At 34.2% G+C, this 71,617-nt stretch overlaps 7 protein-coding genes and 2 pseudogenes across 9 annotated transcripts; 4 read left to right on the forward strand and 5 right to left on the reverse strand.

Annotated features, from left to right (window-relative positions):
* Positions 1-1,544: 1,544 nt before the first annotated feature.
* Positions 1,545-3,145, reverse strand: LOC143542027 (cell division control protein 48 homolog C-like). The gene is made up of 8 exons (XM_077034703.1): positions 3,122-3,145; positions 2,855-2,971; positions 2,677-2,781; positions 2,518-2,586; positions 2,336-2,400; positions 2,055-2,256; positions 1,797-1,952; positions 1,545-1,592 (listed from the first exon to the last, which is right to left on the reverse strand). Exons 1-8 carry the CDS (start codon positions 3,143-3,145, stop codon positions 1,545-1,547), a joined length of 786 nt encoding a protein of 261 aa, XP_076890818.1.
* On the reverse strand, positions 2,041-3,847 carry LOC143542028 (cell division control protein 48 homolog C pseudogene; annotated as a pseudogene).
* A 9,577-nt stretch (positions 3,848-13,424) lies between these two features.
* On the forward strand, positions 13,425-13,964 carry LOC143542029 (agamous-like MADS-box protein AGL80). The gene has a single exon (XM_077034704.1). The coding sequence runs from the start codon at positions 13,425-13,427 to the stop codon at positions 13,962-13,964; it is 540 nt and encodes a 179-aa protein (XP_076890819.1).
* A 1,578-nt stretch (positions 13,965-15,542) lies between these two features.
* Positions 15,543-23,341, reverse strand: LOC143542003 (uncharacterized). 2 transcript variants are annotated; one of them, XM_077034676.1, is made up of 11 exons: positions 23,273-23,341; positions 21,860-22,801; positions 21,057-21,184; positions 20,688-20,828; positions 20,417-20,503; positions 19,992-20,145; positions 19,697-19,756; positions 18,543-18,971; positions 17,008-17,303; positions 16,729-16,858; positions 15,543-16,126 (listed from the first exon to the last, which is right to left on the reverse strand). In XM_077034676.1, exons 2-11 carry the CDS (start codon positions 22,745-22,747, stop codon positions 15,644-15,646), a joined length of 2,796 nt encoding a protein of 931 aa, XP_076890791.1. In that variant the 5' UTR covers positions 22,748-22,801; positions 23,273-23,341; the 3' UTR covers positions 15,543-15,643. The 2 variants fall into 2 exon arrangements, with proteins under 2 accessions (XP_076890791.1, XP_076890792.1); XM_077034677.1 differs by lacking the exon at positions 23,273-23,341 and having other exon boundaries at positions 21,860-22,894.
* A 1,195-nt stretch (positions 23,342-24,536) lies between these two features.
* LOC143541988 (uncharacterized) lies at positions 24,537-27,790 on the forward strand. The gene is made up of 4 exons (XM_077034659.1): positions 24,537-24,663; positions 25,005-25,094; positions 26,020-26,287; positions 27,394-27,790. Exons 1-4 carry the CDS (start codon positions 24,621-24,623, stop codon positions 27,656-27,658), a joined length of 666 nt encoding a protein of 221 aa, XP_076890774.1. The 5' UTR covers positions 24,537-24,620; the 3' UTR covers positions 27,659-27,790.
* Positions 27,791-29,237: 1,447 nt separating this feature from the next.
* LOC143541989 (uncharacterized protein At2g38710-like) lies at positions 29,238-32,464 on the reverse strand. Its single transcript, XM_077034660.1, has 5 exons — positions 32,315-32,464; positions 31,455-31,574; positions 31,104-31,218; positions 30,703-30,796; positions 29,238-29,599 (listed from the first exon to the last, which is right to left on the reverse strand). The coding sequence occupies exons 1-5, from the start codon at positions 32,419-32,421 to the stop codon at positions 29,403-29,405; spliced, it is 633 nt and encodes a 210-aa protein (XP_076890775.1). The 5' UTR covers positions 32,422-32,464; the 3' UTR covers positions 29,238-29,402.
* Positions 32,465-35,113: 2,649 nt separating this feature from the next.
* LOC143541990 (mitochondrial import receptor subunit TOM9-2-like) lies at positions 35,114-35,636 on the reverse strand. Its single transcript, XM_077034661.1, has one exon. The coding sequence runs from the start codon at positions 35,580-35,582 to the stop codon at positions 35,304-35,306; it is 279 nt and encodes a 92-aa protein (XP_076890776.1). The 5' UTR covers positions 35,583-35,636; the 3' UTR covers positions 35,114-35,303.
* Positions 35,637-44,867: 9,231 nt separating this feature from the next.
* LOC143542030 (small ribosomal subunit protein eS25-like) lies at positions 44,868-47,603 on the forward strand. Its single transcript, XM_077034705.1, has 4 exons — positions 44,868-44,909; positions 44,972-45,046; positions 46,768-46,902; positions 47,410-47,603. Exons 1-4 carry the CDS (start codon positions 44,868-44,870, stop codon positions 47,521-47,523), a joined length of 366 nt encoding a protein of 121 aa, XP_076890820.1. The 3' UTR covers positions 47,524-47,603.
* A 2,859-nt stretch (positions 47,604-50,462) lies between these two features.
* LOC143541992 (O-fucosyltransferase 30-like) lies at positions 50,463-52,710 on the forward strand (annotated as a pseudogene). The gene is made up of 2 exons (XR_013136838.1): positions 50,463-50,857; positions 51,112-52,710. The product of XR_013136838.1 is annotated as an O-fucosyltransferase 30-like (transcript).
* Positions 52,711-71,617: the final 18,907 nt, after the last annotated feature.

Here is a 71,617-nt window from a genome sequence, read left to right on the forward strand (position 1 = left end):
AGCCTCTTTCTCAACCGTTCCGAGCTTAATGGACTTATGAAGATCCAATAAGTCTCTCACCTTAAAACCAAAGATAGGAGGGGCCTTTCACCTTAAAACTAAAGATAGGAGGGGCCTTGCACCAACGACTAATATGCTCCCACACAACCGCCGCAACCATACAACCCGTGAATATGTGAACCGCCAACTCCTTCCTCACATCACATGAAGCACACTTATTATCCCTCACCAAAATATTCCTCTTTTCAAGCGTTGCTCGAGTAGGAATTTTACCTATTTCCATCCTCTAAACATGAATGTTACACTTCGTCGGGACCCACTTATCCGGGATTAATCCCTGATATGGTATATAAAACAAAGAAATGTAAAAGAACTTTTACAAGACCAATTTTAAGTTGAAAAATAGTGAGAATTGCATAAGCATTTGTACGTTGTATTTGTCACATAAAATGAGAGAGATAATGAGATTGTTATGGAGTTCATGTCTGGTCTCTCTGATTTGGGCAAACAATGAATTCAAACTTATATAGAAGAGTTATATCTATCAATCTGCTTAATCTGGTTTGGGCCCATAAATGCTTGAACCTTTGCTCAGAAAACCCAGTACTTTTGGGCTATAACTTGCAAATAGGCCATGAGAACCGGGGGCTTTATATAATATAAAGTTTAGAGGTGCACGGGTCAGTTTTTGACCAAACCGGTTCAACTTTGTCAACAAAAGTCAAAACTGATTCTTTCTCAAACTGGTTGGTTTGAAACTTGAAAGCAGTTTATATGGGAAAAAGGAACGGTTCAGTTTGTAACTGGTTTGTTATTCTTTTCGGTTCAGTTTTAACTTGTTTCATGAAGGAGTTTTCAAATCATTACAAACCGGAGTTGGGTTAAGTTTAAAGCTGTATTTTTAAAGCGGTAGCATTTGGTATGCAGAAATAACATGCGAAATGGAAGACCATGGCGAAAGAATGAGAAAAGGTTTGGCTGGTCACTGGAATGAAATCACATTCCCTCTAAACTCATAAAAACCATTCCTTCACCACCTGCTCTTATTTTTTTAATTCTATTCTCTCTTTCACCATTCTTTCTCAACACCACACCACCGCTACCGCCACCGCCACCATTACCTGACCATCACCACCGTCACTGCCTCCGCCACCACTGATTGACCACCACCATTACCATTTTTTTACGTATATGCTAAATAGGTGAGTTTTTGGTGTTTTACATAAGAAGAAAAACAAAATCAAATCAAACCAGAAAAGAAGATATTGTATCTCAAGAATGCTTGTTTAAAAGTTAAAGCGAGTCAAGCTAGTATGTGCTTTGTTTAAACCCATACAAAGTTGCCCTACCCAAAAAAACAAACCAAGTTCTGAAATTGATTCCTAGACTTAAAATGCACTAATCAAATAGGTTTCATTAAAACAACTTCTGTTCTAGCTAGCCTAGCATCAATCTTGTACCCATGCATATTAAATTACTATTGTTTTGAAACAAGAGTGTTAAAATACCAGCTTATATGCTGGTGGTAATGTCCATAAGCGATACTAACGTTTTTTGAAGCGCTTTGACATTCGATCAAAACGCCTTTTATCCTGCAAAAAAAACAGATAAGATATGTTATACACGACAAATCGATAAAAACGGCATTAAGTCATTTCGTAATCAGATTTGTGTCATATTTTGGGGTTCGGTTGGACATGCCAACCCGCAAACGCGACCCATTTCTGGATGTTGTGCTATGAACAATGACGACTTATAAAGAGAGAGTGACGATGAACAGAGGGAGTGTATTATACCTTTTCGGATATGGATGGCTTGATTATTCCCAATGCTATTTCAAAATGAACAGCTTTAATAGGACACGGCATGTCACCTAAATCTGTTCCTTCAAGAGCAGCAGCTTCATATGTTTTGAGATATTCTTCATAAGCAGCTGATTTAGCTAACTCTATCTAAAAAATATGGTCAAAAAGTCAAACAAACTTGTACTTAATTGCATTTTTTGAATCATTGTAACTTGTTACTTTGTTAGCATTTCAGGAAGAAAAACAAACCAATTCTGTAAGATCGGCTCCACTTAAATTTTTACAAGCTTCACTCTGAGCAGTAGCATCCAAGTCCACGTCAGTATCTAATGTCATATTCCTAGTGAGAGCTTTTAAGATCGACAAACACTGATCTTGGTTTGGCAGAGAAACATAAATATGTTTCCCTAACCTTCCAGCCCGTAAGACTGCTCGGTCCATCGCCAGTGGCCTAGAATAATCAAAACCGTAACAAGATCAATAAATTATATAAACCGTTTATCATGAATAAGTAACTTTATAACAGCAACCTGTTGGTAGCAGCAATCACGTAAACTCCTTTGTGTTGCTCACCGCCATCTAGCTCTAACATTAGCTAAAAAATATATATATTTTAGGATAAATAAGAATAACTGGTATATAAATTTTGGAGAGTTAAAGATATTGACACATGATGAGCTACATTAATAATATGATGTTAAAATTTGTTTACCTGAGTTAGAAGTCGGTCATCAACCGATGATCCCCCTTCCTTTCCACGTTTTTTTGTCCTAGCATCTATCTAAAAGATTAATCCAAAAGAAAATATAATGGCATTTGTCAAAATCAATTATAGAGCAAAAAGATGAATAATTTTTTTTTTAAAAAAAACCTCATCAATGAATAATATGCATGGAGAACATTTCCTTGCACGACTGAATATAGTCCGCAATGCCAATTCACTCTCCCCAACGAATTTGTTCATAAGCTCAGGACCCTTCATAGTAAAAAATGTATAATGTAAAATGCAGGTGGGTAAAATATTAAATGGAGTAGAATCTGTGACAGACCTGAATGTGTATGAAACTTGTACCCGCTTCGTTAGCAACAGCTTTGGCAATCGATGTTTTTCCACAACCAGGAGGTCCATACAGCAAATACCCTGTTTTTGAACCGTCTCCAAATGTCTAAAAGAATAGGAAATTATATATGAAAGGAAATCCCCTTAATGAGATTTTAATATTTCCAATACATATACTAATTCACCTTGCACAAATAAGGAAATTTTATACGACTGACTATGTTATAGTAAAACGTATTTCTCAATGAATCAAGACCTCCAATGTCTTCCCATTTGACATCAGGGATGTTATTGAATCCTTCTCTTTTTAAAGAAGGTTGAACCAGCTTGGCAGCTGCCTGTAAACAAGATTTTTATAAATCATCAATTAAACAAATTTGGTAAGAGAACAGCAACCATCTTCTAATACCTCAAAGTCAGACATTGTAATGATAAAGCTGTCGCTCTCTTCACGAGTCCATGGTTCCTTCAACCAGGCTTTATTTTGTTTAGTGTATGTAAGAAGTCTTTTTTCATAAACTCTTTTTCTAGTAAGGTTACCAGCTTCGTTCTCCAAATTTTCTAAATCAGCTCCAACATACCCTGAAGTCGACCTTGCAATCTTGACCAGATCAATATCACCTGCAATTTTTTTATCTCGTGTATGCACAAAAAGAATCTTCAATCTGGCATTTTCATCAGGAACACTTAAAGGGATCTCCCGGTCAAAGCGTCCCGGCCTTCTTAAGGATGGGTCAAGAGCATCAGGTCTATTAGTAGCACCAATCGTCAAAACATATCGCGGTTTGCCATCTGGCATTTCTGTGTTTTTTGAATCCATACAGGTCATTAATTGTGTCACAATACGTGTGTCCATTTCCCTTTGATGGTTCTCTCTTTTTGAAGCAATTGCATCAATTTCGTCAATGAAAACTACATATGGGGAGGTTCTGTATGCTTTGTCAAACAATTCTCTTATATTCTCTTCTGATGCACCTGATGATTAAAGTTATTGATGCAAAAGATAATCAATGTAAATGAAAAACCTTATCAGCATTCGGATACTAGGGGTCTGAAACTAGTACACGAATTTAACGGTTTTGGTTTAGTCTAAACGAGCAGTGTCACTGTCAACAGTCAATCTTGCAGGTTCATACGTTGACTCGTTCAATCCATTTATTTAATGTTATAGATCTTTAAAATGTACGTAACAAAATAACTTAAACTATTTGGATATTGTTACGTTAAAAATTAAAAGTTTAAAAATAATTGGCATGGTATACACAAAATTCCTTCTTAAAATATTTTTTGGATGAACATATTGACTTGTTTATCCAGTTACTTAACTTTATAGACCTTTAAAATGTACGTTACAAATAACTTAAACTATTCGGATAATCTTACATTATAAAAATTTTAAGAATAAATTGGCACGGTACAAATCATGGTTGTAAAGCACCTAGGTGCAATTAATTGCTAGTCGGTACCCCCATCTACTATTCATTGACTTACCCCTATTTGGTCAAAATCAGTCAAATCGAAAAGGTAATATATTAAATTTGGTATGTGTATGTATATTTGAATAAACTACATATAAATTTCAATCCGATTAATCTTGGTTAATCCCTATTAATACCACTTAATTGCTAGTCCCTACCCTACCAATCGACTAATGCCTAGATCTCTACAACACTGGTACAAATATAACTGCTTCAAAAGTATAGTAACTTCAGAATTTTAAAGTACTAATACATTAAACAATCAAATAAATATTTTTTGGTTGAAGGTGTTCGCCAACCCATGAGAGCGACCCTTTAGGCATAAATAAAAGGTAAAATCACCATAATAGCTATGTCGACTAAAAGAGTTATCAAAATAGCCATAAAATTTGCTAAATTATTACTTAACCAGTGACTGACACGTGTCCTTGAAGAAATGGTAGCAAAGAGGAGAATGGTGTAGGAGAAGGCATTTTTGCGTATTTTTGTAAAATGGCCCAATAAAGGATAGCGCAACTAAGGTTTGGCTATTGCCAAAGATATTTCGACGATTCAAAAAAGTTAATGGCTATTTTGATGACTTTCCGTAAACTAAAATCCCAAATTACAATATACAGATGGAAACTTACGAAGGAATATAAATTACCTGATATCCCAGAGACCAACTGCGTGGCAGAAGTCATATAAAATGGAACTTCAGCCTCATTAGCAATGGCACGAGTAGTTGAGTCTTGCCGCAGCCAGGCGGGCCGTGTAACAATATACCAGAAATCGGCCTTAAGTTTTGGCTATGCTGTATATCTGGACGAAACAAAGGTGCAATGACATCCAAGTTCAAGATATGCAAGGTATCATCCATACCACCAAAGTCCTTAAACAATGGCCCATTATGTTTTCCATTAGACAAACTGTTAGTTTTATTATCTTCCATCACCAGATCATCAACTTTCTTCTTCATCTCCCTATCGGTAACTAACAACTTTACATTTTTCGGTTCGGAAGCGATATTTGACCCGATGTAACTATCCCGAAGCATTGATTTAGTTAGGTCAAACTGCATGTTATTATTACTATTATTATTATTAACCTCACAAGACGATGATGAGTCTGATTGCAGCTCGATTCGTCTGCGTGATGATGACGGTGACGTGATGTCACCGTCATTATCGACCGTGCTTAGTTTCCGCTTGTTACGTAGGGTTTGCTTGACCATCCTAGTGAACTGTTGGCGATTGTGCCGACGGTATTCAGGATATTTAACGCGAAGGCTGTCGATGAGTTCGTCGATAGGTGGTGGAGTTGAGCCGCCGTAGATGTCGTGTACACGGCGGCGTAGGACGGATTGTAACACCGGCGACTGCTTGACTGATTTACCCATCATCAGTGATAAACCCTAGCTAGCTAGCTAGGTGGTTACTTTTTGTATGTTAATAAAATGCTAGAGGCTTATATACGTTTCTATGTTGGGTTTATTATTCTGTTATTTAAACCATCAACGGGCCCATCAGGAAGACCACGTGTAGTGGGTTCGTTGCGGGAGCAAAACAATAAACCGGTTTTTAAGCCGACACAACCTATAGGTTCGTATAGTGATTAGGTCTTTGAAGATCAATCAATCAATCAATCATACCCAGTGTAGTCCCACCAACAGCAAAGCTATAAGTAGGGTCTAGGGAGGATGGGATGTAGGCACACCGTACCTCTATCCAAAGGGATAAAGAGGTGGCTTCCAGAGAGACCATCAGCTCTAAAGTACATATGTATGGAGCAATACAGATAAGTCAAAGTTCAACAGTAATATAATAATAATAATAATATATGTAAAGAAAATATCATTATGGTGTGTGACAAAAAAGGAAAATAGAAGCCCTAGTTTAATCGTTTATTCCTAAAAATCCTTAACTTTAATTCTACTTTTTCAAGAATTCCTATCATCAACCATGTCCTCAGAGAGGTTTAGGTCTATCAAATCATGCCTAATCCTTTCGTCCCAAGTCAATTTAGGCCGTCCTCTACCCCTCTTCCCCTCTATATTAATATTTTCAAACCAATAAACCTAGTATCCGGAGGGTTGAATGATTAGGTCTTTGAAGATGCAAACCAATAAACCATTTTCCAAACCAACCCAATATTGCCCCAAGCCGGTTATAAATCGTACTGGTTTGGGCTAAACTGGTTTTGACAATTGTTGACTAAACCTATCTAGTTTATTACCCGAACCGGTTTGGGCTCATTTATAAAATTTTATGTCAAAAGATTGAATTTCAATATTGTGTTTAAAAAGCCACATAAACTAAGGATGAGCTCAGCATTAATTAGGGTAGCAATCTTGACTCATGGGTTGAATGAGTTGTATCAATATGTATAAGATGGGTCCAAATGAGTCAAACTAAAACAAGAAAATGATTGAAACAGGTCAAAACAGGTTGACATTTCTTGGTTTTTTTTTATGGAACGAGAAAAACGGAAGAAACTTTTTGGTATTTTTACTTTTTAAGTTTTTGATTTATATTTCGAGTTATAATTTTTTAATTATTTTTTTTGAATTTTTTGGTGAGGGTTTTTGAAATCTCAACCCATTTTGACCCATTTTAAAACCCCTCACCAAAAAATTCAAAAAAAATAATTAAAAAATTATAACTCGAAATATAAATCAAAAACTTAAAAAGTAAAAATACCAAAAAGTTTCCCCCGTTTTTCTCGTTCCATAAAAAAACCGAGAAATGTCAACCTGTTTTGACCCATTTCAATTATTTTCTTTTTTTAGTTTGACCCATTCTGACTCATCTTATACATTTTGATACAACCTATTCAACCAATGGGTCAAGATTGCCACTCCTACTATATATCAATGTTATAGCCCTTGAAATGCAACAAACTTAAAATTAAATTATTATAATAATTTTCAATCTTTGAATAAAATGATATGTGTTTTTTTTAACAGGTGAGCTAGGATGCAATTTTTTAAGTTAAATCAGGTTGCCCTAAAGATGACTGTAAAGTTTCTAGAAGCTTCCACCGCGTATAAATAACATGAAATGAGTGATCTCCATGAAAGTATACTACACGGGTTCTGAATTACATGGTCGATATAAGTGTTACATTTCTAATCAAATCGACTCTCGAGATTCTTCACAATTGGATTTTCTGTATGTAATATCTTGTTTGAAGATAATGCTTTGTTTTGTGACCAACATGAAAGACAATATGTAACCATCAATAATGATTGAAATGTGAACATTTAAAAAGGAAATTTTACCGATTGACATTTTTTTATTAACCGTGTGAGCCGGTCATCCAAAACCTCACCGGATACCTGATGCTCAACTAATATCATATTATAATTGAGGACGCATGGCATCTTAAAACTCAAGAGGTACAATGTTTAATGTTGTATGTACAAATAGTCAATGCATATGGTACATAAAGTAAGGGGCAAAATATGATTATTTAGGGTAAGAATAAAGTAAGGGGCAAAATATGCATATGGTTTATAACTGATTATTTTATCCAAACGCTAGAAAAACCGCGTTCTCACTCTTTCGGCTACCAACGATTCCTTAGTTGATATGGACTCAGAGAAAGATTTCATTGCTTATGATTGTGTCATGTTTTAGTTATTGATACTTTTGTGTTTTTTCTTTTGATATATATATATATATATATGATTAGGATCGTGTGAGAACTATTTTGAAATTGAGAATTTTGAAAACCATTTTAGACCACAAAAAACACCTTTTTTAACATAAAATAAAAAATTTATAAAACAAAAAAACTCGAAAATAAAAAAAGTAAAAAAACCAAAAAAAAATATTTTCCATCCCGGTTTTCTAAAAAAATTGAAAAAAAAAATATCGGTTTAAAAAATTTATACACATATGTATAATACTTATTTTTTAAATTTTATACATGTTTTTTTATACACATATGTACAATTTAAGGTAAATGATAATGTACATCTGTACATTACGTAACTAGAGATTATGAAATTATACATATGTGTATAATACGAATTGTTTTTTTATGAAACCGGAATGAAATATAAGAATTTTGGTTTTTTTTACTTTTCAAAAATTTTTGTTATTTTTTGTTTATGAATTTTTTAAATATTTTTTTAAAGGTGTTTTTAGTGGCCCAAAATAACATATATCTCAAATAGTGTCCTTGACCGATATCCGAATTTTTACCGCTTTAATTGCATAGGTTAAAATTAGTGTATGGAATTCTATAACTTTTGAACTAAATTAAATATTATTAGTCTATAACACTATTTTATTTTTTATAACATAATTACTATAGTTCAAAACTGTAATTATACTGGTTATTTGTATGTTTAGTAGGTTAATTTTATTTGTATCGGATCTTGTCATTAATATTTAATATTTAATATTATAATATTTTACTATTTTATATTTAATACTTACTATTTAATATTTTACAATTTAATATTTTTATAATTAATATGTATCATAAATATTTAGCATTTAATATTTAAGATTTTAATATTTATTATTTAATTTTTGATATTTAAATTTTAAAATATAAAATTTCAAAATTATAGTTAAAATTTAATTTTTTTTAATATTTAATATTTATTAATTAATGTTTAATACTTAATTTTTTAATATTTATTATTTTAATATTTAATATTGAGTATCTTAGTATTTAATATTTTATAATTAATATGTACCATTTAATATTTAGAGTTTAATTTTAATATTTAATATTTTACTATTTTACTATTTTTGTATTTACTATTTTGCATTTAATATTTGATACTTATCATTTATTATTTAATAGTTAATAGTTACTAACTAATACTTAATACTTAATACTTAAAATTTAATATTTAAAATTGTTAAAATTAAAAATTAAATTTTAATATTTAAAATTAAATATTCAATATTTAATATTTACTTATTAATATTTATTATTTAATATTTAATGTTTAATATTAATATAATTGATAAATAATAGGTAAAAGGAAACAGTTAATAATTAAAGAAAAGGGAATAGTTTTGTAATTTAACAAAGAAACATTGATCAATCTGAATGTAATGTTGATAACCTGATATGGGATATTATTATTAATTTTCTTTTCTATTTTTTTAGTAACAAATTCATTTTCATCCAAAATCCTTATAATCTTGCATTTGTAAAGATTTGAATCCACCACTTCTATTTTAAAAAGATGAACACCATACCATAGACTATTAGGATTAGGATATTATTATTAATGTATTATGTTGTGTTGAGTCATTTAGGATATTATTATTAATGTATTTATGTTGTGTTGAGTCGGCAACCACATATTTGCTTTTGGTAAATAGTTAAAATCTTTAAAAATATAAATTTTATATTATTAAAATAGAACTATTCCCGACACAAAAACTTAATAAAGCTAACACATGAGTTTTTTTTTCTTTCATTATATATATATATATATATATTTATCTGTTTAAGCATGTTGATGTAAAAGGAAAATGAAACTGTTTTGTTATCGTTGACCTATTTCATCAAGCAATTTCTTTAAGTATAAAACATATAAAAAAAGGTATAATTTTAATAAATATAATAAGAAATCTTTTATCGGCTAGAATTATTATACGTGTTATGTGTTATAAATAGTGAATTAGTGATATAAGATATGCGAATATAATATATTACATTATTATTTTATTACTTAAATATATGTTTGTTATACCAAAGGCCAATCTGTCCAATAGTAACCCCACAGCTTTCCTTATGGAAGGTTGTGGGTTCGAGTCTCGTTTGTGACAAAATGTCATGAGCGAGCTAGGGGTTTTTGGTGAAAGCCGTGCAAACGTAAAATTGAGGAAAGAAGAAAAATAAAGAATATCAGGATGTGTTTGGTACACGAAAATTGGAATATAAATTTCATTAGTTAACGCATTTGGTTAGTAGAGTTTAACAAAACCGAAATTGCAATTGCATTCTTAATGTGTTTAAATGTATGCTCCTTCTAACATGGCCTACAGGTCTAACACACTACTTTCATGAATCATAATGATAATCCCGTTGGTCAATCACAAAACATTTAACATTCTGACTTAAAATCGAATAATCACTTTAGCCACACGTGAACAATACTTTGTTGTTCCTTGAACTAATTAACACGATGACTTCAACATGTATCTAACATCCTCTAGTGGTCCTAGGTGGTTGGAGCCCGAACATAGTTAGCTTAGGGGCTGTTTGGTAACCGCTTAACAGTTATTAAGAGCCTCTTAATATTAAGAGGCTACCAACAACCCCTTAGTGTTTTAACCTCTCATCGTTTATAAATAGGTTCACATGTTTTGTTTTGTTTTTGTTTGGTTCTATATTTGCCTTTAATTTTTGTGATCTAACCAAGTGAGATCACTATCTCTTGGTGTAGCCATGTTTTAAAAAGGAAAATACAATGGTCATACAAGCTTTCACACTTAGTACTCCATCATATTCATCTTTATTCTTGATGCATATTTGTATATAAAAGTAGTAAATTATAATACTTGAAAATAAATATTAGAAAGTAAATAAAGCGGGTAAAAGGGGCTAAGGATTCAATAAACAAACCAGTAAATTATAACTTGGAAATAAATATTAGAGAAATTTCCAATTTGACTCCCTGTGATATATCGTCGGGAGATGGAATAGCCCCTAAAAACTAATTTGCGAAGGTTGTACCAATATGTTTTTTATATTTGTAATATGAGCCCCTGGTTGAGTGTAATGAGCCCCTGGTTGAGGGTACTTTAGTAATTAGACAAATAATAATTATTATTATTATTATTGTTATCATTATAATATCTAATAATAATAACAATAATAGTAATAATAATAATACTAGAGCAGCTCATCATCATCATTATCATCATCTCAACCATCATCATCTTCTCAACTCTCTCATCCCTCCCCCGTCGCCGCCGTCGTCGTCCACCGGAAAACTTCCCACCATCAAACCCATATGTTTTATACAAGAATTTGAACAAAAAAAGCATAGATCTAGATCTAAGGTGTGGATGAGATTTGAAAATAAATACGGTGATGCCACTTTGGTGAGCAAGAATGGTAGCGCATGGTATTTGGTGAGTAGTGATGTGATGATGGAGGTTGAAGATGTGAAAAGGGCCGGAATCCGATTTTCCGGCAGCCGGTGGTCGGAATCCGATTTTCCAGCAGAGAGGCATGAGAGGATGTCGGCTGTAATGTTTATTGACCGGAATACGATTTTCGGCGGTGGTGACGGCGATGGCGACGTGATCGAATTAGAAGTTACGGCGACGGGATCAATTTTCCAGTTGTGGTGACGGGTTGCGGGTGAAGAAAATGGGTGGTGGTGATGAAGATGAAGATATGAGTAGTGGGTATGTTGAATTCCGGCAACGTGTTAGTGATTTTCCGGCTACGATGGTGGTGGTGTGGTGAAGGAATGGTGGTGACGGCGGCGGTGATGGGTTGCGGGTGGAGAAGATGAAGATGAATGATGAATGATAAAGATGAAGATGAAGATATGAGTTTGTGTTTGAATGATGATAATTTATGTGTTTGTATAAGATTTATGGGTTAGGGTTCTTAGACGGAGATGATGTTCTTGATTCTTTGGGCTTGTGTTTGTGTTAGGGTTCTTAATGTTCTTGATTTTCTGGGTTTATGTTCTTGATGCATTTGAATGTTAATGATGAAGATGAAGGGTATAATGGTTATTTAACCAATTATTAACAATTTCTGATCATAATAAACACTGCAGGGAGCCAAAAAAAACCCCCCCAGATTTCACAGGTGCGCAACAATGCGCAAATTAGTTTTCAGGGGCTATTCCATCTCCCGACGATATATCACAGGGAGTCAAATTGAAATTTTCTCTAAATATTAAAAGGAAATAAAGCGGGTGAAAGGGTTAAGGATTCATGTTCAACAAGGGATTAAGGATTCAATAAACAAACCAGTAAATTATAATACTTGAAAATAAATATTAAAAAGTAAATAAAGCGGGTAAAAGGTGATAAGGATTCATGTTCAACAAGTTTAAGTTGAAGGCCCAATATCATAGAATCTGATCTGTCTAGATGGGACATTAAGTTGAGTTGGAGAACAAAATAAACGGCAACTGTTAATGTTTCAAGGCTTCGTCTTATAAACCATTCAGATTTTTATATATTCACCAATGTGGGACAAGATCCCACTTCTACTTACATTTTGACAGCTTTAACAATCTAAACACCCAACTTCAAGCATCGATTTCTCATTCAAATTAGCTCCGTTTTAGGCGTGATTTGGTTTGTTATGAAGCTCTCACAACATAGAAGACAAAAAAAATAACACCATTTATATTAACTGCAGATACATATAGTTAACTGTGTCCAAAACTTGTGAAAACTACATTTTCATACTTAATGAAAAAATCTCATGTTTCCAACATATTTCACAGACTTATACCAATCATTTAGTTTCTTGAAAAGCCATGGTGTTCAGTCTCCTTTAAACATGTGCAAACAATAGTTTAGACAAATAGGTTGTCAGTTAAATCATTTCATAACCTCTTAAATAAACATATAACCATTGTGAAAGTAAGGTATTCAAACTTCTCATCATCTATAACAATGGGTAGTTCTGTAGGAAGTGTTGTTGCAAACTTTCCCACTTAACTTGAATGCGTCCACCTTAGATCTACATACCAAAAAATCACTACACCTGAAAAGATACCAAGTAAAAACCTTTACCTAACCATAAATGTTTCAACGCGTGAATAAATGTTAATAAAGACATTCTCTACAAATTTAAAACACGTTTTTAACTAGTTTTATAAAATATTAAGTTATTCGAGAAGCTTCTAACTTAAATGCGATATTAGTTTGTTGATAGTTTAAATTAATATAAACTTAATTCAGAAAAGTTTAAAAACTTAAATGCGATATTAGTTTGTTGATAGTTTAATATATTAGCTTGATTTGGAGAAGCTTTTCACATAAATGCGTTCGTTGACCATTTTTATGTGGCGTCTTTTCCAAGATATCTCATATGCATTACAAGTGTATATATATGGGTGTATGCATTTCTTTTTAGTCACTAAGCACCATGCCTCGTTCAACGATTAGGTACCAATTCATTGCAGATGAAAGGGCAAGGAATGTAACAATGAAGAAGAGGAAGGCGAGCCTGATTAAGAAGATGTCTGAGTTGAAGACGTTATGTGGTGTGGACGCGTGCCTGGTGTTGTATGAAAAAGAAGATGCTCCTCCTACTGTTTGGCCATCGAATGCTGAAGCAGAACGTTTGATTCAAAAGTTTGATGAATCGCCATTGACAATGGGGAATGCAAACGCTAGGCAAGACCACCCAGACTTTATGAAAAAGACCATTGCCAAAGTGAAGAAGCAGATGGACAAAGAGAAAGAGAAGTACTTGAAGAATCTTATGGTGAAGTGTTTGTTTGATGATAACGCGATTGGTGAGATCAACAATGTAGAGGAGTTGGATGCAGTGCGTAGTATGATTCTTAGTGAGATTGAAGTGATCAATGATCTGATTGAGGAAAGGAAGGCTAGCAGCAACGTAGCCAGTAGCAGCGCAGGCGCCAGCAGCAGCAACCAGACTGGTCTCAAAAACTTTATTTAAGAAAATGTGATATGTATGCGATTGAATCGCTATGCTCCATATCTACCTGAATAAAATGGCCTTTGTCATCTTAATTATCATCCATTGTGCATTTTTTTTCTTTTTCCTAAAAATAACTAATTGACATCACTCAACTTTTGTTGATTTTGCTTTCAGTAAATGCAGAAAGCTATGACAGAACAAGGTTGTTAATGATTTTAATTGGAATTAATTTGGTTGGTTATTTTTTTTAAATGTTTGGATCATTAATGCCATTTCGGACATCGTATTAAATTTGAAATTAATAGGAATTTATATAATATGTGTTATACGATTCGAAAATATGTTGATAAATCCAGTACCGCTAAAGAAACACTATTGGGTTGTACCAAACGTACACCCACACATCGTCATATCAGTCATTTCATCTAGTATACAACTATATACTTGATTTAACATATTGTTTGGAAGTTATGAATTGTTGGCCCATGAAAACAAAAACGTTGTTGATCATTAAGAGAGTTGAAACAAACTTGTTTTCTAATATCCATTGCCTCTAGCTATCTCATCAACAGAAGTTGGTTTCTTTTGTGATGTTCTTACATTAACGATGTTATTAAACAAAGGATATTCTTATTTAAATAGGCACATTTTTGCAGTTGGCCGATAATAACTTCATCTTAGAAAATAGTTGTCACCGGTCTCACCTTTCACACTAATTGTTTTCAACGGACCTGTTATATATAAAAAAGAAAAAATTCCAATTTGCCTCCCTGGAAAATATCGTCGCGAGATGGAATAACCACTGAAAAATATTTTGCGCATGTTGTACCATTGGATTTCTCGGGCGGGTTTTTTTGACTCCTGTCGTCAGTTGACTAACGGATGCCAAGGGCATTTTGGTAATCATCTCCTAACAACAACAACAATAATAATAATAATAATCTCTCTCTCTTTCATCATCATCATCATCATCTTCTCTCTCTCTCTCTCTCTCTACATACATATATGTGTGACTGTGTGTTTATTTGTGAATGCAAATGTTATATATAATAATAATAATAACTTCACCCACCTTGTTCTCAATCTCTCTCTCTCTCTCTGCATGTACATATATGTGTGACTGTGTGTTTGTTTGTGAATGAAAATGTTATGATGATGATGATGATGAAAAAGATGATTGCGATGATGATGATAATAATAATAATAATCCCAAAAATTCATCCCAATTTTCCTTAAAGCTTGGCATGGGTATGGTATAGTACCATTCAGTATCGGTATCATAGACAAAAGAATCAGTAAATACCGGTACCGATACCGATCATGAGAATCCCAACCTTGATGTTCCCAAAATCTAGTACATGGGAAAATGCATGTATACATTAGCCACACTTTGTGCCATTTGCTCGTCCTTTATATAAACACTTCACCTACTTTGTCCAATGGGAAAATGCATGTATACATTAGCCACACTTTGTGCTACCTAGTTTATCCGAGGTGACCCAAAAACCGAAAAATTCAGCTTTTGGGATCTTTAAAATGTTTGGTTTTTTGGTTTTTTTCATTGGGCTTGCACAATGTGCAACTTAGATTCATAAGTACAAAAATTGTACAACTTTCATTGCACAATGTACAAGTCACTACAGAATTATCCCAATAAATACATTTACCAAATATACATCTAGTACCAAAGCCATACATCAATCCTCATCAATATCACCATCAGAATCACCTTCATATAGCAACTCATCATCATCGTCTTCGTAATCGACCCCCGAGATCTCATCGAGCGTGTTTTGTGAATTCCAATCAGGCGGGAATGTTTTTTGAAGCGCTTCAGTAAGATCTCCACCACCCCGTTCAATCTTGTGTAAACAGCGTGCCCAATGCACTGCTGTCCCCATGTCAACCGTCAAACCCTGCTCAATCATTTCTGCACATATTTGCTGAATGCCCGAGTAAATGTAGTCTTCGGCTATTGAGGCTCGGGTCAGCAATGACGTCATCAAGCAGTGGTATACGGCTCGGTCCGGTTTCAGCCCGGCCGACTTCATGTCTTCAAAACATTTCATAGCTTTCTCGGGAAGTGAAGCCCGGGCCCACCCGTGGATTAGTGTTGTGTAGGTCTTTACGTTGGGTTTTAATCCTGCAGCCTCCATTTCTTTAATTGTTTTGGATGCTCTCTGCACACAAAATGCATGATTAATTCGTGTTTAAAGCTAAATATTTGATTATCGTTACAATGAGTTCGATATGCGTAGATTCGATTCGGAGAAGAGATTCTTTCTTGTAACTTGTAAGAACATGGCAAGCATAACTTTATTTTTTTTATTTTGATGTTTGCCTAAACAGATTCTTGTAATAAAATAATCAGTTTTATATCTGCTGCAAGAAAACTATGTTAACAGAAAACAAAATTACCACTTTACCCCTTTTCGTAACTTGGTTTGATAATTATCTTACCGAAAAACAAATTACCAATTTACCCTTTTCAACATAATCTGATGGCATTTACTCTCATCTCATTAGCTAATAGTTATACTCTTTTAATTAAAAATGCGCTACAAGTCATTTTATCTACAATTATTAATCCCTTAAAAAATCAGAAATTATAACTCAACAAATACCTAATTATATGATATTATCTCCTAACATTCATTTTATTACGACTGATTATCTGATTACTAAATATCACACAATTTCTTTCAAAGCAGACATTTAAACACACACACACACACACACATATATATAGAGAGAGAGAGAGAAACAAATAATCAAGACATACAAGCATATCTCCAGCTTTGCAACAAGCGTTGACCAAAGATGTGTAAGTACGGATGTCGGGTTTGACTCCTTCTTGCTTCATCTGTTGCATTAAGTCAGCTGCTTCCCACACATCACCCCTTCGAGCCCATCTACAATATAATGATAACAATAATATGTTAATGAGACCCTAAGTACACACGTAGATCATTAAAAAAAACAATAATCACCAAACATCTAGAAAAGGTTATAATTACCAAAACAGATCATCTAGAAAACTTTCAATGAAATTAAATCTTACCCGTCTATTAGAATATTGTAAATAAAAGTATTTCTTGGAATATTTTTGGCATGCATTTCTTTGGTGACTGCTAAAGCACTTTGCATCCTACCAGCTTTACAGCATGCTTTAAGAAGTGCCTCATATGTAAATACATCTAAATTTAATCCCTCATTTTTAACTTTGGAAAAATACTCAAATGCTTTTCCAGTATCACCCAATGATGCATAACCGTGCATGATTGTGGTGTACGTGTGCTCGTTTGGACTAACTCCTGCAAGTAACATTTCATCTAATACTTTTACCGCCCTTTCCATCTGTAAAAAAATAAAAATTCATTATTTCACAAGTAAAAGAACTTTGAAACATATTATATATTATTGAACAACTGGTATAAATTTTAGGGTCGTTAAACCTCTAAAAGTTGTATCAACCAAAATAAAATGACTAATAAGAACATTTTATTAAAAAAGGTTATGAAGTATTAGTAAAAGTCTGAACTTATGTTCAAAGAATTGGAACAAAAATAATTTTAGTTTACCTTTGAAAAATAGGTTTCGTTGTAATTGTATGAGAGTGACTATTCATATCCAATTGTTTGTAAAAAATCAAATTATAATCAAGATTCACAATCTACTTATTTGTAAACAAAAACTGATTTGCCACTTCGATTTACAATAATAGAGATGGCAAAATGGGTGGGGGGTCTGGCCTGTAAACCGAACGTTCAGCAAACAATTCATAAATCGTTCAGCGGGAAGTTCGTTTATTTAATAAGCGAATGGACATGTACACATGTCTTGTTCATTCATTTATGTTCGTGAATGTTCGTTTAGATCCGTTCATTTAATTTCGTTTATGTTTGTTTGTTACTACATTCATTCAAATTTTTTGGCACATTACAACCAAGTATATTTTAATAACCTTATTGTGCCAACAGTCCCAACACATTGTTCTACATGTTACTTCCAATTAATTTTAGGTCAGTCATGTTCGTTCACCTGTGTTCAGTTATGTTTGTTCATGAACCGTTTGTTATATCCTTGACGAACGGACATGAATGACATAAACAAACATGAACATGTTCAATTTTTAAAAGAACGAGGCTGAACAAAAAAAAACCCGTTTGTTTAATTGTTCGTGTTTGATCGTTTGTTTGGTTAAAAGTACAACGAACAAACAAGAGCATGCTTCGATCATGTTCATTCAGTTTGTTTTCAAGTTCAGGTGGGTCAGACTGGTTGTGTAATGAGTCAAAATGGGTGCTCTGTGTGTGGGTCGAGTTGGGATATAACACTGTGTCCAAATTTTCTAAATTTATATAAATAATCAAGGTTAAATATGGATATATAAAAACCATAAACTTCAATAACCATTAAAACTCTAAATATAATTATTTTAACTTCTATGCATTAAAAAATAAAATTCAATCTTTTCTGTCTATCAAACTTAACTTTTTATTACACCCATTTTGACTTGACAGACATAAAACATAACCCAAATCACCATCCTTAGGTAAATGATTTTAAAATTCAAATTCTTAAAACACAACAAACCTGGCGTTTTTCAACTAAACCAAGAATCAGGGCATTGTAAGTATGGACGGTTGGGATGCAACCACACATCCTCATCAAATTAAACACTTCTAGAGCTCGTTTAGCATCTCCGGCTCGTGCAAAACCATGAATTATGGGCATAAATGTTCTTGAAGTCGGTTTTTGTCTCAACTTTTGCATTTCTTCAACAGTACGGACCGCGCGATCCATGTTTCCCATACCACAAAACGCAGTAATGATGTTATTGTAAAGCACAACATCGGGTTTTAAACCATCTTTCACCACATCTTCAAATATTGCAAATGCATTAGCCCAGTCTTTTAATTTTATAAACCCGTTAATTAACATTGAATATGTCTTCATGTTATGCTTTATGCCATCAGCTTTCATTGCTTCACTCACCTCCAACGCTTTGGAAACTTTCCCCATCTGGAAGAGTTAATTGTATTAAACTGTATCAGGGTTGTATATGTGGCAATTTTGACCGGTTTACTTATGAATGTGTTGACTCAGATTGGTCAAAGAAAAAAAAGGAAACGGGCCGAATGGGTTGAAAGCTTGCCAAAGGTGTATTTTTGCTGTTTACACTCCTACGAAGTTGGGAAATATCATATATACCCATTATGTAAATTAAAAATAGCAAACTTGCCCTTAAAAAGTAGTTAAAATATCAAATATACCCAAATCATAAAAAACAATAAATATCACCCTTATTTTCCTAAAACCTTATAGCGCTTAAACATATATAATGGAAAGGGGTAGAATGGTCATTAAGTAAAAATTCAATAAAGTTGGGTATATTTTTTATACTTATAGTTTTGATAGGGTATATATGCAATTTTTCAAGTTTGTAAGGATAGACATGAAAATAACCCTATTGTATATTGCAGTAACATAGTGTTTGTAACTAAATTTTACTTTAACATATATATACTACTGTAATAACATAGTGTTTGTAATCAAATTTAACACATTAACTATTTATAAATTAAAAAATGAACAAAAATGTTTGCAGGTCAGTCGAACCCATTTTGACCCATATGAAAAAAATTATTTCAACCCAGAACTTGCTCTAACAAGTCACTCAGCCCGCCTATTTTATCATATCTATGAAATAAACATGGTTTGATAGACAAATGAATACTTTAAGTTACCTTGATGTAGAGGTTAATAAGACATCCATATGTAACTACAGTTGGTGTAAAGCCACATTCCTGTGACAGATTTAAGATTAGTTCGTTAGTGTACTAGAAGATATTAACAAGCATTCAAATGACAGCCTTGAATTAATTGATATGATCTCTAACAACCAGAAATAAGAAAATCATCTCAATTTTAAGCCTAAAATCATATTTCACTTGGAAAAGTTAGCATCTTAATAACAGACTTATAAGCCACTAAAACTCCTATTTTAAAAAAGGCAAATGATAAGAATAATAATAATCTTACTTTAAGCCTCTTAAACACAACCCGGCATTTATCTTCTTCTTTAATCATTGTATAACCATCCATCATCATGTGATAAATATCCCTTGTAGCATCAATGCCCTCTTCCTCCATCTCCCTCACCAATGCTTCTGCACGCTCCATGTTAAAGGCCTGGCTGCGTTTTTCAGAGTCTTGAATTATAAATCCACAAAAACTATCAAATAAATTTTATTTTTTTAAAACAAAAACAACATTTTCAAAAGATTGCTGACTTGTCATCTTTTCCCTTTCGTAAAGTGAAGATCACAATCTCATTTTTTTCATTTTTGAAGACCATAGCATAGAGGCATGATTATGTAGGCCCCAAGATTTATCATAATCGAACAATTTTATACAAAAAAGGAATTATTTAACATTTAAAATATACTAAAAGGGGGAATACTTACCAATTAGCATAAATTATGTTTCCATATATAATGGCATTCAGAGTTGGTTGTGTCTTTTTGGCCTCCTTGAACCACTTCTCTGCAGCACTTCAAAGTAAACATTGAAAAAATGATATTAAGCACAATTGAAAAACTTGAGCAACAAAAGGTAGTAAAGATATAACTATTAAGCAGTTACTGCATAAATTTCAAACAAACATCCAACATGCATAGTGCAAAGCATATGTATATGTAAATGTAACTGTATATGTGTGCGCACGTAATTACTTACTTCACATCGCCAATTTTAGCAAATCCTCCCACAAGAATGCTGTATGTCACCAAAGTCAACTCAATTCCCTCGTCTTCCATTTTTCTTACACAAGAAAGTGCTTCCTCCATATCTCTACCTACTGCATAAGCGTGAATTAGGCTGCATAAAATAAATTATTTCAATTCTAGAAAATGGATAAAAATAAATAGCCAAAAAACTTAAAAATACACAATATACTATAAACTCTTGTAATAGCTTCTCCTTTTAAAGGTAGGGTGTATTTTTATATCCAAGATCAAATTTCAAGTTTTAGAAAGATAATGCAATAATCTATACACGCACGCGAACAAAAGGGATCATATAGGTTAATACATCAAAGTTCCTCACTTGGTAAATACATGTGAGCTTGGCTCAATTCCCCTAGCCCGCATGCTCTCAAAAGTTTCTCTTGCACGATGCATATCTCCTCGTCTTGCATAATAGTTGATCATCATCCCAAACTCTTTCCTGGAAGGCTATAACAGTTGACTTTCAAAAACACATTGAATTTATAAGTATAGAAAGAAGATTTCGGGTAATTTGGTTCAGTTCATGATTCTGACATTTAAACATGTTTTTAGGCAAGTAACTTGCATACGCATACATATATACTATAAAGAAAATTATCATTATCTAAGGTTCGTATGCGCTAAATATTATGCTAACAGCGTTTAAAAAAAATGTAACCTATCTATAGTGTGCCACACAAATGACATATTTTTTGTGTAATTACATCAAAAAGAAACAAAGCAAAAAATCAACATATCCAACTAAAGATACAAAGAAAAAAAAATGAAAAACATAGTGTGCATCTCTTTGGCATCCTTGTGTGTTTTGGTACCTATATTGACTAGATGAGACAAACTCAATCATTTAATAAATGGGTCGATATGGGTCATGTTATAATCTCTAACGGGTCAATATTAAAATAAACAGTAGCTTAACAAGAAACAAGTTAATAGGGTTAAAGATGTTGCATGTAACCAATGGGTATTTTCAATGCATAAAACCATATAAATCATTTTTTTTCCAAGAAACCAGATTATTATTGACACAATACAAATTTTGTAATCATATTTGACACCCGACATGTTTGACCCATTACAGAACCCACCCGTTATGCCATTTACAAACAAAACTAACATAATTACCTTTTTAATCCTTTGAAAAGCTCCCACAACAGCCTGCCAATTCTCTGGTTGAGTTTCCAACACCTTTTGAAGCTCTTTTCGTGACCCGTCTCTCTCTTCTTGCCATGCTGACTTGTAATCCACCCTGTCATCCCCTTGCATCCACCTGGCTCTCTCACCAGACTTCTCCTTCATTCTCCTTCCATCATCAAGTTTTATAGTTATCAACCGCCCATGAAACTCCATACCATCAAACTCCACCGCATTCATTGCCGCCTTTTCAGCGGTTGCACCGCCATATATCACAAACCCAAACCCCATGTTTCTTTCCGTATCATTGTACCCCTTTATCAATATCACATTCTTTATCGGTCCAAATTGCCTAAAGAATTCAGTAAGCTCATTTTTCTTTATCCACAATGGCAGATTCCCCACAAAGATTTTCCCTTTTTCTCTGTACTCGGTTTCTTTGGATCCCAAATTACCTGAACAATCCAAGTAACTACTATTTTCAACCTCACTTTCATCCAAATCGGGAGGTGGGGGTGGGGGTGCTGGTGGTGGAGAGAGTTTGCTGGTTAACCAGAGCTTTTCAGTTAGGGTCTGTGAATTATTATTATTATTATCGATTGGGTTTCTTTTAGGGTTGAGAATGGTTTTAAGGGGATTGGTGTTTTGGGTTTTGGGTTTACGACGGTGGGGGGAGTTAGCGATGGGTTTGAAGGGTCGGTTATTAGTGGGGCGGCGGAGGGATGATGAGGTGGCGGTGGGGTTTTCAGAGTCGTGTGAGCATGTGGTGATGAGGTGGAAGGGGATAGTGGTGGCGGTTCTGGTGGAAACAGAGTATGGTTTGCTGGAGAATGTAGAGCAGTAGTGTGTGGTGGATGAAACAAGTGAAAAGTTATCCATAACTGGTGAAGATTTTATCGAATCTGCTGGTACTTATATAGTCGTGCCCCCTGGCTAAAAATTGATCAAGAACTTGTTACTAGAGACTAGATTACTTGTAATGGATTCATAAATAACAAAACAAACAAATGAAAGACATACACAGAGTGACAAAGTCGGATAAATCCAAAACGTTAATTAATCAAGAAATATAACTCAAAAACTTGATTGCAATGCCTAACCATAAGTCAGACTATATTGACTAACTCCAACTTGCTAGCCAAGACAGTACCGTATTCTAATTACAATGCAATTAGAAAACATAACCAACTACGACCGACTTATCAATATTGGTCCCCTAAGTTCAACTACCTGTGTTACCAAAAGTTTTAGTAAACCCTAGCTTAATTAAATTAAACTTTCAGCTCAAATATAGCAATGAAGTGTACTTTAATCTCCAATTTCCAACAGAACGTAACGAAATTAAAGAATTGAAGGTACATATTAGTCTCGGAAGAGATGAAATATACGGCGGCGAATGATTACCAAGGTACGACGGTGCTCCGGTGAAGAACGATTGTTCCTGTGGTGGTAAGTATGTTATCTGCTACTCCTTCGAGTCATTTATCTGCAATAAACTTCAAAAATAATATTAAATAAAATTGAAAAAAAAAAAGATAGGGTGGACTTTTTGGGTGAAAAGCGGAAATAGGCAAAGTTGCTACCTCGGACGAGTTTAATAAAACGAGGGTTACTTGATGGAACTAACTGTGTTCTCGAGTTTCATTTAACTGAAGAAAAAGAAAGAAAATGAGGGATGGAAAAAATATATTGTATTCCTGAGTTTCATTTAAAAAAGGAAAATGAAGGAAAATTTAAAAGACATATTCTCGAGTTCATTTAAAGAAAAAAAGGAGGGGATGGAAGAGAAAATGATGTGTAAAATAAAAGAATTTTTATCTTTCCAAATTGGAAAGATTATGAAGGAAAATATGTTGAAGAGAAAGAGGAGATACCAAAAGAAAAGATAAGAAGAGAAAATTTTATTTTCCATGCCTTTTTTCTCTTAAATGAACTCGGGAACACAGCGCATGCGCCTTCTGTGAAGACGCTTTGGAATCGGTTTAACAAATATCTCGCAGTTTAGAGTCGGTTATTTGGTAATTTATAAGTAGCTAGTGTGGTATTTCACGGTTTACGCTTTCAAGGTAAGAAATCTTCTTAAAGAACACTTAAACGTAAGGGCCCAAGGATGTAATAAGAAAGTTATTCAATTGATCATCCTCACGACATATTAGTGTATGTGGAAGACAACTAAACGAGAGTATCTATCTATAGGTTACAAGGAAGACATAGAACGGTTATTTTTTATATGGGTGAAAAATATAGGGAAAATGATGAATCTTAAATAGAAATATTGGTGTAGGTTCTCGTTTTAATTATGATGGATTATAAGTGAGTACTCGTGTAATGTTTTGTCAAAATATTGTGGGCTTTCATTTACCTTTCTCGCTTCTCTTTTTTCCACTTAATAAATAATGTTGTTTTCTAGCTACCCTTTATGAATTCGTATTACTAATTTATCTTTCTAAATATTTATTATTCGCAACTATCTAATACTTAATTTAATTTAACGTTTTCTTTATTTAACTCGTGTAATATAAAAGTTTCAGATATGAAATACAAGGACTGAAATTACCAATTGCTGTTATTAAAGGACCTTACCAGGTGACTATATATAAGCATAGGGATTATTCATATAAATATTGATTAACAATAATAAAATAATAACAATAACAATAATAACATAAACACAATAATCAAATCAATTTCACAAATTCATACCGCAATTATCTTCAGCGATTCGAAGTTTATACAGACAGCATCAGCAATCATGTATCATCCGTCCAGAGGTGGTGTTCGTGGCGGCCGTGATCGTAAGTTCATATCTCATCTTTGCTAATTAGGGTTTTGAGATTTGTAGCATAAATTTCTTATCTTTCTGTATGTATCTCGTTGATTTGTTTCTGTATAATTGGATAATGACTGTGTCTGTTATTAATTTGATGTTTTGGGCACATAATTTGGGATTAATATTTGGGAATTAGGGTTTTTTATGATTTTGTAAATTTATGTGATAAGGTACTCTATTGTTTCTTTTAGTTTTGGTGGCTTTGTGTTGTAGTGTTATGTTTTATTTTGTTGTTATTTAACTTCTGAGTGTAGAAAAAGAAGTGTTAATTGAAATGAATCAATGATATATGCTATTTGTGTGCAGAGTTTAATTGGGATGATGTGAAGGTTGATAAGTATAGAGAGAACTATATTGGTCACAGCCTCAAGGCTCCTGTAGGAAGATGGCAGAAAGGTTAGTCTCTTTATTTACTAGTTGCATGTTCTAAATGTTAATAAAGTTTCATGATGTTTGACTGGATATACGGTTTCCTAAGTATGTAAAATATAGTTTTATACCATCGATATATGTAATGATGAAAAAGGTGTGAAATGACTAGTAGTTACTGCTGTTGGGCTTATTTGAAGCACCTTTTGTTTATTAATAATCATATCTTTTTATTAACAACCGTGTCAAATATGATCACAAAAATCGTTCTATTCCCCAATTGTCTGATTTCTTGTAACATAATGATTTCAGAGTGTTCTGTCTTAAAGGGTTACTTGGGTCAACTTTTAACCGGTTTCACCTGTTTTCTCTGAACCATTAGAAATGATAATAAGTTGTATACTTGTATGAAGTCCATGCGTTTTTTATACATATTATGGACTTATTAATAAGTAAACGGTGCTCTGCTCCTTGGTTTTAAAATGCATGATGCTCCCATGCGTTTTTTATCCAAAAAGCTGATGTGCAATGCGCCAATGCGTGATGCCTACGCATAACATATTCGAGGCGTTTCTTATTATAAAAATATAAAGTTGATAGTTTTGAAACTCTAAATATGTATGTAGAAGTAGTCTATGCAAAGGTATAAGTACCATGTGCATATACTCACTTTAATTCAGAAATGTGTTCATCAGACCACATCGCGCATTATGCGCATCATCCTCGCATCATGGATTGGCATCACAGCACTCCATCTGATGTGATCTCAGCAGCGCATTACGCTTATGTGCTCCTGATGTGCGCGCATGTTAAAACCAAGCTCTACTGATATTAGGCACAATCATGTAGGCCCCACGTTTTTCATGATGAGATACCACGAGTCATGTGCTTTTATAATATAATCTTTGAGTAACTATTCAGCTGATGTTCTTCGGGAATTATTTATAAACAGGGAAGGATTTACACTGGTATGCTAGGGATAAAAAAGGCAAACAGGCGGATATGGATGCTGCTAAAGAAGAAATAAGAAGGATCAAGGAAGAAGAAGAACAAGCTATGAGGGAAGCTTTAGGTTTAGCTCCTAAACGTTCTACAAAACCTCAAACTAATAGACTTGATAAACACGAGTTTTCTGAACTTGTGAAACGAGGATCCACTGCAGAAGACTTGGGTGCTGGACATGCTGAGGCGGCTCACGTTCAGGGGCTCGGTTTTGCCAAGTAAGATCCTTTGATTCAACTGGATTTCACTTATTAGTTATGAACTTGGTGCCTAGGTGGCAGAGCAGATCCGAGCCAGGGCAAGCTCGAGCTCTAACTTAAATGAGCCAGCTCAGCTTGGCTCATTTGTTTTAGCGAGCTCAAAATTCGAGCTTGAGCTCGGCTCGTTAAAAGCGTGAGCCAGCTCGTGGCTTCTTTTTTTTTAACAATTATTGTTATATAAAAGACAAAAAAACATACAAATAATACAAAATTTATAAATAAAAGAGAAGTTATAACATTATATGTATTAAGGATGTGTTATGTATTTGGTCAAGACGAGCGAATTGGGTAACGGGTCAGAAAAGAATCAAGGATTTGTTGGGTGTAAAATATCCTTATTTTATTTATGTTTACTTGTAACTGCTGATGTGGCACTGATTGCCATGCTAGCAGCCTCATAAAATGCCAAATGTTCATTTAAAAGTTTGAAAGAAATGCCTTTTTTTTATAAAAAAAATTATATTGGAAAGTAACTGTTAAATGCCAATATTTTACATATACACTAAAATGACAAATAAGATGACTAGTCTCAACAGTTTTTGGAAGGGGCAATATTGTATCATCTTTACCCGACCAAAATATTAATACCAAGTGTACCAATTTAATATTTTAAAAGTTAAAATTTTATATTTTCTCATTTCATAAAATACCATTTATAATATGACTATAATAGCCTACTTTTTCTCTTTTCACTCTAAGCTCTCATATTCTAATGTAAGTCCCTTGAACCTGAACTGGTCGAGAGAGATGAACCCGCACCACAAGGGTATATATGCTACTAATTTAAAAATGGGTATATTTGATGTTATGATTTTTTTGTTTTTTCTCTTTTCACTCCAAACTCTCGACTCTCGTATTCTAATGTAAGTTTTAAGGGTAGGGCATAAATGTCATACTTTTTAAAAAGGGGATGTATCTGGTATTATCAATTCGTGTTGAAATCATACGAATTTGAAGATTTGCTAGGAGTTGACCATGCATTAACAACTAGTAGTCATTTTTATTTGTTTTATGTGATAAATTACTGGAATTAACATCTGTTATTTTAACTGTTTTAACTTCAGGGCACCTAAAGCGTGGGAAGAATCGAGTTCTCTACCTGCCCCAGTTACAATGACAACAGATGTGCCTAAAAACACAAATGTTTCTGACACAAAGGAAGATTCAGAAGATGAAGAAGTTACCCGAAAGAAAAGAAGGCGTGAAGAGAAAAAGCAAGAGAAGTATGAAAGGCGAGAAGAACAGAAACATGAACGAAGAGAAAAGAGGCATCATGCTCGTGATTCGGATGACAAGAGGAAGCATAAAAGCAGACATGATTCTGATTGAGTGATGGTTCAATGTTGAAATGTATGTTACTTTGTAACTATAACGGATTTTATTACTTTTAATCTGTCTTAAGTTGAACGATTGTGTTTTACTGTTTGTATGACATTAAATCTTGGCTTCACCGATTTTGGTGTTATGGTCTGGTTTTGATGATACTCTGGTTAAATCCTGAACCAATCTGTTGTAAAAATTAAAACCGTATGAAGGGGTTATGTTTTAGTTAAGCTGCTAGCTGGACGGCAGAATTTGGTTAATTAATAAAAATTACCAAGAGTTTCAGGCTTCAGTCTTTAAAAAAATAATAATATTGTGAAGGTTGGTTGTTGCCAGCGTTATGCTTACGGGGGGCACCCTTTAACGCTGGCTACACCGCACCAGGGCATTAGACCACCCGTAGTGGCAACGTTGCCACCAACGTTAAGGAAGAAAACGCCCCCCCCCCCCCCCCCCCGCGTTATGTGAAGTTGATTTTTGGCTGCGTTGTATACAAAACGCGGGGGTTGGCACACAAATCAAAGAAAAATAGCCGTTGGGTGGGTCTTGGAGCCGTTGGCAATTTTTAAAAAAAAAATAAATTATATTAATTATATTTATACTATATAAACAAACCAAACTCATTTTTTTTAACACACTCCTTCCACTTCTATACCAATTTATATCTTTTACACAAATATTTATATCATCATGTTTTCAAACAACAACCAAAATATTCTCGGTTTCGGTCAATATGCCCGTCAAGTCAACCAAAATCCACAACCAAACCAATCTACCGCCCCAACGCCAACCGTACCCGTCCCGCAAATGGCCGCCTACTTTGCATATCTACAAAACTCTATGCCAAACCCGGTGCCCGGTTTCCAAAACCCGACGGCGAACATTAATAATGACTGGGCGCCACGTGGCGCATAATGCCTGGGGGTGGAGAGTTATGACTACAGCCTGTTTTTGTAAAAAACCATAACTCTAACTAGGCGCCACGTGGTGCATAATGCCTGATAGTGGAGCTTTATGACTACACATGGTCTTAAGGGGGAGGCGGGAGACGCTATGGAGGTTTAGTTAACGTGGTAACAAGCTTGATAACAAGAAAATGGTATATCTAAAAATATGTTTTTATAAGTTAAGAAACTATAAATTTAATATACAAAACTAGTTGAGAAAATCAAAGCTAAGCTCTCGATTTGGAAAGCTTGCTCTCTCATTTGACGGTAAAATCGTGTTATCTAGTGGAATGGTGTTTGCCTCTCGAGAAATGAGATGAGTTTAAATTTTTACAAGTGCAAGATCATGAGGATTTTATGTGGAAAAAAATTGCTATCAAGTAAAAACAAAGAAACACATCTCCCAGTTTATAATATATCCTTGTTTAAAGCCCCTTAATTTTGTTGATGATTGAGACTCTTTTGTGATGCTCTGATGGTTCCTCAAAAACCAATTCCCTAAAGAACTCGGAAAGTGGTAAAGATACAAATCCGAGCCATCCTCACTTCGGTGCGGGTCATTAGTGCAATACACGCAAGCAATAGAATTTGGAGATGTTATCCCCTAACTAAAACACATATATAACAAACACCAAATATCTAGAATCATAAATTTTATCAGCCAAATTTGGAACAATGTCACAGCAACTTAAAAGCAGAAATGTCAATGAACTGAGAATACAAACAGAGACGTCCCAACCGGAAACCTGATTCCTTTCAAACAACCATAATAAGTTTTTGGTACTCGATGTCAAACAGCTTAGTTAGTCTTTGAGGCCCGCTACAGACGGGGCCTCACCCCTTGTTGTTTTGACATAGTTAACATAGTCGCTGTAGTTCATAGTGAACAATGTGCTTTGGTAGCGAGTGAGTCGAATACGGTTCCTCACTGAGTCAGTAATTGCACCTCTATAACCAGCTTTCCTCATCAAAGAGTCGATTGCTTCGATTGTTGTCCAACCTGAAGAACAAAAACCACCACTTTTAACTTTCAAATTTCAATGAGTCAAAACATTATGCTTGTCCTGTCTAATTTTATTTTATTAGTTTTTAGTTTTATGAGTCATTAAAAGATGGTTTCGTGTCCATTTGGGTAATAGATAAACTAAAAACTAGCGGTGTTAGCAGTAATAGGTTGGCGGTTTGAATTGTTCAACACAACCATATATATATTTGGGTCAAATACATCAACCCTGACCTGGTTACACTTAAAAACACGGAATCCAAACACAACCTGTTTAACCCATCTATCTAATGAAATCCAAACACGCCCTGCTTGCGGTGCGCGCATATAATGTATATATGTGTGAACCCTCGGGTGGGCAAAAGTAAAATTGCACTAATTTTAACGTTATTTTACTAATCTCGTGAAAATAACGTTAAAAGTGGCGGAAGGTTAATCAGGCATCATGTGGTGGCGTTGATAGCCAAAAGACAATGGTACATGCACCAATCAGCCGGTGTCCCGATGATTGAGTGCTATGTGCCTTATGTCCAAGACTTGATGCAAAACTACTATCAAGCCGGGGGTCTCATGGAAGCAGCCTCTCTATCCCTATGGGGTAGAGGTAAGGTTGTCTACATCTTACCCCCCTTAGACCCTACCATAGCTTTGCTATTGGTGGTATATACTGAGTACGATGATGATGATGATCTAATGAATGGGTTAAATGGGTTTGCGGGTCGACCTGTTTAATCAATCGGGTTTAACAAGTCAACTTAAACAGGTCGACCCAAACACGGCCCCTTTATTAAACGGGCTGGATATGACACCTCAAAACCTGATTATTTTCATGTCATGTCAAAAATTGCCACCCCACAAGAAACATGGTGAATATGAAAAAATGCTAAGTTGGCAAAATGACGTGGCAATGCATAATCATTCCGCATTTTTTAGTAATGTTGACATGGCAAGGAACAATGTGACATCGATTGCCAAGTGAAAATACATTATTATTTTAGAATAGAGACCATTTTAAATTTCATAAAAGCTAATATATTATATATTGTTACAAAAGCCATTGCTAAAACAATAGTCCAATTTTAAACACGACAAAAACTAACCTTCTTGAGCAGCGACATCAGGTAGGTATGTTGCACTTCGCTTGGTATTATAGTCAGGATCAGTGAACTCAATAATTATACCATGCTTTCCAACCTGCAACATCACAAGATAATAAGAGTCAATTATAATAAAGACTATGTTTCAATAGTCATCCAGTTTTTTCGAATAAATGATTTAATAGGTTTTATGCATACAAATACACTTTAGGCGACTTGCAGTCCATATAACAAGTTCCTTTATAGGTTATAGCTATTTTTAGTTTACACGCTTGATCGCTAATGATATAAATTTGGTCATCCTTAGCTTTCATTTTACATATACATGACCTTAAATTATTGTAACATTCTTGTATTAATCAATAGTAACAAGCTTAAACTTGAGCAAAACACGAAAATCTTACCTCCCAATCGAGATGGTTAGCAGCATTTTCATAATTAGTAAGAAGCGAAACTGTACATTGCAAGAACGGTAACTCCTTAGCTTGTATCGGAGGAAATCGATGATCCCTCAAAGCACTGCAAAACAAAAACATAATAAAAAAGTCATATTCTGCCAAATTATTGAACAAAGAAACTTTTCAAATGGATTCATAGATAAGTTGTTGAACTTAAATTCAGATAATTGAATATATAAACCTTACAAAATATGTAAAATTTATGGGTGCACCACTACATCAACTCATTACTTTGAGGAGATGTATAATAACAGTAATTTGATTAACATGTTTTTATTGCAGAGGATACTTACTAACCTTGTTAAAGCATAATCCTTGAAACCGTTCACTATATCACGAGCAGAAAGTGTCCCAATGCACCCACGTAAACGGGGTTCATAACCATTAACCACTTTTTTCCAAGTCACAAATAGTGGGCTGAAACCATATAATATAAACGGTTAATTCGAATATAAACAATTCTAAAATATAAAATATAAAAAGAGACAATATAACTTATGAAAGGTGAACTATTCATATTTATATGATCTATTACACGGATGTCATCATATTACAATTTTGATCCTAAAATTTGCACATTACACCTTTAATCTATCATTCACCAAAAACATAATCAATATACATCAAGTAACCAAAATGACACAAAGTAATCCAAAACTTAAATAACTACACGCCCAAACAAACAAACAAACAAAATGAATTAAATAATATCCGAAAACATCAAAGACCAATACTTTACTCTTCTCTTCATCATCAACATGCGTTTGGGTCGGTTTTGGCCTAAAACCGAACCAAAAACCTGAGTTTTTAAAAACCATATGGTTTTTTTCGTTTTTCAGTTTGGGTTCGGTTTCGGTTTTGCCATTTGAGCTTGAAAGTACTGGTCCGAAACATAAATAACTAGCCCAGTATAGTGAATTCATGCCTAAACCATTTTGCTAACTGGTAACTAATTGATAAATATACATTTGAATTAAAACATTTGCGAAATTCTTATAACATTAAAAACAATAAATCTACAAATTGGGTATTTTTTTCTATTTTTATTTCATGCAAAACCATAACAGTGTATACAATACATATGATAATATAAATATATAAAGAGAGAGAATAATGTTATTATTATGATTATTAATATTATTAATACAATAACTTACTGTTGACCCTGATCATCAAAAGCAGGAGGAGGTACTTGTTCATCGTTGTAGTGAGCCACAAGTGTATCGAAGCAATACACCACCATCTCCCTATTTGCTGACACCATTCTTCCTTTCCTGTTATTAATTATTAACGCAATAATAATACAAGTAATAGGGTAATTGAATGGATTTGAAGAAAGAATTAGGGTTTTTTTAATTTTAAATCTCAAACGGGTGTTGTTCGAAATCGATTGATAGATTCACCACAGTACTGATTCAACAACACCAGCTTGAATTGAAAGTTGAATCAAACTCTCTGGTATTATTATTTGGGAGATGGACCCTTTATTATAGGAAAAGTGGTTGTGGCTTTTTCTTTTCAGAATTTTTTTTTTAAACGACTAACAAACTAAAGTCGTGTGTTTCGTACGCGGCTCTCGTTGGTTAAAGGTAGCCTCGACCCTCACGTCCGCTAAACGACATGACAGCGAACCCTTATATCTTCCATATAAATTGGTGATAGTAAGGTTTAAACCTGAGTGCTCAATTACTTATAATTTTGCATCTTTGTCCTTTGCAATATCCTATATTTTGTGTATCATTTTCTAATTTATTTATTTGTAACCATCACAACTTATTATATTACTTGTTAGCATTGTGCTAAGTAATAATTATAATAGGTAAGGTAAACACACGTCTTATGCTATCTAAGTGTATGGTTTTAAAAGAGGTTTAAAACATAAAACTCATGAAACTTGGTTTTAAACACTTATCATTGTGTCTAGAGCGTAAATGGACCTATACATAATGAGCAAATTCAAACAATGAAACATTTGGAACATGTATTCAGCTATGATATTAGATTAAAATTTGTGTTGTTGGTATGCTATTGTAGGAGAACTGTTCATAAAATAGATATAGTACACAAAATTGAAGCAAAACCTATAAACCAAAGGCGTTCTCATAAATGATATTTTGTTGCTTGTAATTTTCTTTAGTTAGTAATCATGTAACTTTTGTTGTTTTAGAACCTTTTTAATAGATCTTGTTTACAATTTGTTGTAAAGGATGTCTTATGCAAAGAAGAAAAAGATTCAAAACTAAAATTCTAGAAACATGAATCTAGAATCTAATACATTTTTTTTTCAATTTTGTTGCAAATGATAAGTGCAGAGAAGTAAAGGATTGAAATGTGGAAACATGAAAATCTAGAATCTAAAACACGGTGATCAAGATAGAGACCCTAAAGCAATAGTTAGTAATGGATTCAAGTTAGTTGAATTTTATCCTTGAACCACCATCTCAACAACACGACACACGCCTATTAAACAGACCATCCTCGTATACGCCCATGAGTCAACAAACAAAACATGACGCAAATATTAGACGATCACCAAAGGCTTTTAGGTTACTTATCCAAACAGCTGATGCTTAGCATAGGTAAAGAAAATCAGGTTAACTCATAAATCCACTTGCAATTTGTTCTTTTCTAAAACACTTTTATGATTAAAACCCATTTCTAAAACACTTTATGATTAAAACCAACTACAATCATAGATTCATAAGATACAAGCTCCTGAAGGATGATTATCAAAAAAAGATGATACCCATTTTATGTTGTTACAATCATATAGTCATCACATGTAGCTTAAATGGATAATGATATTGTGAAAAATAAATGAAATTTAAGCCCATATAACATCTTAAATAACAAACTCAAAATATAAACGAAAGTTTCTTCTAGCCGGTCCTTCGGTAGGTCACCTGCATCAAGAAAACATAATTAAAATTAGCCCAATTTCGCTTGTTTAAAAATGTAGTTGATGAAAAGGCTAATATGTAATAATGACGAGACACATGCAGCTTTTGTTGTCCCTCAAGCTTATTTGACTGTACCTAGAGCAACGCCTTTACCAAGTTCTCTTGAGACTTAGATAGTCGTTGAAATCTAATGTCAACAATATATTCCTAAAGGCTTTGTCCTAGTGTCATAGATTACAGTTCTTATAATCTAGACATCAAACACAATAATAAATGGAATGAAAGCAATTGTTTATTATTTGACTAGTAAGACTATGAAGCATATTGAATACAAAGAGTTAATAGAGCAATGTTTTGATCAGCTGGTTAAAAAATGCGAAATCAAAAGCATTGAAGCAAAATCTCAAAATCTATAAACCAAATGCATTCTTGTAAATGGTATTTTTTATTTTTAGCTCTTGTGGACTTCTATGTATCAGTTTAGCACTTCAAAGCCTAGCACTTGCTCGTTTAGAGTACTGTACACAAGCATGAGCCGAGCTTTGGCTAGTTTTAAGGTTTTTCACAAATTAGCTTGAGCCTAGATTAGCCGATCTCGAGCTTTAATATCTGTATGCGAGCCAAGCTCTGGCTAGTTTAAAGTATCGTGCACGAGCATGAGCTGAGCTTCAGTTCGTTTTAAGGTTTTTCTTTAGCTTGAGCCTAGCCTAGGCGATCCTGAACTTTAGTAACAGTATATAAGCCGAGCTCGAGCACAAAAGTATAAGCTCAAACCAAGCTGCGCATCAGAAAATCCTAACAATCAAAGATCGAGTAGTGTAAGACTCGGGCTCGCCTAGGATCATTTGCACCCCTAGCTATAAGGTATGAAGTTATAAATCAATCTTTATATTGTCTTCTTGTTCATGCCCTTAAACATCAGTTGCATTAATTATTTATAAGCCTAATAACCTCAAATCAAAACCGTTCTTACCGTTGTAGTTGCAATTTAGAAACAGATTGGTTTTGGTTTAAAATCAGTTACTTAAAGCATTCGCCTAAAACCGTTAAAACCGAACAAATAAATACCCTGCAATAACAGCAAATGCACAAATACTTGCTGCTCAAACTAACTATTTTGCATACTAATTGCACAAATGTTAAGCTCAAACTAACTTAACTTGTTGCTCAATCAATCATAACAAAAACCAATTGCAATACAAATCAATCAAAACCACTAACCTGAAGCCCTAGGGTTTTGGTGACGTCACTTTTGCGGAGCAGCAACAGAAGGAGTACCGAGCAAGCTAGCCTGTTGAAGCTCAAGCTCGTTGTACTGAGCCTCACGGTCCATCTCAATGATTAGAGGAACGACGAGGATCAAGAAGGTGGTTCCGGCGATCCAGGCGGCCTTGCCGGTGCTCTTGAGAAGCTTCTTGGCGACGAAACCGGCGTCGGAGGCGACTCGCTTGCCTTTGTAGACGATGGGTGAATCGGATATGGTTGATGAAACCCTAGATAGCACTCCTTCGTTCTTCGCCGCCATGGGTTATGTTAGAGTTAGGGTTTCTTTGTTTCTTATCTTTTTATTTTTTTCATCTCCAAGGAAGATGAAGCTTTTATGTCCATGGACACGTGCCTTGTCATTGAAGTCGGTTTTTTTTAATAATTTGTTTTTTCTTTTATAAAACTTAGCTTTCATGTTTTGATCGATAATAATTCATACTTAATAAATTATCTGTGATAGTTTAAACTTGAAAACTATTTTCCTTCACCGATCCTTTATTAATTGGGGTTTATTTTCGTTAGTTCATGGTGACATGACAGATGACATGGGTCTTATATACATAATAATGATAAATATATTATAATTAATTAATAAATAGTAAACGGGTCGAGCGCGAGCTGAGCTTGAGCTTGAGCTTGAAAAACTATTCCTGAGCTGAGTTCGAGCTTTAGAAATAGAAATTAAAGCGGGCCAAGCTCGAGTTGTGTGTGAGTTAAACAAGCCGAGCTCGAGCCGGCTCACGAGCCTAAAGAAACAATGTTGTTTATTTTACACGCAAACATCTACGTCATCTGCCACGTACGCCACCATAAACTAATGGAGTTAACCCCGTTTTTTATAGGATTGGTGGAGGAAAATAATTTACAAGTTATGTCACATTTAATTTCTTAAATAGAGCTTATTATCAACCAATACATGAAAGTTAAGATTATTAAAAAATCAAAATTCCTTGTAAAAGAAAAAAAAATCTCAACTCCTTTTACTTTAAATTTTTATATGTTAATAATTTCATTGAATTTTTATTAATTTTCTAATTAAATTTTCAATATGTATATTACACAAGCTTCTAACATTGTTTAGAAAATATGTGTGTGGGTCAAGTTATCCTACAAAGATAAACAAAAACGAGAAAGATAAGAAAAATTTATAGTCACACAAAAAAACACTTAAAAATAACAAAAAGAATTATAACTCAAAATTTAATAAAAAAACGAAAAAAGTAAAAACACAAAAATGATTCCACTGTCATCCTCGTTTAAAAAAAGGCACAGTGTTAAGGGAAAATATCATTGTCTTTTTGTTTATCATTGTGTTTTGTGTTTATTTTCGTCATTAAATGTGTTTTTTTTTTGTGACAGCCGGGAATTATTTATTTATTTTTTCGTTAAACCTTTCCGGCACTACCGAAACAATTGTGACACTAAGCAATATACGGGATGTCTGCTAAATTCAATTTAATCTTTCAATAGACAATAAGTCTACCTATATCATTTTGATCTCTTGGACACGGAGTCAAACGAATTTATTTTGATCATACTTATAGATTGTAGTCTACTTATTTACTTAGTGGCACATATCAATTTTCGGGACGGAAAATATTTCAACAAGGGGATAATGTGACACCCGACAAATTCAAGTTAACACCACAAACACAAATTCCGTTATCTTAATCATTTGTTCATGCATTTCACTTAATTAAGGTTATTTAAGTGTGTCAGTTATTGCACAAACATTCACGTAACGGTAATTCGAGAATTAGCGAACCATACGAGTTTAACCCCGAACGCTGGTGATATATGAAATAATATCTAGAGTATATGTTTATAATATCATTTGTGTGAAATTACGTGCTAAATGATTGCGTGCTTAATTTGTAGCCTGTTCGTGAAATTGCAATCTATTGCGCATAACTTATAAATTTCAGTTGTTTAAAAAAGTAATATATTATGAAATAATAACGAGGCTTTAATTTATAATCTTGGATTGGTATTTCATTCATAAAGATTTGTTATAACCCGATTTGGTGTTAAAAAGGTTCATTTTAAGTCGAAACTCATTTTAAAAGCATCATTCTTGTGTAATTTGATTAATATTTATTAACTAATAAAAAAAGGATTAATTTCATATATATCCTTACAAACATTACAAATATCATATATACTCAAGCAAAACTTAAAATATTATATACACCCTTACAAAGTAACTAAAATATCATATATGCCCTTGTAAACACAACTAAAGTATCATATATACCTCTATTAATTAATAAATGACCATTTTATCGTTATTTTTCAAAAAAAATATTTTTTTAACGAATAGACCATTCTACCCCTTTCTGTTGCATAATGTGTTTATGCCCTATGTTATTATCTTAATTTTAATTGACGTTTCTCACCTGTAACGACAACCAAATCGTCTCTCGTCACTTCTTTAAAATTGCAAACCATTCGATGATTCATCGCATCGAATGGTCTACATTGTAAAACTTTTTATCACATCTAATCAAACTAGAGTAATATGGTCGTTTTTTTAATTTTTTAATGAATTGGGTATATATATGATATATTAATAACTTTTTAAGGACATATACGATATTTTTAGTTTTGCATGGGTATATATGATATTTTCAATATTTGTAAGGGTATATATGAAATTGCCCCATAAAAAAAATACTCAACCCAAATTCCTTTCAAATTACTTGACGCCTCCTCCTGCCTCTATTACTATCGTGACATCCAACCCAACCTTAATCATATTCAATTCAACCTTAATTCTTGCAATTTGTGATGTCTTTGAATGATTTTCACAATTCCTAACACTATTTGGTAATAGTTAACGAGTCAAGTGCATCCTTTTGGTTTTGAGAAAAGTATATTACACGCGACACGAGATGAGTTCATGCTTTTTCGATACTTGTTTTCCGGAGAGAAAACACAAAACCACTTTCGTATACTTGTTTTTATGGATTGAAAACACAAAACATTTTCCTTACTTGTTTTCTAGATTGAAAACACAAAACATTTTCCTCACTTGTTTTATGGATTGAAAACAAAACATTGGCTTATACTTGTTTTCTAGGAGAAAACATGAATATACTGGTTTTCTAGAGGAAAATGCATCGACTTTTTTTTTTATTTATATAGTTTCTTATATATCATAAGTGTATACTAGATGCCCTCATATCACTTAAAATCCTTACATACCTTTAACCATTATGATGGGGCCGCGTGAAAATTTAAGTAGTATTACTGGGTTTGACAAACTCCATCTTCTATAACTCGACTGGATGTCGGAAGGGTGTAAATTGTCCTACAATACTTCAATATTCTGTGATACACCTAGAAGAAAGGCATACAGACAGTCAGTTTCGGTTCAAATGTCTATTAGCTTGTAAATGAGTTAGCTACCTTGGTATATTCGAAAAATGCTAAATCTACTTATACATACATTAGTTATAAACTCACTAACCTCGCGTTGACTCATCACCCATGAGTATTTATACTTAACCAGGCTACTAGATGTGCTAATGAGCAGGTTGCATTGCATATGTAATGAGCAGTGGCTAGGGGTGTTCAAAACTATCTGTATCCGAATTATCCGACTATCCGTATCCGAACTATCCGAAAATTCGGATACAGTTTTCAGATTTTTCGGATATCCGAAATATCCGGTATTTTAATTTTAATATTTTTTAATTGTATTTTATATAATACCTAATAACAAAGCCTACCTAGCATAACAAACGAGCAACCCTCTTCTCTCATTCTCTCGCACACTAATCCTCTTGAGTCACGGTCGTCAGCTACCGCCGCCATCCACCATCGTACAGTCAACCACCGTCGCCATCATACAGTTAGCCACCGCCGCCATCCCTCATTGTACAGTCAACCACCTTCGCCGTCCACCATCTTACAGCCAACCATCGACCGTCGCCATCCACCATCTTAAAGATAGCCACCGTCGCCATCCACCATCTTACAGCCAGCAACCGTCGCCATCCACCATCGTCCAGTCATCCTCCGTTTCTGTCAGTCCCTTTTCGGATATTCGGATATCCGAAGTTTCGGATTCGAATAGTGATTTTCACTATCCGAAAGTTCGGATATCCGGTTTTGAACAGCCCTAGCAATGGCGGCCTAACCATTTAGGGGGGGGGGGCTAAAGCATAGGAAAAAAATGGGGGCCTTATCGAAAATTAGAGAGATGCAATACTAAATTTACAAATTAAGCGATTATCGTGTTTCATATATAAAGTTTACATTTTTTCTAGTTTTATTTTGAAAATGGACTTTGATTTATACAATACAAATCAAAGGAATATATAAGGCACCAAATCTTCTTTTATATTATAACAAACCATAAAATGAAAGTAAAGAAATAAGTGAATGAAATTCCATCCCATATTGGTGGAGGAAATAAAAGGAGAGGCTTCCATCATATTATAAATAGGTTTGTAAGTTCTTGTCCCACATCGCTAGATTATAAAACTAGTGAGCACTTTATAAGAAATAAAATTTCTATGTTAATGTTCTTATAAGACATATCACACCCAATGGTCCTAGCAGAGGGTGCGAAGCACCCGAACGCGCACGGGCTCGGGCGAAGTGCGATGGGCGCAATGTGGCGCTTTCATGGCGCACTTCGCACGCTCGCATCGCCGCGAGCCGCATTAAAGGCCGCCTTAGTATTTTTGTTGGGAATTAAGATTTTTTAAAAATCCTTCCATCGTGATACGCGACAGGTTTAGGTTAGCCATCGCGTACTGCGACGTGGAGGTTACGCAGACGAGACACGTAGGCTGCCACGTGGCGTGCCACGTAGCATGCCTAGGGCTGACTCGACGTAGCTACGAGATTCTTCGTGATACGCGACGGCCGCTGTGTATGGTCATCGCGTACAGCGACGGGGTCCAGAATTGGCTATAAATAGATTGGAAATGAGACGTTCATTCCTTGCTCAAATTTCTTTTCTCTCTGAATACACACACACATATAAGTATATTATAAGTATAATATCCAAGTTATCGTAGCGATACCCTATCCGATCGAAATAAATATACATGAATCAAAAAGCTCTGCCTGTTAAGGTATGACATTGTAACATCGTGTAAAGTTTCTACTCTCGTGATTATCATTATGATTATTGGTTTTATACTAATCTAGGTATACTACATTGTGCTTATTCCAGGTGCTTAATACCAAGAGGCGTTCTTTAATTACAAACTTGCAAGGTGAAACATTCGAGTTTTTGTACAAATCACATTTGCGTGAGACAACTAGTTTTCCGACACTGTCATGGTGATTTCAAAACCTACAAAACCCATGATAGATTATCTAAATATTTTCAAAAGTATTTTAAATACATTACAGTGATTAAGTCTCTATAGACTTACGGGATGGTTACTACTGGTATTGTGGGGTTTTGTATACAAGGCTTGACTACTGGGCTATTACACGTTACTTATTGGACAAGTGTTAGCCAATAAGTAATATGACCACAGTCATAGATACGGTCGAGTGACAAGTACCTTTCGGTAATTGGTAATCAGGCAGATGTAAAAAACATCTTATTGTTGTAACTGTAAAAAATGTGCCATTTACAAATGAATGTACTCACCAGTATTTCTTGCTAATCAAATATTTTAAACATGTTTCGGGTGACTTGTTAGAGACAAAGGAATGATGCCTGCGGGCTTCCAGTTTAAATAAGTGACTTGTCACAAGAATAAAGAAACGTGTATTGTAAATAAAGGTTTAACCCTATAAAACTTATGTTTGTATCAAAAGGGATTAAATTCCCGTTTTATCATAATAATAATCATGGTATTTTTATAATTCTGATCATTTTTCCTAACTACAGTTCTGATGAAATTTTCTGCTGCAAAATAATTTAATAAACACCGATACCACAAATCAATGTTCACGGCTCCTCTCCCAGGGTATAGGGGTCGTGGGCTGTGACATATAATTCCCAACGACAATGGAAAAAAGATATATAAACTTGGCAAGGGAAAATATAAAAACACATTGAATAAACTATGAGCAAAGAAAAAACTTTTAAAAAAATTGCATCAAAAAAGAATTAAACCCTGGGTTTGAAAACTTTTAGCATGCATAACCCTTGAAACTTGGTCATTGGAACAACATCAAGTAACGTGGTTTTCTCATTAACTAGTTTTAATAAGCTTTTTGGTATATATAAATTTTTTTGAACTTTTTAATTGGGGGCCTTATTTTATTGGAGGCCTAAAGCCATAGCTTCACGTAACATCACTATAGGGCCGACCCTGATAATGAGTTACATCTGTCGCGTGAACTTTTATTTCATATTGTTTGCATATGATGGGTTGTGTGTGCTTGAACACATGGTTTATTGTTTATCTTAAAACATTTACTTTAACGCTTCCGCAACTCCTTTATATTGTTTGGTTTGGATTTTGTTTTCTCATGTTTGAATGAGATTTAAATAAAAGTTTTGAATATTTTAATTTGGTTGTTTGGTATAACGAATGAGCCAGATCATGATATGTCACACGCTTCGCGGTAAAACTCTGTTTGTCAAAATTTGAGGGAGTGTCATTTAAATTTTTTCTTTTTTTTAATTTATAATTTGAGTTATGATTTTTTATTGTTTTTATGAATTTTTTTGTAGGTGTTTTTTGTGTGACAACAAATCCTTCTCACACTTGTCATTTTTGAATTTCTTTGTATTTTAACCTTTATAAAAGTAATGCTTATACAGCCTTATAGCCGCAATACGAGTCTGCGAATAATGTGACATGTGGTGGGGGGGGGGGTTGTTAGCATCAAATATTTCCGTAAATTGAAGGTTTTAAATGCAACATATCTCATGTTGTGCCCATATTTAAACAAAAACAAATCTTTGAATATTATTTCTTAAGTTATATTTAGAATAAGCTTGTTTAAACATTGTGTTAAAGGGTTGCTTGACACCCTCTTATTTCTCAATATATGCATCCCATGTTTCTTTCTTTATTGTTTTTCCGTGTCAATGTATGTTTTGACATGAAAATAAAAATTGTGTTCGGGGTTGGTTGGCATCCTATGCATTTTGTAAAGTTGGAATGATTACGAAACTTTGAATCTGTAAGTGTTTTGAGTCAGTAATAAGTAATTTATGTGGTGATGATTGGTGGTGGTGCAATGGACTACACGTAAAAGTATTTAAGCCCCACAATTTTTTTGTTAAATCCTTGTTAACCAGCTACCAAAACCCTTTACCGCCCGGGCCTTAACGCGCCCCCTCCCCCACGCAGCGTGTGCGACGTTAAGACCAAAGCACATCACATTTGGCATCCCCTTTAAAGCCCCCAACAACCACCTGTCTTATAACTTAGCGTTGCAATAAGTTTAATTTGTTTTTTGGGTACCTTACAAAACTACATGCAAAAGTACACATTCCAACAAAAACGTGGCATCTCCCTTGGATAATCGTGTCATTAACTTTTCTCAAATGCATATTTTAGTCCCTTTACTTAAAGCATAATGAAATTATTTGTCTTAAAAGCATGCAGAGTTTCCATTGTCACCCCCCAATTCTGGTATGTTCTAAATAAACCTAACACGTTGAAATGCTAAGACAATCCAGTTTAAAATCACCAAATTATACACAGTATATAAACTCTAAATTTTATAAGTGTGTGTATATAATTCCTAGTATTTGAAATGCTACAATTGGCTAACAACACCGTATCTAAAATCGAATGTTATTATAAGTGTTTGTATAGAATTCCAAATATTTGAAATGCTACAATTGGTTAACAACATATCTGAAAGCAAACGTTAGTTAAATGGGTTCTTCAGTCATTTCAGTTTAATTTCTAACAATTTTTATGCTCAGCGTTATTAACATATTTTATTTGAATTGTGAACCTTTTTATAAACAACAACGCCAAACAACAACAAAAGCACCCACATGCCGCCTCCTCAAGCCGGAAGGCAATCCCCAAAACGAAGGATTACATGAAATCAAAATTACACCTATTCAACGTTAGAGATCAATGTTTAGACATATACTTATACTAAAAAGTTATTAGTTTTATTATCTAACTATCTATATAATTGCCTACCATAAAATCCTACGTGTCACTCTCAGGTTGTTTCCCTCATTCTCTAGAGCCACTAGACTGCTTGATTTCTAAATTGAGACTTCTCATGCATTTGACCCGAAAGCACGGGTATGGGTCTTACCAAACCCATATAGTCTTTAAATGGGTTATAACATCTCATTTATTTGTGAAACTCTTTCATAATCAAACAATAGTTTTGGTCATGGGTCTCACCAAACCCAGATAACCCTTAAACGGGTTATAACATCTCACTTACTTGTGAAATAACCCCTTAATCATCAAAGAATAATTTCAATAGGTTATAAGATCTTATTTATTGGTACATATTTTCATCCTCAAACCCTAATTTAATTTATCTTCTTTACATGTTCCCCATTGTTGGTTTATCATCTCCATCGTCGGTTAACTTTCGATACTACCCGACATCGTCAACTACATCAACGTCCCCTTTTCGTTAGACAAATATTTGTGATCATATTTGTTCATTTAAAAAAATCAACATGTTCGTGTTCGTGTATTTTTGTTCATTAAAAATCTAAAAAACCTACACATCTCAATTGAAAATACCCAAACGCAAAAAAATATAATAACAAACTTATATGTATTAAATTAAAACAAACTACAAAAAATAAAATTAATCATCATAAAATAGAAACCGATTAAAAACAAAAACCTAAATAAACTCCCGTAACACGGGAGGATCAAACCAGTATCCTATAATCTCTTCCAAATTAACCGTCTTTCTACAAACATTTTTTCGTTTCTCGTTTTCCGAAGTGTTTTACAACTATTACATCAAAACTCATCGTTATTAATTTTTTATATTTTGCAGTAATATAATTTTTAAACTGTTTTTTTTAAATATTTGCACAAACAAACAAACATTGCATTGATCGAATAAATATCAATAAATGCATTTTTACACTGTGTTTCCGAGTTTCATTTAAAGAGAGAAAAGAAAGGGAGGAGAATTGAAGTGAAAAGAAAGAGAGGGGGAGAAAAATAATCATTTCATTTCATGTTCCCAAGTTTAATGAAAAATAGAAGAAAAATAAAGAAAATGCAGAAGTTAACAGGTAGTTAATGTTATACATAAATATTTTCTCTCATAATCTCTCCAATTTGAAAGGATGGGTATTAACTTAAGTTTTATAGGCTTTTCTCTCCCCTCCCCTCCCCACCCGACCCGTCCTTAAAAAATCTATGGAACATGATTCATTCCCATTTCCTTCCCCTTCCCTCTTTAAATGAGACTCGGGAACACAGCGTTATTTCTTAGACCCATAACCGATTACCCGACCCGTTTTTCGATAATATCAATGTAAGACATTCGTAAACCCTAACTCTATATAACTGCACTCAAGTCACAACACACTCTCCATCCCATTGCAGCCATAGCAGCAGCTTAACTTCTCTTTGGTGCTTTGAAACCACCAAAGTCATCACCAGCTTTCATGGTAAGCATACATAATAATAATAATCAGATCTATCACTCCGTTAGTTAAAGTTTATTGTTTAATTGAATTGATTATTATATTACTCGTGTGTTGTTTATTAGGCGCCGAAGAAGGAAAAAGCTCCGCCACCGTCATCAAAGCCCGCCAAGTCCGGCGGTGGTAAGCAGAAAAAGAAGGTCCACTTATTGATTTTATTTATTTTATGTTTGTGGTTTTTTATTGGTTATTAAACATTTTTTAAGTTATGATTTTGATGGCTTATACATATTTTACATACATTCCATTTTGTTGTTTATTTTGTAATGCATGCAGTCACTTAGTAACACATTTTTAGAAATGCTAATTCTGATTTATTTATATATTTTTGTACAAAAATAGTGTCCTTTAAGGATATATTTTTTGTTAAGTTTGTGTTGATTAAAAAATACTTATCAAATTAGTGAATGTTTTTTCTCTTTATTAAAAAAACAAAATTTTTAGAAGAAAATTTATCAACTTAAAGATGATGGACACTTTAGAAGTCTTGACATTTCAAGAACGGCGGTTAATTGATTGATTATGAAGCTTTTTTTGTCTCTAGAAAGCTACATGTTATATCAATGGCCGCTCCTAGTTTTCCATTCCGGTATTTCCACAAATTATGTTTTATGTGCTTTGTATTTTATGTATTGAGCATAGGTCAACATGTGTGTTTCATAGAATATTCTGTCTCAATGTCAGTTGTAAAAACAAGGTTTTTACATTTTTAGTTGTGTTTTTGGTAGACTGATCATGATGGAGTTGATGATGGTTGTTCAATACTAAGATCAATGTTGTGGTTGACTGTGTTAGTGTAAGGATGAGGAAGTAGAGACGCCATTGTGAAACTAACGGGATGATGGTGCATTTTTGTTTGGTCATGCTTTCATTGTAAAGGTTGTCTATGTCGTGCTCAGATGTGCTTAAGGTGTTGTAAATGTTTCTTTACTTCTTGGAGATCGGATGTTTTGTTATATTTTTGGTTTGTGAGTTGTGAATTCACTCGCCGAGAATATCGCAACACATTTGTACTTTGGAAGTTGATGTGGCATTGTTGATATTTTGAACTCATCTAAGCATGACATATACAACCTTTGTAAAGGAAACAAGGTCAGCTGAGAGTTGCCATCGCCATGTTGGTTTCTCAACAACGTCTCTTTTACTTGACCATCTTGCTAACAAAGTTAATTTCAGGATTGAGCCTCGGTTTCGAGCTATTAGCGTTTCCTTTATCATCATTGATTGATTTAAAAGTAAAACCTTTTTCTTTCAATATAAAGTCGCGTTATTGGATAATTTGCATACAAACTACTAATTGATATTGAGACGATAATTAGTCTATGCAACTCACATTTGTGTATGCTTAATGCTTGAACCTTAAAGTGCGTAAAGCATAACTTGTGAAAAAACAGGGAGGGAAAATCAGGGGCGGTTATTAATGTAATGTGAGGCCTTGTAGAGGTGGAACGACTTGATAATCAGCCAGTTAAACGTCATTCGGCAATCGATCATGGCGCCCACATCCTTGTTTGACCCTTAATTTTAAAAGAGTTATAAACGATAGTTCCTTTTATATCAGTTTTCTTTTTATATAATAAAAGGGTACTTATGTTTTTTTCCCATCTTGGTATTCATTTTTTCTCAAGAACACACTTTCTTACAAAAAAAAATAAATGCATTTTTTGTTTGACACTGTGTATTTTGAGTCTTCTAGTTATAAGTTGATCACATTTGGGAGACTGAATCTAATAATGAGAAACTTTTTGACAGAAATGTTTAGGAAACATATCCAGTTTCTTAAACAGATGTCGAAATACTAATTTTTTATGTGTTTTTTTTAAATTAATGGATATTAAGAATGTTGGAAATCGGCATGCAGAAGTGGAGCAAAGGAAAGCAAAAGGAGAAGGTGAACAACATGGTTTTATTCGATAAGGCAACATACGACAAGCTTCTTTCTGAAGTTCCAAAGTTCAAGCTCATCACTCCTTCCATCTTGTCAGACAGATTAAGGGTATTGCTATTTGTTACTAATCTTTAATGTTACATTTTATGTTTCTATTACAAACTAATTAGCAAGTTATTAAGGGTGTTACAATTAGCCCGAAATTTTGACTTGAACCCGGACCTGGCATGGGTTTTTATGACTTGATACAAACAGGACCCTGTCAAATTTGTTGCCCATGTTTTCATTTTTTAAGTTTTTGTCTAAAATACAAGATAGGTTTAAGGTTTGACAAAAAAATGCATTTTAAGTAATGTTGTGTTTTTTATTGGTTTAGTTAATGGTGTTTTTTTATCAGTTTATATTTGCTGTGATATAAGTTTTTGTTATAAGTTTTTCTACATATATTTGAAATAGTTTGTGATTGAATAATAATTTATAAATAAGTGAAGTTCATCTCTAGCTTGGCTTTATATGTTTGCAACGTTTAATCCGATAACATTAGAATTGTATTCTACATGTTTTGAGTTTGGAGGTTCTTCTCATGATCAAAATGCTGTATGTTTTTTTCAACAGATCAACGGTTCTTTGGCGCGCAAGGCAATCAAGGACTTGATGGCTAGAGGTGCAATAAGGATGGTATCTGCTCGTGCTAGCCAGCAGATCTATACCAGGGCTACCAATACTTAAAAGATATTCAAGCCATCTGCATTTCTTGATATTAGTTTTTGTTTGATGTAACACAATTAACCCTTATGTTATTTAATACTATTTTATTTCAAGATTAATTTTGGCCTAATGCTTTACTTTACCCAACTGGTGATTGTGGGTTCTATTTATTTGGTAATTGATGCTTAACTTGATTAAAACACTTCACATATTGATATTCTTTTCATTCCAACTCCAAAATGTAAAATTCTTTATAAATAATGAAGATTATGTGAATTAAACTCCCAGCAAGTAATTACCAATGTGTAAATCTTGATTTTGTTTTTATTTTTTATGGCCTTGTTATAAGGGGAATGGTTCAAAATTCAAATGAACCATACCCTTTAACCTTTTATAAATATAAAATATATAACAAAATAACAGGCGAGTGTGCTATCATTTTAAATATTGACAAGCATACTTTATACCAAAGACGCCAAACAAAGAAAGAGCCCAGTGTCTCCAAAAGTTTAATCTTTTAGATCGACTTTTGTATAATAGCCATTTTAGTAGGGATCCTGCTGGGGACACCGCGCAACACTATACCTCACATATTAAGGTGTGCTTGTCTTATATGGTGGACATGATAGATGGCGTATGGCACAATACGCCCCAAATTAAGGGGAATAGGCCACGTATTGTGCCATACGCAACCTATAGGGTACGACTGACAACCTATGATTTTGACATTCCTAGGTTGCCATATCATAACCTATAGGCCGCATATAGCACTATACGCAGCTTATATGTTCAGATCGAGATACAAATGGTTAAAAGGGTCCTTATATGCGGCATATATGTCCCATTTTAACCCCCTTTTGTTAAAACGGGCCACATATGAATATGGATACTATTTATTATTATTATTATTGTAATTATTTATTATTATTGTTATTATATATTATTATTATTATTGTTATTGAAGCTTTATTATTATGTAATATTATTATTATTTATTCATGTTATTGTTATTATTATTAATATATAATAAAAAGATATTTGGCGACTTAACAACGTTATTGGTCCACGTGACCTCACGTGGCTGGTCGTCTTTTTTATTTGCTTTTCGTTTTTAAATTCGCGTCGTTTCGCAAGCGTAAAATACGAGTTCTTTTACCGTTAATACCATTAAGTGATTCTGGCCAAATTCATGTCAGCTCTTGGTCGCAACCTAGGATTTTTTTTCCCAGCGAGTTTTTTCTTTGTCCATTAATTCTGGACGAATTCGCGTCAAGTCAAGACCATAATGCGCATATATTTTTGGTTTTCGCTAGGGTCTTTTTTATGTAAATGATTTGTGTCAGCTCGCGGTCACAACCTATGCTTTTTTTCCTCGCGGGGTTTTTTTGTCCGTCGATTCTGGACGAATTCGCTTCAGGTCACGACCACAATGCATGTATATTTTTGGTTTTCGCCACGGTCTTTTTTATGTAAATATGTTAACTTGTTGTATTTTGAGTGTTGATGGATTAACTTATTGTTTTAATTTCGATGGCGTAACCTGATACTAACCGAACTCGTGTCGGTTCACCGCCACAGCGGATGGTTTTCATTGTACGATTTAGTGTCGACGTCGATTCCGACGGAATTCACGTTAGCTTGCAAACGCAATGCTCGGGGTTTTTTAAAACTTATTTTTGTCCCTCAATTCAAGAATCAACGAATTCGTATCAGTTCACAACTGACTCGGGCATGTTTTCTTTTGTTCGCTGCATTTTTTTATATTTATATATGTTAAATTGTTGTATTTGTATGTGGATAAATTTATGGTTTGCTTAATTTTTGGCGTCGTAACCAGATAAAACCAAAGTGTCGTTGATTCGTAACCTCAACGCGTGCACCGATTGAATTCACCTTGACTCGCAGACGCACTGCATGATTTGATAAGGTATACGAGTACAATGTCAATAATATCAACTCGGCGCAGCGCGCCGGGAATTTTCCTAGCTTATACTAAAACCAAATCCACAAATTTTGTGTTAAGTACGCATCATCTCAAGAAGTATGACCCCTCTCTGCGCCGGGAATCTTCCTAGCTTATACTAAAACCAAATCCACAAATTTTGTGTTAAGTACGCATCATCTCAGGAAGTATGACCCCTCTCTAAATAAAACACATGCATTAAAATTGAAAATGATGCTACTAGTCACGATTAAAACTATCCGAATCTGAATTCGTATCCGAATTATCCGACTATCCGTATCCGAACTATCCGAATTTTCGGATATCTGAGTTATCCTATATTTTAGTTTTATTTTATATTAAACAAAAAAACAAACAAAAACACAACAGGCGTGCCTCCCTCTCCTTCCTTAACCCTCATTCTTCACGGCAGCACCACCGTCGGCCGTCGCAGCAGTGCAACACCACCTCCTTAATCTCATCGACCTCTATAACACTGTGAGCTCAATTATGAATTCAATCGGTTGTTGAATCCGCATTGTGTGTAACATCAATCAGCACCATAGATCTATGAGTTTATCCATTGATTTAGGTTTTCACTTTTTTTACGGTTTTCAAATAATATCTAATTAGTTTTTATCTTTATGTGTTGCTAATTTCAATTTTGTTGCATGAATAAAACCTAATTAAGTAATTACCTGCTTTGTTAATGGCTTTGTTAAAACAAGTTTTTTTTAATTCTTTTTCGGATATCAGAAGTTTCGGATTCGGATAGTGAAAATCACTTTCACTATCCGAAAGGTTCGGATATTCGGTTTCGGATATCCGGTTTTGAACAGCCCTAGTTGTTGTTGTTGTTATTATTATTATTATTATATAAAAATCTAGGGTTTAATATAAACGAGTCAAGTCAAGATCGTATATTCGAGCTCGTTTGTCTTGCAGGTTTTGATTTATATCCTAAATAAATAGTTTGGATAATAATGATTTCCTTGGCATTTGTAGAAACAAGAGGAAGATGGAAGTTTTGAGCAACAGATTGAGAAAGAAGCCCTAAATCACTAATTCCAGATCCAGCCACCATCTGATCTCCATCTCCATCATCACACTCATTCTCCTCTACTTGATCTTCAACAACTACTACAGTGTCATTCCAGAAACAAGCAGCAGCCAGTGCCTCCTGACCCACAAGTTCTTGTGGTACGCCCCACACAGCGGATTCAGCAACCAGCTCTCCGAGTTCAAGAACGCCGTCATCATGGCCGCCATACTTAACCGGACGCTGGTTGTCCCCCCTGTTCTCGATCACCATGCGGTTGTTCTCGGAAGTTGCCCCAAGTTTAGAGTTTCTGACCCAAATCAGATTCGCTCTGCGGCGTGGGATCATGCCATTCAACTCATGCGAACCAACAGGTCTTTGATTTTTCTTTTTCTTTAATTGTTTATTATTATTATCAACATATTAGTAGTTTTGATCGAGCCGGGGGTCTCACCGGAAGCAGCCTCTCTATCCCTATGGGATAGAGGTAAGGCTGTCTACATCTTACCCTCCTCAGACCCTACCATAGCATTGCTATTGGTGGGATATACTGAGTACGATGATGATGATGATGATGATGATGATGATGATATTAGTAGTTTTGATCTCTAATCATGTTTTTGTGCAGATACTTATCAATGGCGGATGTAATTGATCTTTCATCACTGGTTTCTGATTCTGCACTTCAAGTTATGGATTTCCGTTATTTTGTATCTCTGTTTTGTGATATAGATGTTAACTATATTTGTGTTAAAGATTCAAAGATGGAAGATTCATTATTGGAAAAACTAAAACAATGTGGATCCTTACTATCTGGATACAACAGTATGATATAAACAACTGTGTGTATGCTGTGCAAGATGATTGCAGGACAACAGTTTGGACATACCAAAAAGAAGATAATGAAGACGGGTCATTGGATTCATTTCAACCCGATGATCAACTAAAAATGAAAAAGAAGATATCATTTGTTAGGCGAAGGAAAGATGTGCTTCATACACTCGGTCCAAATTCTAGAGCAAACTCAGCCAGTATTTTATCATTTGCTTCACTTTTTACAAGCCCATATAAGGGCTCTGAGTCATACGTTGATATACATGAAGCGTCTAGAGATCAAAGGATTCAATCTGTGATAAACAGAGTTGAGTTTCTTCCATTTGTAAATGAGATTTTGGATGCAGGGAAAACGTATGCTTTTCACACAGTAAAGTCACCGTTTCTGTGTGCACAGCTTAGATTATTAGATGGGCAGTTTAAGAACCATAGACTGGCTACTTTTCAGGGTTTAAAACAGAAGCTAGATTCTTTGAAACAAAAAGAGAGTTTGCCGGTTCATGTTTTTGTAATGACGGATTTGCCCTTGAGTAATTGGAGTGGGACTTATTTAGGGGATCTAGCGAATGATATGGATTCTTTCAAGTTATTTGTTCTTTCAGAAAATGATGATTTGATTAAAGAAGCTGCTAAGAAAGTTCTAAGTGGAGATCATGGTATGAAGGTTGGAGGTTTGACTAATAATGGGATTTGGAAAGATTGTCACAAGGGTCAAATGTTACCTGATGTTCTTCTACATGTTGAAGAGACTGTAGTTGTGCTTCTCTTGGTTTTGTTGGTACTGCTGGATCCACAATTGCAGAGAGCATTGCAATGATGAGAAAGAAACAGACATGTTCTCGCGGAAGTTGACCCTTTGTTAGGCAACACGTATGACTGGGAGAAATTACACGCATGCTATCGAGCCATTTTTAAAGTGTGAAAGGGGGGGGGGGGTCATCAGAATCCGCCGAGTTTTGAAATTTCAATACAAGCGCATAAAAAAACGGAGTGAACCCCTTACCTTCAGATAAATTATCTCCTCGTACTGGTTTGCATGTGGCATGTAATGGGTTATCAACGCGAGTGCGCTGCTGCATGTGCATATAGTGTGTTGGATGTTGTCTTTTGTGCGGGAGTGCGCACTAAAATATTAACGTATGCATACATATTAGATACATGTGTTTTGTGAAATGTTTGTTAATAAAGTAAATGTATGTTAATTGGTTAGTAGTTAGAGTTGAGATTTAATTAGGAAATTAAAGAAATGTTATAATTAAAGCCAAAAAGTTATCGGCCAACGAATTGTAAAAAGTGTAAACTGATGGGTATACGTGATTTGGTTGGGCAGATGCACTGTGGCGTATATATTTTACGTTTCATAATTAAAAAAATCAAATGTATCCATATTTGTTACTCTTTAAAAAGTGTTTAGGACCAACATTTTCTCTCATTTCTTCATGTCAAGGTGTGTGTAACATTTGATGTATATTTTCATGGATAAATAAGTACATGGAGAAACTAAAAAGTTAACCAAGTGAGTGGAAAAGTATTTCACTACAACTTGAGTGGAAGTTATGGATGTGCATAGTTTAGTTTGGTTTGGGTCAGGTCAGGTCGGTTTTAGACATAAACAAAAAAAATTTTGGTTTTCGAATTTCTAAGACCATTTGTTTTTGGGTTTTCAGCTTGGGTTCGGTTTGGTATTTGCTTTTTGGTTTTTCAATTCGAGCTAAAAAATTTTGGGCTAAAAAACTTTTTGACCCAAAATAATGAATTTAGATCCAAATCATTTTGTTTGCTAATAATTACTAAATGATTATTATACATTTGGTGTAACTATTTTTAGTTACATGTCTATTAAATTCCTACAAATTAGCTAAAATAAATAAGAAAATATAATAATCTACAAAATTGATTTTTTCGGTTTTTATTACATAAAAAACCGAACCAATCAAGTTTGTTTTTTACAAAAAAAAATAAAACCAAACCATCGGTTCCTATACTTTGGTTTGATTTTTTCATTTTCAAATATGTTTTTCTCAATTTCATACATATCTATCTCTAGGGCACATAAGTGTTCAACGTTAACGCAACAAACCAAAGTACCAAACACGTAATCATAATAAGTTTCGATTAAAGAGGCAATCAAATCAAGAGATCATACAATTAGAAATAAACCATATTTAAAATAAACACCACATCAATCTTAGCATACACAGTTACCCCACCAAGTTGGCTTGACTACATTTCAACAAAGGGAGCCATCGTATCTTTCACAAGGGCACTAGTATTGCATCTAGCCGACAAGAAGATACGCGTAAATGGTGTGGCCCCTGGTCCTAGCTATATGGACACCGCTGCAAGCTTCAGCACTCAATGACCAGGATATAGCAACATTCGGGTCAAGTGTGCCCATGAATAGGGCATGTCAACCTTATGAGGTCGCTCCAACGTATGTGTTCCTTGCATCAGAGCAAACCTCTTCCTACTATACCGGCCAAGTTCTTCATCCTAATGGTAATCAGTTCCAATCGATGCACTTAAATTGCATATCATTTTACGTATCAAAGAAACCACTAAGACCAGGTGTAGTGGTCACGTTGTTGGCCACGTTATGTTGAAAACGCGGGGGTACACCCCCCCCCCCTGCGTTATGTTGAATTTTTTTTTGTGCGTTTTAGATACAACGCGAGAATGGCACGCAGATCCAAAAAAAATACCGTTGGTCTTGGAGCCGTTGGCTTGGAGCCGTTGGGGTTTTAAAAAAAATTAATTAATTATATTTATACTATATAAACAAACCAAACTCATATTTTTTAACACATTCCTTCCAATCTACCAATTTATACAAATATTTATATCTTTTACACTAATATTTCTACCATCATGTTTCCAAACAACAACCAAAATATTCTCGGTTTCGGTCAATATGCCCGCCAAGCCAACCAAAATCCACAACCGAACCAATCTACCGCTCCGACGCCAATCGTACCTGTCCCGCAAATGTATGACCCGCAAATTGCCGCGTACTTTGCACTTCTACAAAACTCTATGCCAAATGCGGTACCCGGTTTCCAAAACCCAATGACAAACATTTTTGCGGGTTCGGGTTCCCAACCCGCCCCGGAGACCCAACCCGAGGTCGAGTTCGTGCCGGAGACACAACCCAAGGGCGGTTCGAGCCAATGCGGGCGTTCGAAAAAACACGCAAAGAAGCCCGCCGGCGAACCTCGGGTTAAAAAGACGGTGATAGCGTGGAGTATCGACGAGTGCGTACTATGTGCTCGTGCTTGGTGCCAAATATCGGAAGATGCCAAATGCGATAGGTTTTTAAAATGCATATATTTTTTTTTAAATTTCTTATAACAAACATTAAACTTGTAATGTTTTTATTTTTTTAGCGAACTATCAAAAAACGGGGGTATTTTGGCACAAAATTATAGAGAGGTTTCACAACCTTGGCGGGGACTCGCGTCGAGAAAAAGATTCGCTACTGTCGAAATGGGGCGACATAAACACCAAATGCATGGCTTTCCATACGGTTTTCTCTCGGATGAATCGAACTAGGAGTAGCGGTGTCTCGGATGCGGAAGTCATGGATAACGCGTTGGTTGAGTTTCAACATAAGGTCAGCGGGACTTTCAACTACTTTGGCATTTGGAAAGATCTATTGAGGTTTCACCCAAAATGGGGCTTGGTGTTGGATGCCGAAGCCGAAGCCGAAGCCGAAGGTGGTCCGCGTAAAAAAAGTCTAAAACATCTTCTTCGGTTGATCCAGACACGCCCCGTTCCGACGCTCGAAACTTCAACTTAAGCGATAATGACCCTGTGAATACTACCGACATGCCTCGGCCGGGGGGTAGAAGAACCAAAGGCAAAGGAAAGGGGAATGGGGCCGGTTCGTCGTCGGCAACGGGTTCGAATCCCGAATTGGAAAGCCAATTCCAATTAATGAACTCTCGACTCCAAGATTTACACCAACTTGGAACCCAACGACTTCAAGTAAATTTGGACGTCGTCGACCTACTTCGAAGGAATGAGATGGACAAAGACATCGAGATTTTATCAAACGAGCTATCCGAATACGACCCGATAGTCCAATCTCTAAAAGCTACTCGACGAGCGAAAATTTTAGAAAAATATAAATGAGTTTTAGTTTTATTAGTATTATTTATGTTTTTTTATTTTTAATTTGATGTATTTTATTTTTAATTTAGTTTAATGTATTTTTTATTTGGAAGTTTAATGTAATTTTTAATTTTATGTTAATTTATTTAAATGATTTAGTATTTAAAAAAACAAATAAAATTAATAATGACTGGGCGCCACGTGGCGCATAACCCCTGGTAATGGAGCTTTATGACTACACATGGTCTAATTAACTAATTTTTTAAAATATTAAGTTTTTACACATAAAATAAAACCAACTTTTATTCACCAAATTTAAATGCACCTCCTTGATTTTTAAATTCATTCCCAAATTCTAACTATCGTTATTCAATCATAAGGTAAATATTGATACGGCTTCAATATTCTTTCACATTTCATGTAACAAAAATGTGAGCAATGTGACTTAAAAATAGTGAAGTGTTTTAAGAGTACGTCATGTACAAAATGAGTGCAAATCGATCAATGTATGTTGTAGTGTGCTTCTTCTTCTGTTTTTTTCCGTCTTGTTCGTGTCAATGATATCACGAGAAGACGGTGATTGTATTTCCTTTTTTGCAGGTGGGGCAATCGTAAATGGTTAGTCCTTAAAGTCACTGAATTTCATATGAAAGCGGAGTGAAGCATAAGTAAAGTTTGTGTGCTTTAAATAAATTGACGTATGGATGTATAGACATCCTGTTATATTATTGATCGTCAAACATGAAGTCTTTTTGGGTTTTTATCGAACGAATGTAATGATTTTCGTTGCATCACATAATAATAGAATATATGATTGTGAATTTGAAGTTTTCTCTCATTTTGTGTGTAATCATTCTACATTTCTACCCAAATTACCATACGTTACATGTGCTTCGTAGAATTCTCATTCATCAACGTTAGGGGTATTCATGGTGCGGTTTTAGGCTAAAACTAAACCGAAAACCAAAACTTAGGTTTTTGGATTTTTTGAAACCGTTCTGTTTTGGTTTTTTCGGTTTCGGTTTTCAATGGTTACGGTTCGGTTTCGGGTTTTACTATTTGAGCTTGAAAATTTGAGGCCGGAAAAAAAGTTAGCAAAAAATAATGAATAAGTATAAATAATTTTGTTCATTGTTAACTAATATACTATTATACATTTGGCCAAAACTATTTGAGTTACATATTTATCAAATTCTTATAAGTTGCTTAAAATAAAAAATAAACAAAATAAAATTTTAGGAATTCGGTTCGGTTTTTTCGGTTTTTAATACATGGAAAACCAAAACCGAACTGTTAGTTCGGTTTTTACAAAAACATAAAATCAAACCGTCGGTTTTTGTTTCGGTTCGGTTATTTCGTTTTGAAATTTTCAATTTTTTCAGTTTTAAGAATGGTTTTTTCTGTTTCTTACACACCCTTAATCAACGTGATGCTACTAATAAAGTAATAATTTCAAAACGTGTAGCATTTGAAGAAATGTTTCTTCTTCCTTAAAGTAGAACATAGTTACTCTCCCTTCATAACGAGAGGAGGGAAGTAAATTACGAGAGAAGAAAGGAGATGAAAAGTTTTTTTTTTTTGTGTTCCCGAGTTTAATGAGAAGGAAAGGAAAATCAAGGAATTTACATATTTTATGTGTTCCCGAGTTGAAAGAAAAAAAAAAGAAAGTTATAGTTTTATTATCATACCCTTTAAGTAAAACTAAATTAAAATTAGTTTTAAGAGCAATTCAGTAATTGAAAATATTTTCTCTTTTAATCTCATCAATTTGAGTGGATTATTTTAAGAGCAATTTAGTAATTGAATATATGTTTAAATTTTCTATTATTTTCCCTCCCCTCCCATTCTCTTTTTAAAAAATCTCTGAAACATGATACTTTAACATTTCTTCTTCTTTCCTTCCCCTCCTCTCATTAATGTAAATCCAAGTAATCATCTCACTTGACACTACCCCTGTCATCGCATCATTTCCATCGATCCTATCCTCGAAATCCTTCAACATATTCATCACAATCTAAAACAACTTCCAATGTATATTCGATAAGGAAAACACTTTTTCTAATTATTATTAAACGTTTTTTACCACGAGGCGAGCATGTCGGGCGTTAGACGCGGGCGGGACGACGACACTCAGGGATCTGGCGTCAGACGCAGGGCCGACGACCACGTTGATGTTCACGATGCGAAGTTTACACATCGATCGACTACACATAGTTTTTATAGTTTGTATATATTTTGTTTTATTTTGTACAAACTCGATATTTTGTATATAATAATGTTTTGGTTTGGTGTATATACGTGTTTATTATTTTTGTAAAAAAAAGTTGTTATAAAAAAACATCTTTTTAAGCAAAATTATAATATAAAAACAATAAAACAAAAAGAAAAACAAAAAAAAACATAAAAAGAAAAAGGAAAAAAACATAAAATAATTAAAATAAAACATAATAAGACAGAATTGATGAAGTTTTTTAAAAAAAACCATTAATATGTCTCGTATTGTCTTATACGAACATATTGAGGGGTTTGCTAAAAAAAACCGGGTTTACTCTAGAAATGGCTTTAGTATTTCACATCCTTTTGTTGACAAACATTTGTTTACTACTTTTTTTAGTTCATCAGTCTTTTTTAGTTCGTCAGTCAGTTTCAGTGAATCTTTATCATATTATTCATATTTTGATACTTGTTTTTTGTTAGATTAAAGTGTTAGTTTGATAATTTTATTTGTTTTGTTATTTAATGTCATGATAGTTTGATATAAAAGTATGTATCCAAATATTTACAATTTCACAAGCCTCACTAACCCTCTTAATTTTTAACGTTTGACATTTTAAACCTTAGTAAAATTAATAATCAAATGTTTAATTGGTAACATTTTATTGATGTATTCAAAGAGTCCTTTATTAACTGAGCTAAGAGTTAAGCTATTAACTGAGAGTATCACTGGACATCAACTTATTAAGCTATTTGGATGTAGATTGAAACAAGTGGAAGTCGTCCATATATCAGATTAGAAGACACCCTTGGATGATATTCTACGAAACACCAACCTTTATTTATATCAAATAAACCCTAGATGATATATATACAACGTAACACCTTCGTTTATATATATATCAAACACACCACGGATGATATAATATGACTAGTAGTATACATAGCAATTAACAAAAGTAGCTAGTTATACAAAGTTTATTGTTACTTAAGCACACGGCCTGTAGCACCTGCAACGACGACGAAACCCCTTGCAATTTCCGCCTGTGAATCCTTGCCTTTCGCAAGAGCTGTTACACCTCCAGTCGTTTAAACAAGTTAACGAATGTCCGGTTGTATGACACATCTTTGCTTCCGTCACTTTCACCATTGTCTTTTCTGTAATGCATTCAAAAACATTATGTAAGATGTAACATAAGAAATAAAATATTTTATTTGAACCCTTTTAGCTGTTTTTGTTGGTTTTTGTCTTTAAACCAGAAGAGGTCACATACTCACATGCATGTCCAAAACTATGTTTTATATATCGAACCCCAAACTCTATATATATATTTTATCTAACATGACTAATTAACAAGGTATTGAGAATATTTCAATAGACATCTTTTATAACATAGTTTTGGACCCTTTAAACCCTTTCTGTTTAAACCCTTTCTTTTATAACATACTCACTTTAAACCCTTTCTGTTTCTGTTTGTTTTTTTGTGCTTGCTTTTGCTTGTTTTTGTTTAATACAATACCGCCTTTAAAAAAAAAGACATCTTTTATAACACGTACACATAATTACAGTGGTCAACTTAAACATAATAACCGATCAAAAGTTATTAATGATTTATGTTAATGGATCAAATGCTATTAATAGTTAATGTTAAGAAAATTATAATGTTTATATATGCAACAAAATATAAATATATAGATATTAACATACCAGAGGCGAAGAGAACTAGCACCAACATAAACACAAGAAAACATTTTCCCATAATTGAAAGTTGATCACAAGATACAATACAAGTGGAAATGAAGTATATAATATATATATGATTACTGGTTTTATATAGGAGACCGTCACTTGTTTCATGTTACACGTGCCCTTTGCATAATTTAGTATTCGACACGGATTCATCTGCATGTGCACTTGCCGACTCATTTCAAATTTTGAGTATGTACGAAAATAAAATGGATAATTAAGCATATTTTTTATAATGATGAAATATACATCAATCTCTTGGTTTGCTAGTTGCATAGGTAAAACTTAAAAGTCTTTCAAGATTGATTATGATATTTCAACTCAATATATAGTTGATTTTAGGTGTTTCAAATTTTACTACTTAAAATCTTTGAATTCAAGACTATATAATGTTGTTTCAACTTCAGTGTCTTATAACTAGTTAACTACCACGGTGAGCCTTGGTTGAAAAATGTATCAAACTAGGGGAGACTCGAGTTGCATGTGTTGCTGCTTATGTTGTTCTACCCTGGGAAATAAACGATTTTTTTAGAGGGAGACTCGAAATTTGTTTTATGTGACCCGTGTTGAACATGAATCAACCATAACCATCAACGTTTTGCAGTAAGAAACAAAGTTCAAGGTACCATTGATATTCTCGTTAAAGACAACAATTCATCCCAATCATATAAACTTGTAAGTTTATATTAATTACTAGCTTTTGAACCCTTTAATTACACGAGATTTGTCAAATAAAAAAAAATAAGGTCTGTTATTTGAAAAGGATGAACAAAATTAAAGGTAAAAAGAAAATAATAAAATATATAGTATAAATAATAAGAAGTCTATAATCTTAAATTTACAAATTAAAAAAAAATATTCTTTATATACCACATTTATTAAAATTGCTTTTACCCATTGCCCATGGATAGTGAAATCAAGGATTTTGAATTCACAAAACAATAATTAATTTTTTTTGGTTAAAATCTTATAAATATTACTTTTTGGGGGGATGGATGAAACACGGTTTATGGCATTGTCGATCACTCGAGCATACTAACATTTTTTTTAAACATTTATCCATGTATGCAAGTTGTTGGAATACTTTTCTAAATTCTAATCATAGGAATGGGCATATAGAAAGTCTTGTGTTTTGACCATTTGATTGGCAAACATTCCAACATTTGTAACGAGGTCGGTGAATGAAAATGTATTGTGAAATGGTTTAATTCAAGACATTGAAGAAAATATTCTTATCCAACGACCTTAGTTCAAACTTCTATAATTGTAAATGGTTATGACTTCAACCTCTTATTTAATTTATTAATTTAGCATAAAATAACTATCTATATCTATATATATATTATTAAGGAAGAGTGAAGGACAACAATGATAATTTCACAATTAGAGGATAAGGACAAAAGAGACAATTCATAATTGGGCAGAAAATGTAATTTGCTATTACATCATATCGTTCTTTAAACGTATTGTACAAGTTCATGAAGCCTCGTGTATAGTGTTATTACTGTATTATCCTTTGGGGTTTGTGATGCAATCAATTGAAAGAGGTTTAATGAGTCATTTGTTATTAATTACTGCTTTAATCCATCAAATTAAAACTCAGTAAACTAAAATCAATTGCTCCAATCAATTCTTGATGTCTTCTCCTCTTCCCCTTCATATTGCTTGTGTGTCATGCAGTGCTTTAATTCCCTCCTTCAATGCTCCATGATCACTTCCATCGGTTACATCATGGAAGATCCATTCTCTCATCTTATATAAGCCAACATTCGGTACTCATTCTCTCATCTTATTATTTAAGGTAATCAATCCATTTCAATCCCATAAGTTAATTGTTCTAATACTGAAATGCGATTAGGGCAAGGTTTTATATGTTTATCGAAGTTGGACTGGTTTGTGGTTGTACAGAACACACTCCAGGTTAGTAATCACTGTTCAACCATTTGATTTGTGTTTAATAATTGGTACCATAACAAGCCTAAGGTGATTGGAAACCTTTTTATGGTTTACATCTATATTCCAACACACTTAATAAGTATTGGATCCTCTATATTCTAATAAATTTATCACAGACACTTGCACACGAGAATGGATCATGATGCCTTGAACTCTTGATGTTTCTATATTTTTGTACTTTATTGTTGATGTTTCTTCGTCAACAATATTGGCAACTTGGATGCAAAATTTGTTATTGAGTTGCAACTTGGTTTTTATATAGGCTATCTTACTATTATCTTATCCAACTTTTATTTTGTTTTTTGGCCCTAAAATGACTAATCACACACACCACAATTTTGGTGTAATATGCTTCTACAGTAAACTCGCTTCATTAGTCATTTACAAAATAAGTTAACATCTATATATGATCACCAAGAGTTGCATTTGTTATTGTAGGTTTACGTTTTAGATTTAGCAAATCTTTTTACATCGACAAGTTCTGGATGTGAAAGCCAAACCAATGTATTTTCTTCATTGCATGTGATTTTAAACAATTTTTAAATCAATGCTTATGCTTGTGAGTTCTCAACAAACAAGATATATAACTATATCATTTTTGGAGTGGTAAGATGATTTGGTGACAACTTTTAATTCACGCCTTCTTTGTTTATTTTCCAAATGGCACATCTTTATATAATCTAAATTTTATAAGACTAACTGACTCAATAGTTGTTAGTTATGAAATATATAGCGAATAAGGGTGGTGTTCTCATTTCAGGTATCGTGTAATGTAGGTACAACATAAAGTATTATCGAGTAAACTCTACTTCATGGGACCAGTTGGGATCTAGAGCAACTGAAGGTGTAGTGCTTTATTTGTAAATTTGGTTTTACACTATGGTTGATTCAAAATGTATTCACATAATGTATCTTTCATTATATGCATTTTATTATTTAAAGTCGTTGAGCAGCTTAATTTACTTACATAGAGAGTCATCTATTTTAGCACTCTTTGCTACGTAATTATAGGGTTTGTTGATTTTTGGGTTTCTTTTACGTTAAAGCATGCCAAATAAGGGACTCCATATTACAAAGACAATGTTTCACTCAAATATTCACAGCAACACTGTACATTTTATTTTTTTTAAGAACATATTATTGGATATATTTTTTTTATTTTGTGTTTATTCAATAAACTTTGTGACTATGTAGAGAAAACATGAACACTTTGTGATGTTGAACTTTACTTTAAACTTTGTAACTTTATATGGAGAACATACACTTTATGATATTGAACTTTATTTTAATGGGAGATTTACATATATCCCCCTTACTAAGCCTACTATTAAGAAATTTAGGAATGGAAAATATGAAAATGCCCCTATTTTAATTTATCTTATTGGATTATCATGTGTTTTATTTTATTTTGTAAGTAAGACATTTTATTATGGAAATGTTATCCAACTTTCTTATATTTTTTGCATCCTAAACTATACCGAGTGCAAATTTGACTATGTAAAATGCTTATACCTTAACAAACCAACCACTATCGACCAAATGCCTCGATTTGGTTCGGGTCTTAATAGGTCTTTTTGAAACTGTAATGATTTGGTTTGGTTTAAAATGGGTCATTTTAAAAGGGTATCAATTTGGTTTATGTCAAAACTGGTAATTTTAAAAAGTTGTCAACTTGGTTCGGGTCAAAACGGATTATTATATAAGTGTGTTAAGTTGTTTTAATGGATTTGAATTTTCCTTAAATTTGCACACATTAAATATTTTAAAGCAACTGCAGAGATAATACTTATATAACATATAAAAATGAATACGAGTCGATAAATATATTGAAGTTTAGGGTGTTGACCTTTGAAACATAATTGGTGTACCCAATGTGACTTGAATTAGCATAAGCCCATCAGGTATATGACGTCTTTCTCATGTTAACTGAAAATAATCTCTACAACCACATGTTACATAAGACACACTTGATTATCTCAAGAATTTTTTTTATAGTTGGTAAAATTGTCTCGTGCAATCTTTGTCGCTTTGTTGCAATTATTATTAAGGTTTTGTTGAGATGATTCAATAAGTTATGTTGGACAATAATGGAAATAGTAGAGGGTATTTCGTTGTTGCATTTAAATCCTTAAAAAGCTTATCAAACTATAAGTGACATTTTAAACTAAAATGTGTAATGTTAATATACATTCTAACAGTGCGAAGTAATTAATATAATTTGACTATACATTAGAGTTAATATATAATTTACGGATATGGATAGGAAAATGGTTGTTATCAAACAAAGTAACATTCAAATTCATAACTGAAATAAACCGCTTTATGTCACGCTTGCTCAACATAAAGAAAAGAGAATGACGAAAGTGGAGGTTTTGTCTCTTGGTTTTTAAGTTTTTGAAAACCGTTTTCTTGGGTTTATCATTTGGGTTGAAAAATATTGACCAGAAATATTAATTGTGGCCTAATCATTTTGTTAAGTTTAGTTAATTGATTATTAATACATTTAAGACCCAATTACAAATTTTGTCCTTTAAAAAAAGCCAAATTACGGTTCGTGTCCTTTCCTTGCAGGCGGTGTCCTTTAAACTTTTTTTTTCTACACGTTATGTCCTTTACGCTAACTGGGTTAGAAAAACTCAGTTAAATGCCCTCACGTGAGACGCATGTGAGGGCATTTTTGTCTTTTTGCCTACCCTTCTTCTTCTTCTTCTTCTTCATGTCATTCACCGGAATCAAACCCGAAATACACGTGAGCTGCCGGCATCACATCATGAGGCTCTTCAAGATCCCTAATCTCCGAACACTGAATCACCAAACCACTCGAGGTCAGTCCACCCTACAGTCGCCACACATAACCCCGTTATCCCTTCACGAATCCATCACTTCTTCTCAGTGGCATTTCGTCGAACACTTGGCAGACACCCTCACACCCACCACAATCTCCACCACCCTTCACAATCTCCGCTCACACCCACCTCTAGTCCTCAAATTCACCCAATATTTCAAACACCATCATCAATCACCATCATCAATCACCAACCAATTCTCCATCACAGGCTAAGAAAAATCCACCCTAAACACCCCCGCCGGACTCACCACCACCACCACCGGAATCAATAGCCATGAGTGGTGGCCGGAAAACCGACTGTAGCCGCTGCTGTACACCCCCTAAACACCCCCGCCGTAGATGCTGGTGGCCGGAAAACCGACAATAGCCATGGTTTAGATTCAAGAAAATAAACCCTTTTGGATTCAAGACAACAAATTTCCAAACAAATCACAATGGTTTTTGTTGTTTGATTTTGTTTTTTTCTGTTAAAGGTTGTGGATTCTGTAGATTTGTCACTAGGGTTCCGCTTAATCGGAACTAGGGTTTGAAATTTGGGGCTTTTTTTCCGGGTTTGATTCCGGTGACAAATCAAAAAACCCTAATTCCGGTAGTATGTGTATACTGCGATGAATAATATAGACATATGCATAACGAAATGAAATGAAATAGAAATAGAAAGAAGCTGAATGATGTTGAGCAGAATTGATGAGAGAAGAAAGTGTGTTGAAAGACCAAGAAGAAGAAGATCTTGCAGATCGAGAGAGAGAACTGATATGTACAGGTGATGGAGAATTGGTTGGTGATTGATGATGGTGATTGATGATGGTGTTTGCAGGGGTAGGCAAAAAGACAAAAATGCCCTCACATGCGTCTCACGTGAGGGCATTTAACTGAGTTTTTCTAACCCAGTTAGCGTAAAGGACATAACGTGTAGAAAAAAAAAGTTTAAAGTACACCGCCTGCAAGGAAACTTAGAAAAGGACACGAACCGGTTTTTGGCTTTTTTTAAAGGACAAAATTTGTAATTCTGTCTACATTTAACTATAAATATTTGGGTAACAGGTTCAGACGTCCACCAAGAGTAGATAATGTTATCAAGTTGGTTCATGATCAAAGAACTCAACAATAATACTTTAGTTAGTTTTACTCTAAACAAATTTTATGGTGTTATTCAATTTAAAGATTCATCAATCTTAACTTGTATACTAAGTTATAAATAAATATTTATACTTATCCGGTTCTTGACTCTGGTTGGACTCAGGGGCGAAGCTTAGTTAGGGCTGGGGTGGCCCCGACCCCCCGGTTTTTTTGCCCAGTAGTGTAAATTTACCCGTTTTTGTCCGAAATTTTTTATACGTAGTGTAAATTTAGGCGTCTTCCGCTGAAAATTTGAGTCCGGCCCCCTCCGTTTGTGAAATTTTGTATACATTTTGAGTTCGGCCCCCCGAGTTCTTAGTCCACTGGTTGGACTGGACTGGTCCCATGGATATACCAACAAATACGTCACTGCCGGCACCTTAATATGATCCCGCCGCAACGCGCGGGCACATACACTAGTATATTTAATATATATACATGAGAATATGAGATGATCGAGTATAATTACATAACAAGTTATTGCAAAGATTAAAAAAAAAACACATCTAAATCATTTTAAACGTTGCACCAATCTTATAAACCAACTAAATTGACTTCTTCACAGGGTTTCTATTTTATGATTTTTTAACCTTTTTGCATAACATGTCTCTTCATTTCTTCCTTCATTTAACCACGAGCCTCTTCAAATCAAGAAAAACTGTATAATTTCCACCTTTTTTCTCCCTCACCAACCTAGATACCTTACGCTCCCATTCCCTTTAAGAGCGGACATAGTAGCCGAGTGGGTGAAAGATGGAGTTAGTATCGACCGAAACAACATTTCGTGTCGTGCATTACCAAACAAAATTGAACTCGGTCGGCTGGTTTGTGCTGCCACCCGAAACCTTGATAGAAAGAAAAGTAGGTGAATGATGGAGAAATGAGGTAAAAGAAAAATGTATATCGTCACTTAAAATATAGAGAAACGTGAAATGATGAAAATCTGACTTAACACCTACGTGAGTATGCTTAAAAATGAATTGGAAGGAAAAACCAATCCTTGGCACCCTTAACCTTATACAAAAATAGTTAAGCCAAGATATTTCGGTTCACACGTTATTATTAAACCTGTCCATTTTGTCTTGCACATTGATCCGAATATTATTTGCAAACATTATTAATTATAATAATTTGACCAAACAAAAATCAAACAGCCATCATTAGTCTCACCTATTCTTCAACCTCAGGAAACTTGAAATAAACAAAGTTTCCCTCAACTTTTGTAAAAGGGTATAACTTTATTCAAAAAACAAAAAATTATTCATTTAAATATTTTATTTTATAAAGTTTATGTATATTGTAATACATTTTTAAATCACTCAACTGCTTCATCACCAAAAAATTTTAAGTTCAAAAATACAACACATGATAATAAAAAAATAAGCATAATTCAATCATACTATTAAACCATATTTAACTATTTAAGAATAAAAAAGCATTGTTCAAACATAATGTTTAATTTTTGTTTTCTTGTAACCAAACCAAAACCACTTTCACATATAATGTATCCTCCTTCTTTCTATCTTGATCATAGCTCCAGTCAACACACTAATTAACACCCTAAATTTACATGCATAATGCATACCCTAAGTTCGAATCCGATCCCGACCGTCAACAGTCATGATCATGATCATGACCATGACCACAACAACACCTCCGGTCTAAATTCACCTGAACATCCGCATGATCACGAACAATTTGATCCCGAAGAGATTGTTTTAGATGACGAACCAGACGTTCCGGACAATAATAACCCGCCGGAGTCGTTTTGGCTAAGCCACAAAAACGTGACGGATTGGTTAAACCACCACACGTTCATCGAACGCAAAACATCGGTCAAAATGGTGCCCGGCTCGAGAAACTTTGAACCGGGTCAAACCCGGTCGTCTCAGCGGTCCGTTTCGTTTAATAATAATATTAAACCGCAAGCGACGATAATCGGGTTTAGAAAAAAACCGGGTCTTAGCTCCGATGCAAAGTCTAAACAAAACGACCGGCAGGATCATGTTAGTTTGTTTAAGAACCGGTCGGTGCCGGGGAAGGGTTCGGGTGGTGCGGTGAACGAGCCTCGGTCGCCGAGGGTTTCGTGTATGGGTCGGGTTGGGTCGATGAGAGGACGGGCTAGACGGACCGGGTTTTGGAAGAAGGTGAAGGCGGCTTTCGTGAACCGGGTTCGGAGTAATAAGTGTCCGAAAAAATAAGCAGGACTTGGTGGCGGCCGACGATGATAAATTGATAATTGATAAAAGAGTTAAGACCACGTTATTTTAAAGGATTTAATATTGTTTGTGTATGTTGTTTGGTAGTTTACATGATGTCACATATTCCATTTGTATTTTGGATGATTGATTTTAGTGTATAAAGTTGAAGAGATAATTTGTTTTCTTTAATTTTAGTAAGTTTTTTATTTCAGTATTATCTTTTGGTGATTATGATTTGATAATTTATAGATAGTAAGGGTCGCATGCCAATTTTTTAATTTTACTTTTTGTTACACAGTTTTTAAAGGTATATCTAAAATATCATATGCATCGGTGACCAACTTTAGAAATGGACCGAACCGGACCAGACCGGACCTTATCTCGAACTCAATATTATCGTTGATACTTGATACAACAACTATAATATTATTTTCACGTTAGTACTTTGATTGTGTTCATTTGGTGGAAATGAAATCCTATATATTCTGATCATAGATAACAACAATTGAAAACCCTACAAATACATATTGACTTTTTTATGTAAATTAAAGTAGCATCATCAGTCTCGATAAGTTGACTATCGACTTACAAGGCATTGTGGTAGGAATCTATGCAAAAGCTAATTATGCTATCCTAGGTTGCGGATTCAACAACAAAGTGACAAAACCCAAAGGAAGTTATTAATTTCAAGAAGCATTTGTTGATACCTTGGGTTATGGATGAGCATTTTACGTATCGATATCGAATTCGGTACCGTCGGAATCAAGTTTTTAGTTTTCGGAATTGGTACGGTACCGGTACTTGTATTTTCCGAGTTTTGCACGAAATATCGTACCGTACAGGCACCGAACCAAACATTTCGATACCGGTACCAAATATTTCGAATTTTCGGGATCGGTATTGGGCGGTACCGGTACCATCCCGAGTTCATTCCTACCTTGGGTTGCGACTAGGGATGAATAAATGGTAATCAAGTAAATGTACTGACTTTTTAAGGTTTCAGGATCGGTACAATAACAGTATTTTCTCGAATTTTTGCATTCGGTACAGTACAATACCGAGTATTTTCGTTACATGCACCGTACCCGGTTTTTGAGAGTTTCGGTACCGGTAACGAGCTCATCCCTAGTAGCGATTAACCCTTTATTATGTTTTTCAAAGCCAAATTGTTTACGGGGAAAAGTAAGATTTGATATCATTCAAATAACTAGACGGTGATAATCTTATTAATATTATTTTTTATAAAAGTCTTAGTTGTTTGAAGTGATGGAGTAATGAATTTATTTACATTGGAATACGAATTAAAAAAGTAAACAAAAACTATATGAACTAATCACGAGTTTGCTACCCACATGAGCTTCATTATAAAACGTAAAACTACATGTTTGAGCTTTAAATGCAATCTCCTAAGAATAATAAACAAATTTCGAAAGAAACGCTGTGTCGACTAAAGATGAGGAATCCATAGCTTTGACGAGAGATAAACGAGGTCTAAACATAAGGAACTCATAGCTTTGACGAGATATGAATCGAGGTATAAACGAAAAGTATTAAATGAGACAACCACCTTCTCTCTCCTCATTATAAAATAACCAGGTAGATTTTTTTTGAACGACCAACTAAGTAACGTCGGGTACTCCATACGCGGCCCCCATTGGCTAAAGGTAGCCCGAGCCGGCCACTATTCCGGACGGACGAAGCCCCTAGCGGTCCACCTATTGAGGGATTCACGGATAAAACCCGACCCCCACGCCCGCCAAATGGCACGACAGCGAGGAGTCGGTAAAACCGGGTGATCAGGACTCGAACCATGGCAAGCCATGGTCATCCCTCATATCTCCCATATAAATTGGTGGTAGTGAGGTTTGAACCCCCTACTCCTCACTAGTAAAGTGAGTGCTCTACCATTGAGCCACAACCAATTTATTAACCAATTAGATAACTCGGACTATCCACAACTTGTATGACCCGCGTGTACTTTAGAGAGTAAACGAGTAGACACTTGAAACATAATTGGGTACACGATGCATTAAGCCCAATAGCTCTAACCATTAAGCCCATTAAGCCCATCTCACACAACTAGAGGTAGAGGTGCACAAAAAAAACCGGACCCGAAATAAATACCCGGAACCGGTTTTTCTAATACCCGGGATTTTAATACCCGAACCCGTACCCGACCCTACCCGTAGGGTACGGATAGGGTATGCATTTTGGAACTAAAAACGAAACCCGAACCAGACCTAATTTGTACCCGGTAATACCCGAAAACCCGATTTGTACCCGGTAATACCCGAACCCGGAACCGGGTTTTTCTAATACCCGAAACCGGGTATTTCAAATACCCGATGTATACCCAAAAATACCTTAAAAGCACCCGAATAATACCTCTAAAAGTGTAAATTTTTAAAAAATCCAATCTATACAAAAAAAAAAACCCGAAAAAACCCGCAAATAGGGTTTTTTCAATACCCGATAATAGGGAATTCAAATACCCGGTTCTATACCCGACCCGAACCCGATGCATAGGGTATGGTTTTTAGAGACAATACCCTACCCGAACCCGACCCGATTATTACCAATATCCGGTCATACCCGAACCCAGGTATTTAAAAAACCCGATTTGTGCGCACAATTAAGCAAATATCAATACAAGATAATATCAAGTTAAATGTTGTAAGACCTGGTGGCTGGGCGCTTGTGTTTTTCAGTGGAAACCTGAGTTTGATTTTCACTTATGTCATTTTTATGGATTTAGGAAATGACAGATTTGAGTTAAACCTTATGTAAGATTGTCAGTTCGAAACCTAAGCACACCCAAGTTTTCGTCCAACCATATGTTACGCTATAGAGTTCAGCTCTTGTGACGGCACGACGACTGTCAAGTGATAGCCGAATAATATGGTTTTCTAGAGGAATGCCCAAACAAAACTCTAAAAGCCAACATGGGTTATGTTAAGACAATCTGGTCAGAGTAGGGCAACACAACTCTCCAATTTAAAAATTACGGCAAACCAACACATGAAATTCGTCGTTAAACATATAACAATTACAATACACCCGATATCTTGAATGAGACCGATCCATATTTTATTATTATTATTATTATTATTTTTCACCCGAGTAGGCAAGTTGTTAGCACCTTTATCTATCCTGTCAAACGCAAAGTCATGCATATTTATCATAAGGCTCACTTTAAGTTTAAAGTCACAATAATGGACCATATCGGGTCATTTTAATAAGTTCTCCAAATAATAATAAAACAAGTTTGGGGTTTAAATGGCATGTTGTGTATAACCCAAGGTCTGATATAAAAACATATTATATTATTCCCTCTTGATTTTGGGGAAGAAGAAGACGCTAAAATGCTTTAAACCGCAGCAGCAGCAAAAAGAAGATCTGCATAGAAACTAGAAAGCATTCAGTTCGCGCATTATTCGTTCGGATTTAGGTTACGTTCACGATTCCTTACGGTTCGAACTGTATAGATTTGTTTTAGTGTATATATACATGTAATGGTGCAGGTGGAGTAAGTAATCGCGTTTGAATGGTTTATTTGTTTGTAATGTGTTACTGCACTTTGTTTTAGATGCTAAACCTAGTAATTTTCAAGTGCAAATTTGTTTAATAGTTAATATTTATTAAGTAATTTCTAGTTGAAATTGAAATTGGTGATTGACATTTGGTGGAACCTGGATTCGAGTTTGAATAGGTCTTGCTTAAGTATACTTATATTTGTTTTTAGAGGATATTAGTATATTTGTTTATTTTTTATATGATAATATTATTATTATTATTAATAAGTTTAGATCATATATCAGTAAGTGTGGCATTCAAAGACGAATTGTAGCTTCGAGTTTTTTTAAAAGTAATTTGTAGTTGAAGTTGAAACTGCGAGTTGACATTTGGTGGAACCTGGATTAGAGTTTGAATAGGTCTTGCTTAAGTCAAGGAATTGCTTATTCCTGTATTATCAAGTTATATTGTTTTCAGAGGATCTTTTTTGTAATAATAATATTAGCATTAATAAGTTTTGTTCAATTGTGGCAGTTTAAACATGGCTGATTCAAGCTCGGTCAATGTGATCCTTGAATATCTGAAGAGTAAT

The sequence above is a fragment of the Bidens hawaiensis genome, unplaced genomic scaffold (assembly GCF_021521415.1).
Source record: "Bidens hawaiensis isolate Kalapana, Puna unplaced genomic scaffold, B.hawaiensis_p1.1 tig00012729_1, whole genome shotgun sequence".
In the NCBI taxonomy this organism is placed as follows: domain Eukaryota; kingdom Viridiplantae; phylum Streptophyta; class Magnoliopsida; order Asterales; family Asteraceae; genus Bidens; species Bidens hawaiensis.

What these genes read in the sequence shown, in the direction of transcription:
- LOC143542027 (XM_077034703.1), bottom strand. Translation starts at nt 3,145, where the DNA reads ATGTCAAATGGGAAGACATTGGAG. An exon ending in GTGATTGCTGCTACCAACAG is followed by an intron (nt 2,257 to 2,335) that starts GTTGCTGTTATA and finishes TGATTATTCTAG; the next exon opens with GCCACTGGCGATGGACCGAG. An exon ending in GAGCCGATCTTACAGAATTG is followed by an intron (nt 1,953 to 2,054) that starts GTTTGTTTTTCT and finishes CATATTTTTTAG; the next exon opens with ATAGAGTTAGCTAAATCAGC.
- LOC143542029 (XM_077034704.1), top strand. Translation starts at nt 13,425, where the DNA reads ATGCCTCGTTCAACGATTAGGTACCAATTCATTGCAGATGAAAGGGCA.
- LOC143542003 (XM_077034676.1), bottom strand. Translation starts at nt 22,747, where the DNA reads ATGGATAACTTTTCACTTGTTTCATCCACCACACACTACTGCTCTACA. An exon ending in CTTTTCAAAGGATTAAAAAG is followed by an intron (nt 21,185 to 21,859) that starts GTAATTATGTTA and finishes CAACTGTTATAG; the next exon opens with CCTTCCAGGAAAGAGTTTGG. An exon ending in AACATAATTTATGCTAATTG is followed by an intron (nt 20,146 to 20,416) that starts GTAAGTATTCCC and finishes TGAAAAACGCAG; the next exon opens with CCAGGCCTTTAACATGGAGC.
- LOC143541988 (XM_077034659.1), top strand. Translation starts at nt 24,621, where the DNA reads ATGTATCATCCGTCCAGAGGTGGTGTTCGTGGCGGCCGTGATC. An exon ending in TGTTCGTGGCGGCCGTGATC is followed by an intron (nt 24,664 to 25,004) that starts GTAAGTTCATAT and finishes ATTTGTGTGCAG; the next exon opens with AGTTTAATTGGGATGATGTG. An exon ending in CAGGGGCTCGGTTTTGCCAA is followed by an intron (nt 26,288 to 27,393) that starts GTAAGATCCTTT and finishes TTTTAACTTCAG; the next exon opens with GGCACCTAAAGCGTGGGAAG.
- LOC143541989 (XM_077034660.1), bottom strand. Translation starts at nt 32,421, where the DNA reads ATGGTGTCAGCAAATAGGGAGATGGTGGTGTATTGCTTCGATACACTT. An exon ending in TTTGATGATCAGGGTCAACA is followed by an intron (nt 31,575 to 32,314) that starts GTAAGTTATTGT and finishes ATATGGTTTCAG; the next exon opens with CCCACTATTTGTGACTTGGA. An exon ending in TGATGTCGCTGCTCAAGAAG is followed by an intron (nt 29,600 to 30,702) that starts GTTAGTTTTTGT and finishes TTTGTTCTTCAG; the next exon opens with GTTGGACAACAATCGAAGCA.
- LOC143541990 (XM_077034661.1), bottom strand. Translation starts at nt 35,582, where the DNA reads ATGGCGGCGAAGAACGAAGGAGTGCTATCTAGGGTTTCATCAACCATA.
- LOC143542030 (XM_077034705.1), top strand. Translation starts at nt 44,868, where the DNA reads ATGGTAAGCATACATAATAATAATAATCAGATCTATCACTCC. An exon ending in ATAATCAGATCTATCACTCC is followed by an intron (nt 44,910 to 44,971) that starts GTTAGTTAAAGT and finishes GTTGTTTATTAG; the next exon opens with GCGCCGAAGAAGGAAAAAGC. An exon ending in TCTTGTCAGACAGATTAAGG is followed by an intron (nt 46,903 to 47,409) that starts GTATTGCTATTT and finishes TTTTTTCAACAG; the next exon opens with ATCAACGGTTCTTTGGCGCG.